Raw genomic sequence first — 72,089 nt, forward strand, 5'->3', positions numbered from 1 at the left:
CGTCTTCCTTAACTTCACCAACCTATAGCTCTTCTTCCTCATCAAGTGATGCCAAAGAGAAGGTCATGCTTACTTGTTTAAATGACGACATAAAAGAAAGAGAGGAGAGAGTAAAAGAAGAGACTGAGAGAAAAGAAAGAGAGGAGGGAGAAAAGAAAGAAAAAGAAGAACTTGTGAGAGAAATAGAGAAGGACAAAATCTTAGTCAAAAAGGAAGTGTTACTGAAGGCACCATCCACTCCCATCATTCAAATAGATCTAAACCATGACAGGGGAGTTTTTCAATCCTTCTACTTTTCTCCTTTTACTAAGTTTTCTTTCTTTGTTCCAAAAATATTTTGCACAACTTTTTCACCTCCCTCTTTCCTTCTTTCCAACTATTCCATAAACATTTGTGAAACATGTCATGAGTTAGTGTTACCCCTTTGGGTCCATTCAACTCAAGACAAAAATAATTTTTTCTCTAAAAATGGTCTCCTAGTTTTCACCACTAAATGCAATAAAAATATCAGGAGACTTTCTTTTACTATTACTTGTTTATATACATTGATTGGTCAACATAAATTCATTCACAAAATGTTTAATGATTTTTGCAGGTTGACATTTGATCCAGGAGGAGTTGCTTTGGTTTATACACGAAATAAGTCACTAAATCTCTCTTTGTTGCAGGCTTTTCAAGATTCGAGGTCGAATCCTCTCCAACCTGGGGGGATGATATGATCATAAATGGGTTAAGTAATGAAGAGTTTCAAAGTGACAAAAACACAAAAAGAGTATAATAGGTTTCCTTTGGGCGTGTATTTGCCTTTTGATTTCTTTCTCTTAGTTCTTGTGAATAATTGCTTATAAACTCTTCTTTCTCTTTAAGAGTAAGCAATGTGGGACTTTCCATAGCTTGGTCTTAAAAAGAATAGAAGAGAAAGTGAGCATTTTTAGGCGTGTAGGAGTTAGGAAGCATAGCTAGTGTTAGTTTTTGAACTCTAGGAGAGCTAGGAAGCTTATAAACCCTTTTGGAATGAGAGAATTAAGCAATGTGGGGCTCCCATGCACCTAGGGACGTTGCAGCTGCTGCTGGACAGAACTTGGAGCCTTCCAAGTCCCACATCTCTTGAAACTTTTCACCAAAGTCATTCCAAAAGCTATATAAGCAACCTAGGGGTTCTTCTTTGTACACACCTTACCTTGATTCAATGAATTTGAGTTGATTTGCACTTTTGCAATCCTCTTTGAGATAGAATTCTGTCTCTAAAGTCCCAAATTTGGGCAGACCTTATCTTGTTCAAGCAAGTGGCGGTCCTCCTCTTGATGCTTATCTTGGAAGCTTGTTCAAGTGGCGCATCTTCATTTCCTAAGTTTCCTTTTCTCTAATCTCTTCCATTTTTAATTTCTCTTCCATTTCTTAAATGTCATTTAGTATATTCTCTCTAGGTATGCACTTCCCCATCACTTTTCATGCACAATCCAGTAGATAAGTTGTAAATTATCAGTATAACGGGCCAACAACTGTGATTGGTACCTAAATTACCAAATGGGTTCATTCCATCACTAGCTAAGCCAAACCTAAGATTTCTACATTCTTGACCAAATTGGGGGAATTCTTGATCAATATTTTTCCATTGCTTTGGACCAGATATCAACATTGACAACATCATGTACTTTCTTTTAATGTAGAATCCATGGGATAAGTTGTAAATTATCAGTATAACGGGACAACAACTGTAATTGGTACTTAAATTACCAAATGTGTTCATTCCATCACTAGATAAGTCAAACCTAAGATTTCTACATTATTGACCAAATTGGGGGAACTCTCATCTGCATGCCATCTTAGGTTTTTAACGTCTTTGGGATTCATGAAGAAATGCTTAAGTTTGGCCACGAATGGAAGGTACCAAACTACTTTCAAAGTAGAACCGTTCTTTTCTGTGTGTTCACTATCTTCATTGTTGTTTTTAGACTTGTATCGTGATAACCCACATTTTGAAAACTTTGTCAAAACTTCATACTCATTCCTATATAATATGCAATCATTTGGACATGCATGTATCCGTTTATACTTCATACCCATCGGATAAAGAATTTTCTTTTGCATCATAATTACGAGTGAGTAATGTATTTCCATCTGACAACATTTTATTCAACAATGACAACAATTCTGTAAAACTCTTATCAGTCCATCCATTGCTCACCTTTAAATTCATGAGCCTTAACACTGTTGACAACCGTGTGAACTTAGTTGAACCCATATACAAAGGAGTCTCCGCATTAGTGGACATCGTTTCATACACATACGCTTGGGCAAAAGCTTTTGTGCCAACATCGCAGATCATGTCCTCTAAGTTGTCTTCTTCCGATCGATCTTCCATATTCATGGTGGAATCATATACATTTTGAGTTAGAGAGACAGTTGGAAAGTCTATTAATTTGTCGTGCCATATCCATTTTGTATAACTTCGTACGAAACCATCACAAATAAGATGTTCCCTAATATCGGTTGCGTTCAACTTCCTCCCATTCAAACAGTTGACATAGGGACATCTAAACTTGACTTCATCATCACCACTTCTACTCGCATTACGTTGCGCAAACTGTATAAATTCTTCTGGCCCTCTCTCGTACACGATATTGATGCGTGGTGAATTAATCCACTCTAGATCCGTACACATATTTACTGAAATTGTTTACACAATTTCAATAATATTGAATGATCACTTTGATCTATTTTGTATTCAAGGTGTGACCCTATCCCATTTAAGAAGATTCATTTTTTTAGTTTATTAAGCATATACATTTTAAACAATATATCTAAAATTTCACGAAATTTTGCAAGCATTTCATATTGGTCTTGAGGTTACACGAAATGAAAGTGATTATAAATCACAATCAAATATGCACCCAAAGATTCATACGAAACACAACTGCAAATTTTCATGAAATTTAAGATATGTATATTAAAATTTATATGTATTAATAAAGGCTTAATACCTCTTTTGGTCCCTCGAAAGAGAGTTTGTGTTCAAAATGGTCCTACCTTTTTTAAAAAGTAACAAATGATCCCAACTTTTGAAAAACTGGGTCAAGTTAATCCTTTTTGCTAACGGTGTGAAAAATTAAATGGTGCAGTTGTCCCCCTAGACAAAACTTAATGACGTGTCCAGATTATCTTATTATGTGGCAGTTGCTTGGTAGTGAGGTTAACGTTGTGACAAAAAAAAATAGATTTGATGTTGTTAAGGCTTCTATTCAAAGGAGTTTTGAGACTGTTTAGATTCAGGAGTAAACAACTCCCCACTCAATCTGCTTCTTTGTCTTATGAAGTCATATTCTCTGTTCTGCATTCCAAATAAAAATCCCTCATGCATTTCTCAGCTGTTCATTTCTGTAATATTAATTTCATTTCTTTAAAAGATTATTAATTAATAATCTATGTGTGGAGTTACTTTTCACAAGATCTTTAATCATCCTCCAAATTTTGAAATACCATAAATCTGTCAAAAAATTTCCTTTATTTGAGAAGTGGAGGAGTTCAATTTTTGTGTCAGAAAAAAGTTGTCAAGAAACAACCCGCCTCTACGAAGAAACAACTCGTCTCTATCGTGACCATTGCGCTGCGAAGAGTTTGTGTCTCTGCTTCCCTCCGAAACAACCCAAAATAGAGAAGAACAAGAAGAGGGTTTTCCTTGCGCCATGAAGGGCCTCGCGGTTTCGCCACAGTACTCGCTAGATCGTGCCACCAAGACCTTCTTCGACATGATCCCCTCACGTGATCCCTCACGAACACACTGCCATCGACCACAAAAGACAAAAACACTGCCTGCGTCGCGCTCCCGCATCTATGTCGTCTTTGCTGCCACAAAGCTTCTGCCTTTGCCCAAGACAAGGATAACTCTTAGAGTAGAGTTATCCGCAAGAAAGAAGAACTCAGGGTTGGGTTGTTAGCGTGAAAGAAACAAAAGTAAATTGGGAAGAAGGCAAGTTCTTGATTAACTTTTTGATAGTGAATCAGCTTTTAGAAATTTAATTAGAGTTAAAGTGATTTTAGTTAAATTACCTATTAAGATTAGAGGTAATTAGAAATTGCTATTTATAGTGGTTAATGAAACCCTAATTCTTCATAAATTTTTTAATTATAAATTAAATGGAATCTTCGCCCAACTCAACCTTTTTTAGTAATTATTTAACTTTTTAATAATTATTTATTTCCCTTTAAAGGATTATTCAATTTTTTATTTTACACCTCATTCACCTGCCAGTGCCACACACTCATTAAAATTGGACACCTCATCATGTTTTGTCCAGGGGGCACCTGCACCGTTAAAAGTTTGACGTCATTAGCAAAAAGGATTAACGTGAGCCGTTTTTTCAAAAGTTAAGATCATTTTGAAAAAGGTAGGACTATTTTGAACACAACCCCTCTTTCGAGAGGCCAAAAGAGGTATTAAGCCTATTAATAAACTATGAAAAAGTTATTACTCTTCTTAAACTGTCCAACCCTACAGTTCAAGATTCAATACTTGTAAATTAATATTACCATTTCCTTTCTATTCACTTTTAAAAGTATTTGTTCAAAAAAAAATGGGGATAGTAAATAATTTTTGTATTGAATCTCAAATGGGAAACTAAGGCTAATTTACAACAACAATATATTCGACCAAACAAATAATTACATATGCAACATACAATATATTCAAGCAAACAATATATTCAAGCAAACAAATAATAACATGTTCATATTAAAAGGAAAAAATTAAGAATAGGAACCTGGGAGTATGAAAGTCGATCAACAATGAAGAATGTGTGTGAATCGCTTTTGTACTTCATAGATTGTCTCTCCCGCTTTCATTCTGAACAACTTATATTCCTGTATGGGAGAATTCTTTTTGGCTCTCTTTACTTCATATGTTCCTTTATGTGTGACTTCAAGGACTTCCCACATCTCTTTGGTCGTCTTGCATTCTGATATCCTAAAAAATTCATCTATTGTTAGTGCTGATGCAATCACATTTCTAGCCTTAACATCATATTGAGCTCTGCGGTTCTCATCTTGAGCCCACTCAGAAAAAGTTTTCAAAACAACTTTTCCATTTAAAACATGACTGGGCTCACATGGACCGTTCAGAGTTGCATCCCATACTTCTTTATCCATCAATTCAAGAAAGATTTGCATCCTTATTTTCCAAAAAGTATAATTTTCTCCAGCAAATAGTGGTGGTGTATTTGTCGAAGCACCTTCACCAAAATTCTGAGAATGGAAAGCCATTTTCCAAGATCAGTCGATTTAACGAATATAGTAATCGACTAGTTTTTCAAATATTTTATGAAAACCATCTCTGGTGCCAATTGTTAAAATATAATGGCTCAATTTCTCACACCAAGAGGGGGGGTGAATTGGTGAAACTTAAAAACAAAATCTTTTAAAATATTTTTCTCAAAAGGTGATGCCTTTAAAGTTTTCATGAAATGCAAGGTAAAAGACTTTCTAATGCAGCAGAAACTTAATCGAATAAGTACAGAGTAAAGTCGATTAAAAGTAAAAGAGTAGGGATCAGAAAATTCAAACACTACTTTTTATACTGGTTCGACCAACCTGCCTATATCCAGTGTCCTTCCAACCATGGGAAGCAAATGCACTATAATGATCAAGGTTTTTATAGAGACCTCACGTCAAATGCATTAGTAGCTAAGTCTATTAAAATGCGTCTGAATTGTGAAAATCTATAAATTGACGCAAACTTGATTTCTGTAAGAACTTTTGTGAATCTAACAGTTTGTGATATTTTTTGCAGAAAGTGTATTCTTACTGAAATAGATAAAGAGCTCCAAGAAACAAGAAGTGACCGTGGTGATCATCTACGTGTGGATTCTTGAAGAGCAAGTTTACTACACTCACAAAGGCTGATCATATATGCACATTAGGTGTAATTGAGAGATCATAGGCTACAATCTTGTGAAGATTCGATTGAGGTTCCCTTTTTTTATTACAGGAAGAAGTGCGTGTTGCGTTCTTGCCTTTCAGGGTGGCTCAAAGGGTTTAGACTACAGGAGAGGGGATTCTTGCTACTAGTCTGTTTATATATGCCTATATTTTGATTAGAGGATTAGAGAGGTGTTTTATATTATTGACGTGAGGTCGCTATAAAAACCTTGTTGTAAAAACCTTGATCATTATAGTGCATTGGCTTCTTGTGGTTGGAAGGACACTAGATGTAGGCTTGGTCGAACCAGTATAAAAACTCAGCATTTGATCTTTCTATCCCTGCACTCTTTTACCTAGCACAAACACATACACTTTGCATGATATCTGGCCTACTAGTAGAAAGATATAACAAAGAGCCTATCATGGCTCTGTATAAAGTTTGGTTTATGGTCGTACCTGATTCATCCTTGTCCAGATAACATGCCGTAGTCTTAGGAGTTTATGCCTCCTTAGCTTTGTTCATTTCAAATTTCTTCAGGATTTCCCTATAGAGAGAAATGTACCTTCTTTCATTTGTTTGATTTGTAAATCAAGGAAGAATGTCAATTCACCCGTCATTGATAACTCAAACTTATCCTGAATAGTCTTAGCAAAATCCTCGCAAATAGATTTGTTAGTTGATCCAAACATAATATCATTAACATATACATGTGTAAGCAGAATATGTTTTCCTACTTCTTTTATAAACAAAGTGGAGTCAAATTTACCTCTATTAAATTTATTTTCTAACATAAAATTGCTAAGCCTTTCATACCAAGATCTAGGTGCTTGTTTTAAACCGTGAAGAGCTTTCTTTAATTTAAAGATCTGATTTGAATGTTTATAATCTTCAAGACTAGGTGGTTGTTCAGCAAATACATCTTCTTTTAGATAACCATTTAGGAAAGCACTTTTGACATCCATTTGATATAGTTTAAATTTCATCATAGATGCATAAGCAAGAAGTAGACGTATTGCCTCTAACCTGGCAACAAGAGCATATCTTTCATCATAATCAATACCTTCTTCTTTACTATACCCTTTTGCAACAAGCCTAGCTTTATTCTTGGTGATATTTCCATCTTCATCTAGTTTGTTTATGAACACCCATTTCGTTCCTATCACTTGATGAGTGCTTTCTTTAGGGATTAATTCCCAAACTTGATTTCTTTCAAACTGGTTGAGTTCTTCATGCATTGCTACACACCATTGATCGTCTTCTAGAGCTTCCTTGACGTTTTTAGATTCTAACTGTGAAACAAAAGCCATAGTCAAGCAATAATTTGTTAAGTTTCTACGAGTACTTACATCTTTTGAGACATCTCCAATAACACTGTGTAAAGATAATCATCGGGATTGTTGCCATGTCTTAGCTAAATCTTCAGGTTGAGGATTATTTGTCTCGAGAACTATTGTCTCCTGCAAGTCTTTTTCTTCACCTGCATCTGATTCATCTAACTCAAGAGGATTTTCCTCAAGGTCCACAATTTCATCAAAGACAACATGTATGGATTCTTCTATTTCACAAGTTCTCCAATTAAAAACTCTATATGCTTTACTCGTTAGAGAATAACCAAGAAATACAACTTAATCAAATTTAGAATCAAACTTACCTAAATTTTGGTTTCCATTATTTGACACAACATTTGCATCCAAATATTCTTAAATGAGAAACGTTAGTCTTTCTTCCTTTAAATAATTCATAAGGAGTACATTTTAAAATAGGACGAATAAGCATTCCATTTAAAACATAACATGCAGCGTCAACCCAAATTTTTTTTGGAATTTTTTATTCATTTAATAAACTTCTTGAAAGTTCTTCTAAAGATCTATTCTTTCTTTTTACAACCCCATTTTGTTGTGGAGTTATAGGTGTAGAAAGGTTAAGAGAAATTCCAAGTTCTTCACCAAATTTTTCAAAAGATTCATTTTCAAATTCCCCTCCATGGTCGCTACGAATAGATTTAATTTTCAAAACCTTTTCATTTTGAACTTATTTCGCAAACTTTTTGAAAACTTTAAAAGGTTCCCATTTTAGAGTAATAAAGAATGTCCACGTATATCTTGAATAGCCGTCATCAACAATAACTAAAGCATTATAATTTCCCCAAAAATATTTATCCTTGAAGGACCAAATAAATTCGTATGCAAGAGTTATAAGGTTTTTTCACTCGAAAAAATATTTTTCGAATTAAAAGATGATTTTATTTGTTTACCCTTTTGACAAGCAGCACATAGTTTGTCTTTAGTAAAATTTAGTTTCGGTAGACCAATTACTAAGTCTTTAGATATAAGTTTGTTCAATGTTGCATATGAATATGAGCAACTCTCTTATGTCACAACCCTAGATTATCTTCTTTCACTACTAAACATGAAATATTTTTATTTGAAACATTTTCCAAATCAATTAAAGAAATATTACCATGTCTAATACCTTTCAAAGAAATTTCAGAAGAATCTTCTTCATGGATAGTGCAATAATTGGGTTTGAATGTTACCTTGAAACCTTTATCACATAATTTACTAATACTTAGAAGATTGTGTTTCAATCCTTCTGCAAACATTACATCCTTTATCATCAAGGTATTTGCACTTTTTATGTCTCCTACTCCAAGGATCTTTCCATTGTTATTGTCACCATATGTAACATAACATTGTTCTTCCTTTCGAAAGTTTAAAAACTTCTTTCTATCTCCTGTCATGTGCCTTGAACAACCACTATCAAGGTACCACATAGACTTTTTGAATTTAGAATTCATCTGCAAAATAGAAAGAGAACAAACTATTTTAGGTACCCAACCACTAAGTCCTTTGGGTTAGTTAGACAAATATTTGAATTATTTTTTAACCCAAGTAAACTCTCCACGAGGAACACCATAATGTTTTAGTTTACATTTATTTAATGTCTGACCCTTTTTCATGCAAGAAAAATATGTTAAACATTTGGTTTCATATAATTGGTTCCTTGCTCTACCCAAATTTGAAGGGTTCTTTTAATTTTAATTTTATAATTATAATCATAATAATTTTGATTATAATTAAGAACATACTTGATTTTATTTTTATAATTATAATCATGATAATTATAATTATAATTGAGAATATTTTTAATTTTATTATTATAATTATAATTGCAGTAATTATAATTATTTTTATGTTCAACAACCTTTTTATTTTTTGAATTATTACTACACCCAGAGTTGGTTGTTTTATTAAGAGGCTTGTTTTTATTTAAGCGTGAAATAAATTTTTCACTTTTAGTATATTTACCTTTTTCATAATATAAAATTTTATTTTTCAAATTCTTATTTTCTTCAAGAAGTTTTTCATGATTTGATTTTAATTCTTTAAATTCTTTCTTTAATTTCTTATGAGCGTTATCCAATTTCTCTTATTCAAATAATAATTTTGTTTGTGTCAAGCAATTCACTCTCACTATAATCTGAATTTTCATAATCACTAGAGATATTTACTTTATTTTCAGAGATGTCATCATCAATCATCAAACATATGTTGACTTGCTTATCAGTGTCGCTTTAGATTGTTGTAGATTCATTATCTTCCTCCCAAGAATTTTATGTCTTCTTTTTCTTGAAGAACTTCTTTAGGCCTCTTTCTTCACCCTTATTTGGGTTTGAACAATCTTCCTTCATGTGTCCTTTCTCACCACAACAATAATAGCAATAGTTCGACGAAGATTCCTTGTTTTCCTTCTTTCCGCCTTTAAATCTTCCTCTTGCTTTCGACTTCATGAACATGTTCAACTTCTTAATGAGGAGATGTTAACCCTCGGCAAGTGTACCGAATCGTATCAAGTAATAATAAAATGGTAAGACCAAGTATCGTTTCCCAAAGGACTCACGGCCTAAATAGTTATGTGATTTGTTGATTAAATTAGACTTGTAAACGAAAACATTGTTGTTGAATTACGAAAAATAAACATGAATGCAAGGTTTTGATCAATGGAATTTAAAGATGCAAAAACGGTTGATGTAGAATATGAATGATTATGTTGTTGGGGGTTTCCGACTCATCCTATCCACTCTCATGTATTCAAGAATTCATCTTTCTTCATTACCGTTACTATCACTTTCTAATTTTCCTTAAACTCGATGTCTCGGTGAAGAAAGCCTACTCCTAATCACTAGTTTACAATGTCTTGTCTCCCTAAAAATTATTCATGCATTACATTCGCACAGAAGCTTAAAGGCGACCAATCCTCCTATCCCTATGTCTAGGCAATATTGCTCTTGGGAGAATTTGTTCAGTTCTAGATTTACTTATATGTGTCCATACAAATAACATCAATGACCATGCAATTGAATGAGTTAAACAAAGCATGCATAGAGTATAGAAGAAAAACCCTAACAATTAATGAAAGAAAGCATATAGATTAAAGAACTAATTCAATACATGAGAGTTTCAAAGGATTACATCGGTTCCCCAACAACAATGAAGGTTTAGCTCACCATAGACATGGTGAAACTAGATGAAAAACAATGAAAGAATGAAAGATAGAACCCTAGAAGTTGAAGAATAAAGCTTGAGCATCCAAAATCCTCCTCCAAGGGGTGAAGAGAGTGTGATTTCGCCTCCTTCTATCCAAAGATACCAACCCTAATTCGACTAAAACCTTATATAGTTTCCTAAAAATTAACAAAAATAGGCCCAAGCCCAATAAAAATGACGCTCAACGATAATTAGCGCTCAGCGGTAAGTGTGGTTCTTCTATTTTAAGGCTAAGCTGCAATTTTCCCCCTCAGCGGTGACTGCGAGACTTCAGAGTGCTGCTCAGCGACAATATTTGCGATGAGCGGAGCCTGTGACTCCTCTTTTGTGCATTTTTACTTCCTTTCCTGAGTCCAGCTCCGTACTACTTCAACTTCTTTCATCTCATTCATTTTAATTCCTGCGAAATAAGGAAATAAGGTATAAAATCCATCCAACTCTCTTATTTCCAAAACATAAGCAAAAGCATGATTCCAACTAATTTCTAAGTCATAAAGGTTGTCTTTAACGTCAAAATTAAGTATAAAAATAATAGTTTTTCAACTGTTATCACAACCTTGAACTTAGAACTTTGCTTGTCCTCAAGCAAACAAGATGTAACTTAGTCTTCCACAAATCCATACAATAGTTCACCACATTCAAAACTCTTTCTTTCAAGACAAGTAATTACTCAAATCAGCTCATCACAAAGAATTCAGTCAAGATGCACACATGCTTTGGTGTTCACATACTCAAATAGTATCCAACAAATGCTCCTCTTATGAATGATCAATTAACTAAGCATAGATGTAATCATGTGCTCATGGAATCTTTCCTCACCAGATAAAGTGTTTCACTCAAACACAGAAGTGTATAAGAGGTCACTCATTCACTCTACTATCAGAATGTCACTTTAATTAACTTTGCCTTTCATTTAACCATAATCAAACTGATGAGTCAATATTTTCTCAATTTCACTTAGCTTATTGTGCTAGATTTAATCAGGAAATGGTGCTTAATTGTCCGGTATTTTTCCGTTTTTGCTAATTATGCTTAATTTGACCAAAAATTCTAATTTTAATTAATTTGGATTATTTGAGTAAATTATTTGCATTATTAATTGCAGAAAAATTCTAGAAATGCAAATTGGGACATTTGGAAGAATATTCATCTGCACACTGTGCCATTCCACTTGGAAGAGGCTACACATGATTCAATTATTTATTCTAGGGCCCGTTGGAAATTTCATTTTGGGAAGGAATAAGTTGAAAATCTGGTATGCACGGCTGAAAATGGAATGGAAGACAAGGCCCACATTGAAGCACACGGCCCACACATTTAGGAGGTGCATCCGGCAATTGGTCCAGCAAGAGGGTGGTGGCATCCATCAATTTGTTGGGCACGGTCCAGCCTTCACGTTCCAACAGCAGCAACACCTGTCCAAGGCAATTGGTCCAGCAAGAGGGTGGTGGCATCCATCAATTTGTTGGGCACGGTCCAGCCTTCACGTTCCAGCAGCAGCAACACCTGTCCAAGGCAATTGGTCCAGCAAGAGGGTGGTGGCATCCATCAATTTCTTGGGCACAGTCCAGCTTCACGCGGAGAATGAGATCCACGTTTTGAAGGGGCAGCACGTGAAGGAACTTTGACGTCCAGCATGGGCAGCGGAGCCCAATGATGGTTGAAGAGAAGGGCTTGGATGCACACGGAGCACGCTCATTGGAGGAGGCCCTGCAGTTTTGAGGAAGCACATTACGGGTGGTATAGAGCATCTTTTCTAGCAGCAGCCACGTAAGAGGGGTTGAGTCCAGCAAAGGTGGGGCTTCACGCGGAGAATGGGAAGCACAGGGGTGTCCAAGAAAAGAAGAGCATCCAACAGCACTTTGGTCTAGCAGCAACATGCTGGCAGCAGCGGGTGTGCACGAAGAAGCCACGGCCTAGCACACTCCACACACACATACATGGCAGCAGAGAGAAGCCTTCACGATCCAACAATGCACGGAGTTGAGGGAGTTCTCGGTCCAACTTGAAGCACAGCACATGGAAAAGAAGTGGCAAAGAGAAGAAACATCCAGCAGCAGCAACACGGACGGCCCATGACAATTTTTACGGAGCATCCAACAAGGGCAGGTTTTTGTTGGCTTTTAGGAGGACGTTACAGGTGTGCTGTTGGGAGGATGGTGACCTAGGACGTGGGGGTTACGAGAGAACAGTGGGAGCCGCCACCTTAGGGGCTGTTACAGAAGGGAGTTACAGCCAGGAGATTGAGAGATGGAGGGGTACGGTTGAGGAAGAGAGCGTGATTGACTTTGGAGAAGAAAGCATGAGTAGAAGTGGTGCCACGGTAGATTAGAATAGAATAAAAAGAAATGGAATATGTAGGTGTACGTGCAAGGTAATGTGGTGCTGGAATGGTTTAATTTCTTTTCTTTATTTTGCTGGAAGAAGTGCTTCATTATTGGAGAGCTGCCACCGAGGAGAGATTGAAATGTTAATTCATTGGGAGAAGAGCACATGCGGGGCTTGATTTTGGGAGAGTATTTTTAAATTGCTTTTAGGTAGGAATAGCTCATTAGTTTTGCTAGAAAGAATAGTAGTACGGTGACAGGGAGTAGTCACGTCACAATTTGCAATGAAGAGCACATTTCATTTCATTTTATTACATCTTGGATAGCATAGTCAGTAGATACTCTTCCACCTAACATTCATCAGTAAATGTAAACCCTGTAACAAACTTATAACCAAAACAAAAATACCAACAGTTCAAAATTACATCACCAAACCAAAAATTAAAAGTTCTTAAATCATTGGGTTGCCTCCCAGCAAGCGCTCTTTTAACGTCATGAGCTTGACCCAATAAAGCTAAAGTTCCATCTTCTTTTTTTTCTTCTTTTTATTGAACTTCTTAAGGAATTTGATAAAACCAGGAACCTGTTTCAATGTCTCAATCATAGGAACTTTAATCTCCAATTTCTTGAAGATTTCCACAAAGTGCTCAAATTCCTTCTTCTTCCTATGATACTTCTTTGGATGAGGAAGAGGTTTTTCATATGATTCTTTCTTTTTTTCTCTCGTCCTCTTTTTCTTTTCTCTCACTCTCTCAACCACTTCTCTTTCTTTTTCTACATCTTTATCTTTTTCCCTCAACTCTTCTTTTTCTTTTCTCTCTATCTTTTTCTCATCTAAAATCTTGTCACTTCCAGTGATAATGGCTTGACATTCCTCCCTAGAGTTAACTTCAGTTTCAACCCTAAAATCATCCAATTTCTGAATCATGTGACCAAGCTGCATCTCCATCCTTTTACATGATGCTTCAATGCTTTTCTGAGTGGAGATGGAGTCTTGCAAAAATTGTTGAAAGACGTAATCCAGCTTTGAAAGACAACATTGTTGCTCCCATTATTGTTGTGGTTGGTTCTCAAATTGCCCGGCAGCTTGCCAAAATTGACTTTGATCCATGCTTGAGTGAGGTTCCCACCAGTGGTTGAGATTACCTGGGTAGAATTGAGTGCCCATATAGTTAAATTCTTGTCCGAATTGCATCCTACAAGCATTCGGCACAAAACCCTAGAAAACATTTGTTTGCACAAAAAGATAGAGAAGATAAACTAATAAGATAAAAAGAAAAATTAAAAAGATAGAAAGATAGGAAGATAGAAATAAAGAAGATAGAAAGATAGAAGATAGAAAGAAAAAAACGAAAAGATAAAAAGAATAAAAAGATAAGAAGATAAAACCTAAAAAGATAGAGATAAAGATAAAAAAAATAAAGAAAAAGATAAAAAGATAAAAACAAAAAGATAGAAGACAAAAACAAAAAAAGATAAAAAGATAAAAATTCAAAAATTAGGTCAAAGTTAATCAATAATCACACAAATAGATTAGTTAAACCACGAGTACCCGGCAACGGCGTCAAAAACTTGTTAACCCTCGGAAATTGTAATCGAATCATATCAAGTAATAATAAAATGGTAAGACCAAGTATTGTTTCCGAAAGGACTCACGGCCTAGACAATTGTGTGGTTTCTTGATTAAATAAGACTTGAAAAACAAATTCTTTGAGATTTAAATGCAAATACTAAAAAGTGTGTGTCTTCTATTTTTTTCCCCTCAGCGGTGATTTCTGCACTTCAAAACTTGCGTTCAGCGCAACTTTTTCTGCACTTTGGTTGACTTTTCTGCATTATAGTTGACTAGTTGACTTTTTTGGTTGACTATTGACTTTTTTAGTTGGTTGGTTGACTTTTCTGGTTGACTTTTCTACATTCCAACCATTCGGTACTTTAACTCTTCTTTCAAATCATTCCAATAACTTACAAAATCAAAGGAATCTAGCACAAAACCATTAAATTCACCTTCAACTCTCTTATTGACAAAACTAAAGCAAAAACATGAGTTAAAGCAAGTTTCTAAGTCAAAAAGGGTTGATTGATTATCAAAATTAAGTATAAAAATAACGATTTTTCAACCGTTATCACTTATAGACAGGTGCTTGCTCATATTTTTGTTAAAAACTGATGCATGATTTCAATTGTGATTAAATTATTGGGCAGGATGTTATTAAATTGTGGAACTTGATATAGCCTGTGAGAGATTGAGCTACAGAGTTTTTGATTGATTGAATGCTATTACTTTGGAAGCATGATTTTGATTTTCCCTAAGTTTCTATGATTGAACCACTTGTTTGCTTGTTACATATGATCAAGGCCATGTTTTCTTCTCCCTTAGAGCCAATGCCAAAAGGTGAACTGATAACGATTGAAAATCATTATTTTTATACTTAATTTTGATATTAAAAACACCCTTTATGACTTAGAAACTAGATTGAAATCATGTTTTGTTTAGGTTTTGGAAATAAGAGAGTTGGATGGGTTTTATGCTTGGTTTTCTTTGTTTTTACAAGAATTAATATGAATTGGATTAAAAGAAGTTGAAGTAGCAAGGAGTTGGAACCCAGAAAAGACAAAAACAGTACCAGACCGAAGGGTAGGATGCGAGAGAATCCAAACTGAACGGTTAAGAACCCAAACTGAATGGTTACTGAGAATGACCAAAAGCACAGAAGCCATTCCTAGCGTAGTTACTTTAAGTTTCTTTTCTTACGTTTCTGGTTCTAAAAATACTTCCCAGTACAACAGAACCTTTAAGAAGATCAATACTTTCGTATAATCAAGATTAAGTCAAGAAAAGAACAAGAACAGAAACATATATTGCACAGGAAATTTACATTAATAATTCGTCATACAACCAATTCCAATGAACAGAAAATTTAGCCTATCCTAGACATCTCAAACGTACTCTTTACAGCAATTCCTTGCATAAAGTGAAGTCTTGATGTCTTGACAGGTCTCCTGATCGTCTCCTCAATTCTCCAGTATTTTTCCTCTCTGTTTATGTGTCTGAAGATGGTTTTTGCCTTTCTGTCACGTCTTTTAAACCCAAAAACTTCCTTAATTCGCACAGCGCACAGGTGTGTGTGCGTTATGCGAATTTCATGTAACTGCTGCCTCTCAACTAATGTTATTCGCACAGCGCACAAGTAATGGTGCGCTATGCGAATTTATGTTTCCCGGCAGTGCGAGTTTTGGCTTGCGCTATGCGAGAATTGGCTGACAGACTCCCAACTATACATCCTTTCCTGTACAATAATTTATAAAAACATTCTACTACCTATTACAACATTTCACTGAGTAATAACATGAATAATTAGAAGATTGAGATCATTTATAAGTGTAAAAACAACTCTTTTTTCACACTTATCAGTTGTGAGAAATCAGAAAGAACTTTGTGAAATTCATTAAAGAGCATTGACCGAAAGAAAAAGTAAAAGAAAAAGAAAAGAGAAGAAAGAAAGAAAAGAAAAGGTTAAGCTAATGCAAGTAAAGTTGAGAATGAATTCAAGATTGGTTTCTTACATAAAAGAAAAAAGAGAGATTAATGATGTATGATGAAGTAAATTGTGCACTCTCTTAACTCAAGGATTTTGTTCTCTAGAAAAACCAATTTTCTTCTTTGCCCGACCTCAATAAAAGCCTCAAAAAGTCTTTGTGATGATAACGTGCTTGTAAGTGTGTTTGATATGTGGTTAAATGAAAGGCAAAGTTGATTCATGTGACAATGTGATGGTAGAATGTTAGAGTGTCACCTCATTATACACCTTTGAGAGTGAGTGAAACACTTTTGAGTGCTTGAGTGAAACATTGTCTTTTGCTGAGGAATAGTTTCATGCATTATAGGATAACATTCTTGCTTGGCTATTGTCATTCATGAGTTTGCATCTGTTATATATTGTGAATATGCGAGCACCATAGTTGAGCTTGTTTGGCTAAAGCATCAGTGCAACTTGACTGATATTTTTATGATAAGCAGTTATGAGTGATTACTTGTGTTAGAAGAAAGTGTTTTGTGATATGTTGAACCATTGAAGTGTTCTTTAGGCTGGGTTACATGTTGTTTTGCTTGAGGACAAGCAAAGTTTCAAGTTTAGGGTTGTGATAACAGTTGATTTCACCGTTATTAGGGGTTAAATTTTGATAATAAATGAACCCCTTTTACTTAGAAACTTGACTGTTCTCTTGTTTTTAGCTTATTTTGATCAATAAGAGAGTTGAGGTTATTACTAAATTCCCTTGATTTTGTAGGAAACTATGATGAATTGGAAGAGGGGTTAAATTGTCAAGAAGTTGGAACTTAGAAAGGATAGAAAGAGCACCAGAAGACAAGTTTGTATCAGGTCGCAACCACGCCTGGGCGCCCTTTTATGGGCCCTCAGCGCTCGAGGTCTCGCTCCCACGCCTGGGCGCCCTTTCAGAGACTCTGAGCGCCAATCTTCAAGTATCGTTTCACGCCTGGGCACCCTTCCTGGGGCGTTGAGTGCCACTCCTCCCGCAAGCTCACTTGGGCGCCTTAAGTAGGGGCACTGAGGGGTGTCAACGTTGGCCCATGATCCAATTCAGCTGTATATAAGGACTAGGACATCCTAGAGGGAGTATCTTTTGACAGAATTGACACAAATTTAGATTTTTCCAACTCTCTGGAGGCAGAATTGCATGAGGAAGCTCTCCTCTTCAGCTTTTAATGTTTATCTTTCATTCTCCACTAGTGGAAAAACAGCGTATAACGTTACGCGTTTAACGTCTAACCACTAAGTAACCAACGTTAAAAATAACTGGTGGCAATTTTGTAAATAAATGCAATTATTAAACATCGTTTAGAATTATAATTCGACGTAAGACGATATAAAACGTTGAATGCCTCAGCGTTAGACGTCAAAAGGCCAGTGAATTCAATAAAAATTTGAGCGGGAGATTGAAAATTCATTTACTTTATCTTAGCGCACGAGACCCTCTTCTCTACTCAAACTTTTCTCGAACAAAGTTTGACGACCATCACATGTAATCTTTCTTTCATTTGATACAAATGCATGTTAGTTAACTACTTTAGGTATGCTTTTCGTTTGTTTTCACCAATTATTTTCGTGTTCTGGTCCTTCATAGGCGCATTTTGCTTTCTCTCTCACTAGTTGCAACACTTTATTCCGATGAACCCACCTTTTAAAGGTTAGTTTTCGTTTTCGTTTTGAAGAACTTATTTGTTAAACTTGTTTGTTGTTTTTTTTTGTTGAATTTGTTTGTTGTTGTTTGGTTGAACTTGTTTGTTGTTGTTGTTTGATTGAACTTGTTTTGTTTGATTTAACTTGTTTGTTGTTTGTTATTGTTATTTTTTGTTGATCCTATATTACCGTTCATAGTTCTGCTTTTCAGGTTTCATAGAGTTGTTAAAAACGATTACAATTAATTAAAAAAATAAAAAAAATTGATTAACGTCGTATATGTTCAAAATTCAACGTTAAATTGACGTCGTATATTGACAAAATTCGACGTTAAATTAACGTCGAATTTTTTAAATTCGACGTCAATTTAACATCTCCTGATATGACGTCGTTCTCAAATTCGACGTGAAAGGCCAAAAATATTTGACATTGTACGTTCTTTTTGTACTAGTGCTCATTCCATTGTTGATCTAGTTTCTCCATTACAAAGGGGAACTAAACTCAAAATGTTGTTGGGGGATGATGTAACCTGGTAAACTCTCGTGTATTTGAATTGATTTTAATTGATATATGATTCTTTCATTAATTGTTGGGTTATTCTTCTTTGCTCTATGCTTGTTATGTTTAACTCATTCATGACATGATTATTGGTTTTCGTGATATGAACACATATGGGAAACCTAGATCTGGGGAATTTCTCCCAAGGAAACTATTTCCTAGACATAGGGATAGAACGCTTTATCTTAAGCTTTTAATCGTAAAGTAGAATTAGTTATAAAGGATACAAGACATTGTGATCTAGTAATTAAGGATAGGCTTTCTTCGCCGAGACATCGGGTTTTAAGTAATTTAGAAAGTGATATTAACATTAATGAAGAAGTTGAATTCTTATATGCATGAGAGTAAACTAGGTGAAATCTAAACCCAAACAACCTATTCATCTCATAATTTCAATATCATTCATTCATTTTTGTGTTTTTCTTCAATTGATCAAAAGTGCATTCATATTTACTTTCTTGTTTTTGCATTCAAAACCCTAAATTATTCTTCAAAGTCTTAATTAGTTAAGTAATTACATAACTGTTTAGTGTCGTGAGTCTCTTGGGAAACGATACTTGGTCTTACCATTTATTATTACTTGATACCACTCGGTACACTTGTCGAGGTCTTAACAGTCTTAGCATTTATTATTACTTGATACGATTCGGTACACTTGTCGAGGTCATAACAACTTTCAATTAAGGAAGCCAAAAAAGAAGATGGGCTTGACCTCTTACAAGACTTTAATTAACTCTTAAAAGTAATACCTTCAACCTGGATTAGATATTGAGTCAGATTGTTTCACTAAAGGCCAAGAAAGACAAGCATAAGTTCAAGATTGAGAAAGGTAATTTCAGACAGAAATTTGAGAAGAGCTCTCTCGAACCGAAAGTCATGAAAGGGTGCAGGTCAAAGGTTGAGACACGTTGGTTAGAGCTGAAGGTCAAGACAAGATTGTTAGATTCGAAGGTTGAGACTGATCAATCAACCCACGTTGAAGGATGAGATGGACCAACACGAGTCGAAGATAGAGTTGGGCGAGGCCAACCTAAAAGGACAATATTAGGCCAAAATTCGACAGGCCAACCCAAAATGAATGTTGAGACGAGCTAGCTCGGGTTGAAGGTCAAAACGTGCCGAAACAGGACGAAGGTCGAGCCGAGCCGACAAGGTAGAGACATCTCTATAACACCCTTTTCAGAATGTCACGAGTAATTCGTAAAACATCCATTTACTTTCAAGAAATGTAACCTTTGATTCCAACATATGAAACTTTAATTCAATTTAACATAAGTACAAATTAAAAATTACATATCTTAAATAATATTGTTGCAAATACAAATTTTTAAGAAAATGCCCCAAAGATATTCCTAGTACTCTTCTCCATTCTACGCATATCCAACTTCATTTGTAACATCATCTACTCCTGTATAACAACACGAGTTATAAGATCATCGCATAAACATAAACAAGCAGGGGCGAGCTAACCACATAGAAACACAAGATGAATATTCACCTACTTTACTTAAACTATACAGTTCCATCTATCAATCTTTTCAATAACCCATAATCAAATATCAATTACTATAATATCATTCAATAAAGAGATCAACATATAGTCTCAGTTTAAGAGGTTCAAACAATAATTGTCAGAGCGGCTGCAGCGGAATGGTTAGCGTGGAACAACAAACCAAGATGGGGGTGATGAATTGGTTCTTAACAAAAACGTGTGCCTTTAAAATTTCTACTCAATTAAACTTACTTAGCAATTAATAATAACAAGTAAATAGAGTAAGGTTGAGAGAAATTTGCACAGATGATTTTATCCTTGTTCGGATCTTACCAATCCTATGTCTAGTCGCTTATCTCAAAACAAGATAAAAAATTTACTAATTACAAAGCAATTACAAACTACAATCACAAAGATACAATTTATAAAAGTTAAGAAAACACTTATCTTAATGCCACAAGAGATGAACCTACATCGCCTTTGAATCTTCACAAAGGATAAACACTTCCTCCGAATACTTCACGAAGGACGACTTCCTCTTCCGATCACTTCCTTAGACACACCAAGGATGAACCAGCTATTCCTCTATCACCGTAGCAGCACTTCACCAGCTCCACATATAGAGTTTCCTTAGCTGAACAATAAGCTCACAATTCTCAAGAGTTTCTCCATTCTAGAGCACAAGGGAAGAGTTTTATATCTAACAAATGAAGCCTTCAATTCTGCTTATAGGCTTCCTTTCACTAAAAGACAAACTTAATGGCTAGTTTGTCCAACAACCATAAACGGATAGTTTTTCCAACGGCTATAAACAACTAGTTTGTCTAACAACCATAAACGGCTAGTTTCTCCAACGACTAGTTTCTCCAACATCTGTGTTGAGTGCGATACTCTTATCATTAAGCGTCACTATTCACGTGAATAATGTTACTATTCATATGAATAGTGCTACAGTGTTTTGCTACAATGATTTTACAAAACACATTTTCTACTCTTGAAGCTAAGTCCTATTAAATCTAAACTTATTACAAAAGCTTTATAATACAATACAAGTCTTCAAAATAATTTTTCATGAATCTTGATTGTTCTTAACTTGATTTGAGAATCATCATAACTTTATCTTCATCATTTTGCTAACAATAATAGTTCTTGGACGTAAATCTTAAGCTCACGTGTCATATCCACTAGTAAAAAATACAGATTTTGACGCTTAATATACGCTTCGGGTATACCAAAACCGAAGCGTATAACGTTATATACATCGGTGCTTATTCAACCCATTTTGGAACACACCTATTGCCTCGGTTCAGAAAAAACCGAGACCTATACAATCTGCTGCTGCTCAGTCTGAAAAGCTGAAAAGGCACTGGAGAGTCAGACAACATGCTACTGCCTCGGTTCGGCAAGTAACCGAGGCCTATTCGCCTGCTGCTGCTCAGTCTGATAAGACTGCAAAGTTACAAAGAAGTTTGTCCACAAGCTACTGCCTCGGTTAGCTGGAAACCGGTGCCTAAACCGTAGCCTATTGCCTCGGTTAGTTAAAAACCGGTGCCTAAACCGTACCCTATTGCCTCGGTTAGTTAAAAACCGGTGCCTAAACCGTATCCTATTGCCTCGGTCTGCAGGCGAACCGAGGCCCAAACTGCAGGCGAACCTGCCACAACTGCTGCTACGCCTGTCTGCCACAACTGCTACGCCTGTCTGCTACGCCTGTCTGCTACGCTTGTCCAACTGCTGCTACGCGCCTCTTGAACTGCTGCAACGCCTACGGCCTCGGTTGAACACCGAACCGAGGTCGATTGTCCACATATTCTACACCGTTGATGCTTTTAACCGAAGCCTATAAGCCTTTGCTGGTCACCTGAAAAGTCTGAACCATAACCTATTGCTTCGGTTAGTTGGAAACCGGTGCCTAAAGAGTAGCCTATTGCCTCGGTTCAGTGGCGAACCGAGGCCAAAACCACCTGCCACAACTGCTGCTACGCCTGTCCAACTGCTGCTACGCGCCTGTTCAACTACTGCTACGCCTAGGGCCTCGGTTGAGCACTGAACCGAGGTCGATTCTCCACATATTCTACACCGTTGATCCTTTTAACCGATGACGTATGGTGATATTACCTCAGTTGTAGGAGTAACCGAGGTAGTATCTCAATTTCATATTTTCAAATCGCGACAGCTTCTTCTTCTTCCTCGTACCTGTTTTTTCTTCACTTTCCTCGCCGCAGAACCTCCGTTGGCTACCAGTTTTCTCGCCGTGCCACCGCTTTGCTACCAGTTTTCTCGCCGGTTCTCGCCGCGCCTCTTCCCTTCGCCGTCACTCCATTGGTGCCTCGCCGCAGAACCTCCGTTGGCTACCAGTTTTCTCGCCGCGCCACCGCTTTGCTACCAGTTTTCTCGCCGGTTCTCGCCGCGCCTCCTCCCTTCGCCGTCACTCCATTGGTGCCTCGCCGGTGTACCTCTGCCAGTGCTCGCGCATTCAGTGCTGCTCGTCCTCATTGTTGGTCGCGCCTCCTCCCTTCACCTACGCGCCACCGTTGGCCTGCCGGTGCTTCCTCCGCCACTGCTGCCTCCGCCGATACTGCCTCCAACGTTGTTTCATTCTTCCTGTCTACATTAAGGTTAGTTGATTGTGTTTTTGCATATAATAATTGTTGTTTCTGGAGGAGAATCAAATTGTATGTATTGGTTGAGTTGATTTTTTTAATTTTGTTGGCAGTGTATGTATTGGTTGTATGTATTGGCTGTTTGTTGTTGACAGTGTATTGGCTGTTTGGGAGTTGGATTGTTAGGATAAGTAGTGTGTTACACACTATTCTAAGTTAATTTAGAAATGTATAGTGTAGTGATTGACACGTTGAATTGTAGATTGTTTAGTTTAGATAAATAAAAGCTGAGTTTCAACAAACTTTGAAGGCTGGAAATTTGGGATGATTAATTGGTTCTAAGCCTAACACTTATTTATTTTTCAAGGAATTGATTCAAAGAGTGTAACTCAAGGTAGCTAACAAAATATAAGACATAAAAAATAACAAGATTGATAGAATTTGAGACCAATTGAACGCATTTGGTGTAGATAAAAATTATGAAAAATAGACAAAAAAGAGAGAGTTAAGGTTTGGTAAGTTTAGTTTAGAATAAATAACAAGAAAGAAATTTAAAAAAAAAAGACTTGTTGGGTTTTAGATGGAAGGAAGGGAGATACGTTAATTTAAACAATATTCAAATAAGGTTTGAGAAACATGTTGTAAACAAGTGAAATAAACTCAAGTATCTAAACCCTAAAGTTAATTAAAATGACATTATTTACTCTTGGTTGAATATATTGTTTGGTTGAATATATTACATGTTGCGTATGTAATTATTTGTTTGCTTGAATATATATTGTTGTTGTGAATTAGCCTTAGTTTCCCGTTTGAGATTCAATACAAAAATTATTTACTATCTCCAGATTTTTTGAACAAACATACTTTTTACAAATGAAAATAGAGGAGATGGTAATAATAATTTACAGTATTGAATCTTGAATTTCCGGTTGGACAGTTTAAGAAGAGTAATAACGTTTTCATAGTTTATTATAACATATCAATTTTAATATACATTTCTTAAATTTCACGAAAATTTGTCAGTGTGTTTTGTATTGATCTTCGGGTGCATATTTGATTGTGATTTATAATCACTTTCATTTCGTGTAACCTAAAGACCAATGCGAAATGCTGGCAAAATTTCGTGAAATATGAGATATGTTGTTTAAAATTGATATGTTTAATAAACTAAAAAAAGTGAATCTTCTTGAATGGGATAGGGTCACACCTTGAATATAAACACGATCAAAGTGATCATTCAAGATTATTGAAATGGTGTAAACAATTCCAGTAAAGATGCGTATGGATAGAGGGTGGATTAATTTACCACGCATCAGCACTGAGTATGAGAGAGGGGTAGAAGAATTTATAGAGTTTGCGCAACATAATGCGAGTACAAGTGGTGATAATGAAGTGAAGTTCAGATGTCCCTGTGTGAACTGTTTGAATGGGAGGAAGTTGAACGCAAGTGATATTAGGGAACATCTTATCTGTGATGGTTTCATACGAAGTTATACAACATGGATATGTCATAGCGGATGTCGTTCTTCATGTGCCTACAGATGAGTTCTTCACTGTGGAAGAAGCATTTAAGTCCTTTGTCGCCTGGCCTAGACATTTGGTTGGTGATGTATCTAATCCCCCGGTAAACACTCGTACTATATACTTCTCAATTTTAATATTTACTTCTAATTGACGTTATAACATAACCATTTTTGCATTTAACAGCAGATAGGTAAAGAGGGAAGTCCTCCACCGAAGAAGATTCATTTATCTGAGGATGACCCTCTTGGTGCGTTAGACGAGCTTGCTAAAATCATTTCAGATGTGCCGATGAATGTACACTGGGATTCTACTACATTTGGAAGAGAAGCTCAGATCCCATTGTACTTGCATCATCAAGATGTTAGGGAGCTTGCGTCGGGTAGAGAAGAAATTAATATTACACTCATTCAGCTGTGGATGATGTAAGTTTATGAAAACTTTAAGGTTTGGTATTTTAGTCCATACTTTGTTACATTTGGTTCCATTCAATTGATGTTACTTAACATTTTATAATTATGATGATATATTGTAGTGTAATATACAAACGGGGTCATATGAATGTGGTTACTACGTCATGTTTTGGATGATGACCATTATTCGTGCACATTACATCAGTGGATGGGAAACGGTATTATTTAGGTTTCAATTTTATTTTCCCTATAGTTTAGATTTCAAATACACTAAGTTAAATCATTGTATTTTATGCAGAGATTTAATAGGACTGCTCCAATTCCAGAGAAGTCACTTCAACTTGTGAGGAAAGCACTGACTAAATATGTAATTCATTTATATAATAGTATATACTAGATATTAGGATATACTAAGTTCTAAGTTTATGTTTCTAAGTTGTTTGATGTTTTTCTACATTATTATTAGTTTAACATTGTACATTCAGTTTGATTTATGCTTCAAACTTGATTTATGATTATAATTTGATTGATTTATGCTTATAAGAAGTTGATTTATGATTCAATTGAATGTATTTATGTTTTATTATAATTTTCATTCAAAATATACGTTTCTGGATTATTCTCGACTATTCTGGCTGTAAATATATATGCAGGTCTGTTTCTGTTGTTGGGAATGTTGCAGAAACAGACCTCATTTTAAAAAAAAAAAGGATATATGCCTCGGTTAGTGCCAAAATCGAGGTAGAAAAGCAACATACGGCCTCGGTTTTGACCACAACAGAGGCTAAAAGTACTGCGTAAAAAAAAAAAACCCTCTACTGCCTCGGTTTAGACTACAACCGAGGCAGTAGGGTGGAACATACGACCTCGGTTCCCCTAACCTGAAGCATATAGTCCTTCGAAAAAAAAAAGAAAAAAATCCAAAAGCTTTACTGCCTCGGTTGTGGATGAACCGATGTCAAATCGCCTCCCTTTATGCCTCGGTTCAAGCCGAGGCCAAAAGTAGTACACTTTTTGCATCGCCTGCATATGCCTCGGTTCGAGAACCGGTGCCTATAACGAAAAACAACCGCTGTCGTTTCTCCTGCCTGTACTAGTGATCCCATCACTATCTCAAGAGCTTCTCTGGGAAAGTACACGCAACCACTAAAGTACACAATACCACTTTCCATCACTCCCTCAAAGAGCTTCCCGACGCAACTACACATTGCAACTCCCCATCATTTTTTCTAGAAAGTTTCATCGGGTAAGTACACGATGTCCCTTCCTATCACTCTTTCAAAAAGCTTCCCCAGGCAAGTACACAATGTCACTCCCCATCACTCTTCCAAAGAGCTTCCCGAGCAAGTGCATAGTATCACTCTCATCATTCTTCCCGCTCACCAAAGCCTTTCGTATGAAATTCGGACAAATTCGACAGAGTCGTGCCCACTCTAAATTCGGTAGAATTTGGCTAAGTGGGCTCCACCAAATTTCGATCAAGTTGGGCTTGACCAAAATTTGGTCAAGTTGACTTTTATCAAAATGTGGTCCAATTTCAACCGCGTCAACCCAAGCTGGATTTTGGCCTAATCGGTGACACTCGAAATTTCGTCGAATTCAATTGAGTCATCATTGGTCGAAATTTTTCCGAATAATGTAGAGTCGACCTAGCTGAAATTCTACGAAGTGAGCCTTATCCAAATTTGACCCACCTTTAATCAAAGGTCGAGATAGACTTATTTAGCTTCTGTTGATTGAGATTTTTTTCATGTTTAAAAATAAAAATAAGCTAAATTTTATTGGTGTTTTTGTTTTTGAGATTTTTTAATAAAGACCTCTTGATCTTGAAGTTTTTTGTCCCAACTTACTACTAAACCCGTAGGCCAAATTGACAACTTTAAATTTAAGGCACTAAGCTCAAATGACACGTGAACACTAGTTTCGTATCAAGGGATGAAAATATCACAGTGAGTGTTCAAAACTAAGTTCAAGACAAATTGAACAATAGAAAGAAGGAAGGCTAGATTGGTTCCAAGAATTTTCAAAAAACAATAGAATTGGACTACGAAGAAACTTTTAGCCCAGTATTGTGAGGATCACACTATCATTTACCACCATTATATGTCTAAGAGTGTTATGTTCCAACACATAGAAACAAGGGTTGTTGCATAAAAATTAACAGATGTCATACCCTCATGTGTAGATAACTAGAGTCACTCCTCAGTTATTTTGCAACGCCAACTTTAATTCACATAAGAAATAGAACCGCATAACAAGGAAAAACTCAGTACATAATGCTCTTAATTTAATCCAAAAATATTAATACTTTTTTTCCTATTACATAATTTAACTCTACTTTAATGCATTTTAAACCTTAAATTATATTAAACTTGACAAATTACCTTCTAGCTACATATATGATGAAATCCTAGCTCTGGTTGTAGCATATGAGTGACTCACACTACATTTCTCATTATACTTAGTTGTGATTGGGGTTTTGGTGGCAAAATAATATAAACAAATTGAATTAGAAGTTACAATCCATGATACTAAATCGAAAATAGTTTAGTTGGAGTATAAAACTACCATTGTTTTACGAAGAAAGCGAATAGGTCATAATGTTTCACAAAATGACAAATCTCACAATAGTAACACACATTCGAAGATTCTCCCCACACTTTCGAAAATCTCACATACTTCTAGAAGTCGCATCCAAACACATGAAAAGCCTCCCGAAATCTCAACCAAGCATGCGTTGCAAGACACAAACTAGCACACCACTTATGAGCACACTAAGGTAGGAGCACACAAACAGAGATGAACACAAAAACGAAAATTTGATTCTCGTGTATTCAAATTTAACCCTAATTGTAAAAAACTAAAAGTATTAAATATAAATAATTATTACGATTATAATAATCTAATAAAAAATATATTTTTTAATAGTTTAATATAACCAAATAATAATAAATATGATTTTTTTATGAACATATTTAAGAGTCTTAAAATGTGTTATATTCTACTTTATGCAAGTTTTATGATGCTATATTACTTTTAAACAACTTATATCTTTTTTATGGCACTTTGTTTTAATGAAAGTTTCGTTTAAGATTTTATACATAAAATTAAGATACTATAATAATATGTGAGTGATCGATGTCATTTCAACAATCAAATAAATGAAAAAAATATTTAAATGTTGCATAATTTATTAATGTCCATAAAAAGATTGTTTGTTGCACGAAACAAAAAAAAAAGATATAAACATGGTTAAGCTAATCAATTATGTCTTCTATTTCGGTTGATTTTTTTTTACCGAGACACTAACATTTTTACGCTTGAATCACGTGCTCCACCTACTTAGACCGTTTGGCTTCTTCAGTCTAACCGCTCGGTTGACTTTCGTCTAGATCGTTCAGTCACGTTATTCTCTATCGGTCGATCTCCTGATGCTAACCGTTTGGTCTTTGGCGCTGACCGAACGATCTCCTTCTTTGACGAGGGGAGGGGGTATCTGCAAACATTCTCTGACGCTCAAGTTAGGTGTGTGACAATGAACCATTATCATTATTTGAATATTTGAGAATGAGTTGAGTGTGAACAGAATGTATTGGAGTGTGAATTGAGCCTAAGTGAAAACATACCTAGCTTTGTATTTATAATTTACCTCATGGATCCTGAGTTGATACAAGTCCAATAAAATATAAACAGAATAAAATATAAACAGATTACCTAAAAATCCGGTTTGTTGTTTATAACCTGCTTATCAATATCTTCAATTAGATATTCTTTGATTATTTTATCATCTACTGGACTATTGGCCCAATAACAACTTAAGCATAGGCCCAATTACGACCCAAACCATTTGACCATATTTCATATGATACATCATGCCCCCTAAGTCTGAGTTAAGCGTTCGGGTTTAGCCGTGGTTAACTATAGGACTTATGAGTTTGAAGGAGACTGTATTTGTTGTACATGTACCAAGGAGGAAAAATAATCCGATTTGAAGTAAAAGTAAGTAGATGGTTATACCATGTAAGCAAGATCGTTTGGCTGCGATTGTGGTGTGAATGATCGTTCGGCTTTGACGTAGAAGTTCTTCCTAGAGAGCGGGCTTTGCCTCTTTGCTTTGACTTTGACCTAGGAGTTCTTCTTAGGGAACGGGCTTTACCGTGAGCGTTCATTTAGAACGTTCGCCACCGCTCGGTTAAGGACAAGAGTAAGCCGTATGGAACCTCACCGCTCGGTATAGGACGAGAGTGAGGCCGTATGGAACCTCACCGCTCGGTTTAGGACGAGAGAGGTCGTACAGAACCTCACCGCTCGGTTTAGGACGAGAGTGAGGTCGTATAGAACGTCACCACTCGGTTTAGGACAAAAGTGAGGCCGTATAAAACCTCACCACTCGGTTTAGGACGAGAGTGAGGCCGTATAGAACCTCACCGCTCGGTTTAGGACCAGGGATTCTCACAGAGCATTCCCTGGGTTTTCTTAACGCTAGTGATGGCTTGCTTCTGAGAGGGATTTACCTCTTCGGTCTTCGTCTTCAACGAGAGGGATTTAGCTCTCGGCCGAGAGGGATTTACCTCTCGGTCTTTGACTTTGACTTTCTGACGAGAGGAATTTACCTCTCGGTCTTTTCTTCAATGAAAGGGGTTTTACCTCTCAGCTCTTGCATGGTCTTGTCACCTGCACTATGAAGCCGGATAGCCAACACTTCTGAAGCCGAACGATTGAACATATGTAATTGAAAGAAACTTTCTGGCTTTATTCATACCAATAGTGCCTTGTCAAAATAGTTTAATTGAAATAAAACATGATATCAAAATTTAACTAATGTAAACTTCAGATGAGTCGCATTCCTAGTGTTAGGAAGGACTTTTATCATATCTTCCAGTCGATGGGCCTCAAGATTGTGCGGTCAAAGCTAGGCTTGCGACTGCGACTCCGCCTATGCTTTCGCTCCTCCTTTCTATGTGGTCGTTCGATATTTCTTTGTGGAGACCTTGATGAGCTTCTTATCCGCGATCGATCCGTTTTTACATACTTACAGAGATGGACGGCACGAATGAGCTCTTCGATTTTATCTTTGAGTCTCACACACTCTTCGGTAGTATGTCCTAGGTTTTGATGGTATTGGCAGTGCTTTCTTTCATCACATTATTAGGTTAATGAAGCTTCCTGACCGAAAGAAGTTCGACACTAAGGGCTTCATCAAGGATTTTTGCCCTGGTTCATTGATAGTTGTGTAATGATCAAACTTTGGCATTCGAGGGAAGTCCTTTGGTCGAGAACCCCCTCCCTTGTCGTAGTTGTCGATCGTTTGTCTGTTGTCCTTTCTCTTTCCGCTTACATCAGCTTCCTGTTGTTGCTTTCGTTGTGAGCTCCTCATGTCCTACATACGAACAAACTCAGTTATCCTTTCCTGAAGTTCATCCATTGTTTTTGGTGGTCGCGCATATAGTTTTTCAGCAATATATCCTAGCCTTAGACATGAAGGCAGGTTACTGATGATAAAGGTGTGATTAACATCTTTAACTCGCCGTGCAGTTTCATTATACCTTTTCACAAAGGCTTTCAAAGTTTCCCCTTTCTCCTGTTTAGTATTTACCCATTCCGCTGGTGTTATCTCTTATTTCTAATTGAAGGCGTGTTGCCTTCAAAAGAGGATTTCTACGGTGGCGAAGCAATCTACTGTGTTTGGGGGAAGAGTGTTATACCACTCCAATGCTTCATCCTTGAGCGATAAGGAGAAGGATCTGCATATGACCAGATCGTTGTTCGTGTAGAACGTCATTGCATTGGTGAAGATCCTAAGGTGATCGTCGGGATTCGTTGCATGATGGTTGTTGTAAAAGGGAGTAAGCTGGTTGGCCGAACGGTTTGGATGGGCGAAGGTCTTCTCCTTCTTCAATCGTTCAGATTGGTGTGCTGGGATGGGTGTCGATTACTACTTCCCTCGTTTTCATTGTCGTGGTTGGAGGCGGATCGCTCGGTATGGACTCGTTCCGCCCTTAGCGCCGCAATCTCCTCTACTTGCTTTCGCTGCATCTCTTATTGTGTGTGCGCCTGCGCCTGTATGGTTCTTGCCTGTGCTTGTATCTACGCTATCAAATCCCTGGTATTCTGTTGTTCATCCATGCTCCTCGTGGTCACCATTTGGGCGTCTTCTGCTTGCTCTTGGCCCCATGGTGGGCGCCAAAATGTTTCGGTTGATTTTTTGTGGGACCGAGACACTAACCTTTCCATGTTTGAATCACGTGCTCCACCTACTTATACCGCTCGGCTTCCCTAGTCTGACCGCTCGGTTGACTTCTGTCTAGGTCATTCAGTCATGTTATTCTCTGTCGCTCGGTCTCCTGATGCTAACCCTTCGGTCTTTGGCTCTGACCGAACGATCTCCTTCTTTGACGAGGGGAGGGGGTACCTACAAAGATAATCCGACGCTCAAGTTAGGTGTGTGACAGTGAAAAGTTATCACTATTTGAATATTTGATAATGAGTTGAGTGTGAGCAGAATGTATTGGAGTATGAATTGAGCCTAAGTGAAAACGTACCTGGCTTTGTATTTATAATTTACCTTATGGATCCTGAGCTGATACAAACCCAATAAAATATAAACAGAATAAAATATAAACAGATTACCTGAAAATCCGGTTGGTTGTTTATAACCTTCTTATCAATATCTTCAATTAGATATTCTTTGAGTATTTTATCATCTGCTCGACTGTTGGCGAGTAACAACTTAAGTGATGACCCAATTACGGCCCAAACCATTTGACATTATTTCATAGGATACATCTTCCAATAAATTCAATCAAGAATTACATCTAAAACAAATCCTATAATAAGCTGCAGAAATGTTAAAAACATAAAATAACAATAAAAAGAAGGTTTGAAAAGCAACAAATGTTATAAAAAAATACAAAAAAAGAATATAAAAGGCAGGTTGATTCTCTAGTTTTGTCATACTTGAATTCTTCATTAATTGTCATTCATTTAATAAATAAATGGAGACTTTGAATTAACTAAATAAGTTTCAATTAACTGACTAAGACTCTCATTCATTACGACTGATAGTTTAGTTATATTTTACTCATTCCAAAAGTCTATAATTAAAGTAATAATGTATTCTTTTATCTTTTGACTAAGCAAACCAATATTCAAGTTTGAAATTAACTAAACAAACATATTAATTCATCTAGCTTTGACTTTTTCCAAGTGTATACAAATAAGAACCTATTAAAATTTCACTTGTTCCAAGCATTTGCAATTTAAGTGTTCTTTTACACTACACATGTTCCAAGCCTTTACATGTGAAGATTTGGTCTTTGCTTAATTGATCCACCATTAGTTGTTGCACTTTTAGTTCTATCAGCATAGAGCAAAGATTCACCTTGACAGATTTTATGCAGAGATTTAAGGTATTACGTAAGTATACGTCGTTTAACCTTTGTCTTTCTTGGGCGGCTAACCTTTTATCCTGTGAAACCATGTATATAAGTAAGTGTAAAATCATAAAAACTCAATGAAAGACGATCTTAAGAAACATACCTTCCATTCCTCAGACTCTCTAGATGCACGAAACTGCATCCAATCCTCCTCTGTGAAGGTATAATGCTGAGATGGATTTTCATGTTGTCTATCTCCAAAGACATATAGTCGTGTCAGCCTTGTCTTGAAATCCCTCCATCTTATCGCTATATGCGATAACACTTTCTTTCTGATTTGCATTGTGTTTGGAATATCAAAATGTTGCTGTTTAAAACCAAAAACTTGTTACCAAAAGAAAACATAACAGATAAGTATATCACAAATTGCATGAAGTCTAAACATACCTGAACATCTTGCCATAAGAGGTTCTTGTCGACCTCTGGGACGTCATCCCAACATGCATGAAGGATAGAGACATGACTTTTTGCTAACTTGCCCAGATAACTCCTAAACCTATCAGCATTTGGCCCTGATGGATGACCTGATCTGGGGTCAATGTCAACATGCCTCCTCTGACCATCCACGCGTCCGGATGTCACATCTGCCACTCGGGTGACGCCTCGTCCACGTCTGCTCTTTCCCGATCCTGAGTCTGAGGCCGACATACCTGAAAAATTATACAACGTTAGTAATAATTCAGTTATGATGAACATACATATAAAGTCAATAAAAGTGAAAATATTAACCTATTAATTAATTGTTTTTTCCCAAATGCCTTCGTTGTGATCACTACGAATTGCCTGCATTACATCGGCAACGTCATCAATTGGGTCTTCAGTGGGTCTACATGCAACAAATGTTGTCTCAAGTATATCAAGAGAATCGTCATCCTCATGTCCATGCATGTTTCTACCTTCTAAAACCACTGACCATTTGTTATTCGATGGATCACTTACGTAGAATATTTGTCTTGCTTGACTAGCCATGATAAATGGTTCATCAGTGTAATTCATCTTGTTCAAGTCTACCAATGTGAAACCAAGGTCATCCATCATGACACCAGAATTTATATCAACCCATTTACACTTGAAAACTGGTACTCTAAAAGTAATGTAATCAACTTCCCATATTTCTTGTATTATTCCAAAATAACTGATGGATGCTGTGATTGGATTTTTGTCTTTAGAACTAGCAAAGTGCACAGCCTCAGCTTGTAGTGTGACGCCACTATTTTGAACTCTGCTTTTGTCATCTTCTACCTTTGTCTGAAACGAAATATGCATCCGGAGAACAAACACAAGTACTGAACCGAAATTTTATCAATCTTATCCTTAAACTCCAAATGACATGGAATTGCAAATTATGGAAATTAATTTTCTCAAACTGTCCAATCGGACAATTCAAAATTTAACACAAACGATTAAAAGATTAATCGTTTGTCTTAAATTTCAAACGGGAACTAAGTGTCACTCAATGATTTGATACTTATATAATACACAACTAATACAGATATATTCAAAAGCCAATTACGCAGTCACATTTTACAGTAAAAAACATGCATTCACAAAACTCAATTACATGCATACAAAAAATTTTCAACCAACAAGCTAACCTGAAAAGTAGATTCGAAATGAAAAGGATGAAAACGGAGGAGTGAACGGCCTAAAACGCAGTCCAAAAACAGTCAAAGAAGCCGTCCAAGAACACGCAAGAGTCTGCAAAAAAACGGACCGAAAACGATTTTTAATCGGTTCAAATCAAAGGTATTTCATCACAGAGCAATGTAATCGGATTGAAAATGAATTTAAACGGTCCAAAAACGAGAAAACTCACCTGGAAATCAATGGCGCAACAGCGTTTTACGGAGGAAGACGATGAACAGTGCGTTTCCAAACGTTAACTGGTCACGGGTTCGCGGGAGCACGATATTATACTCTTAGACGTCCGGCGAGCTTGTGGACGGACGTCTATAATATTATAGACGTCTGGTTCGTCACTAATGTGACGTCTTTGAGGATTTAAAAATGATATTCGCGGGTGGGTTTAAACATCAGTCCTTGGTTGCGCCGACGTCTGTCATATATGATAAACGTCCGTTTTGGGGGGCTGACGTCTATTATATTGAACAACTGAACGTTTCAACTCCCCATGGCAGGCCCTCAACGTCGGTCCTAAGAGGGCCCGGACGTCTATAATATTATAAACGTCTGGCCCCGCATATTGGACGTCTCAGGACCTGAAGAGAATTAAATATCCAACCACCCTATCAGTACATTAAACGTCCGGTATACGGGCTCGGACGTCTATAATATTATAGACGTCCGTGCCCGCCGAAACACATACGTTTAAGGACCTGAAGAGAATTAAATATCCAACCACCCTGTCAGTACATTAAACGTCCGTTATGCGGGCACGGACGTCTATAATATTATAGACGTCCGAGCCCTCCAAAACGAACGTGTAAGGTCCCTACTTGGGAAATTGAAACGTTCAGCCTCGTAGACGTCCGTCCCCCTAACACGGACGTTTAAGGGCTGCCATGGGTACTTGAAAACGTTCAGCTATAAACGTTCAGCCTTTTAACGTCCGTCTCCTAGGACGGACGTTCGCTGAAGTATAAACGTCCGTCTCGGCCAGGGACAGACGTTCAAAGGCTGCACATGGTTTTCACTGTTCAGCCTAATAAACGTCTGTCACTTAGGACGGACGTTCACTCAAGTATAAACGTCCGTCTCGGCCAGGGACGGACGTTCAAAGGCTGCACATGGATTTTCACTGTTCAGCCTAATAAACGTCCGTCACTTAGGACGGACGTTCACTCAAGTATAAACGTCCGTCTCGGCCAAGGACGGACGTTCAAAGGTAACACATGGTTTTCACTGTTCACCTTATAAACGTTCAGTTGTCTGCGTATTAAACGTCCGTCACATGGGACGGACGTTCAATCAAGTATAAACGTCCGTCGCGGGCAAGGACGGACGTTCAAAGAGCTTATAGGTGTTTACTAGTTCAGCCTATTAAACGTCCGTCACCTAGGACGGACGTTCATAACATGATAAACGTTCGTCTCGACAAGGGACGGACGTTCAAATGACTGACACATGTTCACTTGTTCAGCCTATTAAACGTCCGTTACCAAGGACGGACGTTCAGAACATTATAAACGTCCGTCTCGGGCAAGGATGGACGTTCAAAGAGTTGATAGGTGTTCACTTGTTCAGCCTATTAAACGTCCGTTATCAAGGACGGACGTTCAGAACATTATAAACGTCCGTCTCGACCAAGGACGGACGTTCAAAGGGCTGACACGTGTTCACTTGTTCAGCCTATAAACGTCCGTCACCAAGGACGGACGTTCATAACATTATAAACGTCCGTCTCGATCAAGGAAGGACGTTCAGAGGCTGACAGGGGTTCAATTGTTCACCCTATTAAACGTCCGTTTGGCAACGCTGAACGTCTATAATCTTATAGACGTCCGGCTCGATCCAGGACGGACGTCTACAGTTCCACTTATTTACTAATATGCCACCGGTCAATTATATACGTTGGGGCTTTTGTGGACGGACGTCTATTGGGAGACGTTAAAACCCCTTTCTGCACTAGTGTACAAATCAATTTAAGTTTGTAGAATACTACCTTAGATAAACAAAGTTATCTTCAATGTTGCCTCTTGTCAGAATTGTTCCTTGAATCTCATGCATAATAGAACCTTAACTTGAACTTTGTCTTGTAGCAAAACCTAACTAAAAAAATGCCCCCCGACAGATCAAACAATATGTGTAGGGGTGGTCCTCCAAACGATACATGTTAGATGAAACCATTAGATAAGTCTCAATACATGATTCCATCAATTGATGCATCCATTAGATGAGTACATTAGACAAGTCCATTAGATGATTTGAACATGTGAGTACATTAAACAAATCCATCAAATGATTGCATCACATGAGTATAATAGAGAAGTCCATAAGGTAATTTAAGCAAACGAGTAAATTAGATGAGTCCATCAGATGATTTCATCAAATGAATACATTCGACAAGTCTATCAGATGATTTCATCAAATGATCTAGTGATAACATAGTACAATAAAGGATAGCTTATGACCAACGCACATGCCAAGTAAAATGTATAACACTAAACTAAGAAGGATTTTCACTACTTCCTTAGAAGCCTAAATCCCAAGTCATACAATTCAAAATCCATTTCATTATGTCTTTTTCATTTTTATAATTCCATCTCTATTCACTAGTGCAGAAAGGGCTTTAGACGTCCATTCTTTTGGCCTTTTGACGTCCGATCTTCCCCCGACATCTCTGTGGGTGACGTTACTCAAACGTCGGGGGGTCCACATCGGATGTCTATATAGACGTCCGTCCCCCTCCCCAACGGACATTTAGTGGGCTGACAGGGGAGTTGAAGCGTTCATTTGTTCAGCCTCTTAGACGTTCGTGCCCCTTCCACGGACATCTATAATATTATAGACGTCCGTCCCCCACCACAACGGACGTCTAGAGTTTCACTTATTTACGAATATGCCACCGGTCAATTATTTACGTTGGGGCTTTTGTGGATGGACGTCTATTGGTAAACGTTAAAAGCCAATTTTGCACTAGTGATTTCAACATCCAACTTTTCCACTCAATTCTCATATTACAAGATTACCAAAATTATTCTAAAAAATGGTAGTCTCGCTTTGTGAGATCAATTATTTGCTTTATGAGTTCCCCAAGAGGAACTCTCGTTGAATGACAAATAGTCTTGCTCAACAAGTGAAGCATTAGAACCAAAATATTCACCCAACGATGTAGACTCACCCTAGTAACTTATCATCCCCTAGTTCTCTGATAAACTCGAATTTGGTTGTCACTCGGCGAGAATATTCTCACCCAAAGAGTAGGCTTCTGATAACAGTTGAAAAACTGTTATTTTCATGATTAAAATTGATACTAAAAGCAACCTTTAACACTTAGAAACTAGCTTGAAATCATGCTTTTGTTCATATTTTCAGAAATAAGAGAGCTGGCAGTTTACCGCTGAGCGGCACTCAGGAGTTCACGTTGGCACCGCTGAGGGGAAAAATGGCCACTGAGGGGAGAAAACGACTCACGCACTTACCGCTGAGCGGCACTTTACCGCTGAGCGGCACACTTATGGACTTGGGCCTAAATTTTCTGTAATTTTAGAATAGTATATAAGCTTTAGGACGTCCTAGGGTTTGTATCTTTGGCAGAAATGAAGCAAACACTCTCTTTTCCACCCCTTTGAAGGAGGATCTTGGATGCTCAGGCTACCTCTTCACCTTTCTAGGGTTTTATCTTTCATTCTTTCATTATTTTTCATCTAGGTTCACCATGAATATGGTGAACTAAACCTTGTATGTTTGTTGGGGAATCAATGTAATCTTTTGAAGCTCTCATATATGGAATTTGTGTTTACATCTTATATTTAAGACCTATGATTTCTTTCATCATTAGTTAGGGTTTTTTCCTCTTTGCTCAATGCTTGCTTTGTTTAACTCATTCAATGCATGATTATTGATTTTGTCGATACGGGAACGTACGGGAAAGTCTAGATCCGGGGAATTTCTCCCAATAGTATATTGGTTGCCTTAACCTCCTGTGCTAAAAAAACTAATTATTAGGAATGCTAGGAATCGTATGAACTCGTAATTAGGGAGAAGCCTTCTTGAAAGGTAATTTAGAGAGTGGCATTAATAATGATGAATTGAATGTTGAATTCCTAAAGTATATGAGAGTGGATAAGATGAAATTGATAACCCCAACAACATACTCATCCATATATTCCATTAAAGTGTTTGTATTTTGTTTTAGCCATTGATCACATTCATGCATACATGTTTATTTTCTGTTTTGCATATTAAACTTCACTTATTTCGTTCTTAAGTCTTAAATAATCAACAAATCACATAACTAAACTAAGCCGTGAGTCCTTTGGGAGAACGATACTTGGTCTTACCGAGTTTATTACTTGAAACGATTCGGTCACACTTGCCGATTGTTCAACAAGTTTGTGGCGCTGTATTTCGGTGTTCATAAATTTGTCATCAGCTTCCCTAACTTTTTGTCAGACTCAAATTTGACCATCGCTCTGCAAGAAAAGGAATCGCCTAGCATTTTAGAAAATATACATTTCAAACAATGTCAAACATTCACCTAATTCATCTCTTGCTTCATTTAACACACCAACATACTAAATTCAATCCATTCAACTCAATTTCATTCAAATATACCAATTTCACAGATTAATCAACCTATTTTCTTCTTAACACAATTTTATATGTCTTACAGATTTCATATCTCAAATATATTTCATACACCAAGTCAAATACATCAAATGTGATTTAACAATCAAAATCAATTTACCACAACACCAAACAACAAAAATACCATTCAAATACAAGAAATTAAAATTAATTTCCCTTACCTAGGTTAAACAACCTTTTCTCTTAAAGGAGCTCTATAGAACTCTATTCACAAAGAAAGACCTAAATTGACATCAAAAGCCTAATTAGAGAACTAATCATATAATCTAGATCATAGAGCAACAAAGATTATTGCAAGCTTCTTTAATACACATGTATAAGCCTAAAGCCCACATGCAATGCAAAAAATGAAAATACCTCAAAAAGGGTAAAAAAGAACTTACTCTATTTGACTCTCTGAATTTTAGAGCTCCTAACAACAATCGATTCTATGGTCTCTAATCTTATAAGGGACAAAGATATAGATTGATATCCTAAAGGGAAGGAAGAGAAAACTTAGAGGTAGTTTTTCTAAAGAGAAAGTGGATTTATTATAATGAACTTCATTTATTAGAAATAAGTTTTATAGTTTAAACCTTTATATATTAAAATATTATAATGTCATTATTTTAAAACTACTACTACTTTAGGTTTTTTCTTAAGTTCTCACATTCTTCCCAACAAGAAAATCTTTTGACCCTTAAATTAACTTACGAGGGAAAAGGTGAAGGTAAAAATTCCTCGTGTTCTCTTTAAACTTCAAGGTTACATCACTCGTCCTAGCATCCACAACACTTTAACTAAATTGATTGTCTTTTCCTCAGCCACTTGGTAAGATATTCATTTATCCTTACTAGTTATACCTCCATGAATAAATCTTCCTTTACTTGCACCTCATCCAGCTCCAACATATGCATAAGGTTAGACATATACTTCTTTTTTGTGATATGTGAAACACATTATGTAGGTTTGACAAGTAAAGAGGTAAAACAACCTCATAAGCCACTAGACCTATCCTTCACAAGATTTAATAAGGTCCAATGAACTTAGGAGAGAGCTTTTTAGACTGGATAACCCTTCTCACACCATTTCTTGAGGTTATCTTTAGAAAAACATGATCCCTAGCTTCAAAAAGTAGCAATTGTTTCCTTAGATCAATGTAAGACTTTTGCCTACTTTGAAAGACTCATTCTATCTTGTATCTTAAATATTTCAATCGTCTACAACAACAACTTTGGCTAAACCAATATGCCTCCTCGTCTTGATACCAACAAAGAGGTGTCCTACATCTTCTACCATACAACACTTCATAAGGAGTCATTACAATACTAGCGTGATGATTGTTATTGTATATGAATTCCATTAGGGGTAAAACTTCATCCTAGCTACCACAATGATCTAACACGCAAGTTCTTAGTAGATCTTTAAAAGATTGAATATTGCTTTCAGATTGTCCATCAGTTTGAGGATGATAAGTAAAACTCATCCTCAACCGGCTCCCCAAAGCATTTTGTAGCATCTACCAAAACTGAGAAGCGAACCTAGGATCCTTGTCTAATATGATACTTGATGACATTCCATGTAGCTTCACTATCTCTTTAATATAAGTTATGCTAGTTTGAACATATACTACAAATATTCTTAGAATTACTGACTAAAATAATTTCGTCAGTAAATTTGATTTATCGATGAATTTTACAATTTTAACTATTGACAAATTTTATTGATGACTTTTTCTATCGGTAAAATTTATCGATAACTACATACCTTAAAAGTCATTGGTAATATCCACTAGTAATTTAAAATTCTTATAACCAATTTATTGGTTAAAAGAAAAACAAATTTTTTGCCCAAACTTATCTTATCTCTTTTGCCATTCTCTTTACCTCCTACCACGTTCGAAACATATTGTTCAACGCTATGTTCAGCTTTATTTCATAATAGGCATTTTTCTTCTTCAACCGCAAGTTATAACTCTCTCTCTCTCATTGTTGCTTTCACATCAACTTCCATTAAGTGCTTCAACAAGTCTATGTAGTAAGAAGAGAGAAACTCCAATATGATGATTTTGTGCACCTAGCACTAGTAAGAATTGCAAGGGATACCTTAAATCATGGAATAGTTGTAGCCCAACACTTCAAAGCTCATGGATTTTGGATGATAAAGCACTGTTTTCCCATTTCTTAATCACTCAACCAACGCTTTGTGACCAATCAAAGCTATGCACCACTTGCTTTTAGCGGTGCTTTTCTTGTTGCTTTATTATGGCTTTTGAGAATTTTGGACATGGTAGAAAGACTAAATAATAAGGTTGTAGAAAAATAAAAAAATAAAAGGAAGAAGATAAATAAGGGACGAGGAAGAAGATGAACCAGATCATGATATTTATTGACAAATTTTTCTATCAATAATTATCGATGGATTTTAGCAACAAATTTTTTGGTCGGTAATTATTGATGAATTTTAGGAACAAATTTTTTTATTGTTAATTATCAACAAAATTCTTGTTGTGTAAGATATCAATAATTTTGATTTACCAACCGATTTTAAGTGTTATTGATAATATTAATTTATTTTTATAGTCATCCTTATATTTATTGTAGAAAATGAGCATCTTTGTTAATATGTTCACAATAATGCACCGAATAATTGATTTCAATAATACACCAATTTGACAAATACATTGACTAGAGAACAACTTTAGCAACACATTGGATAAACAACTTGTCTTTTTATCATCTTTCTTCTCCATCTTTAAGAATGTTTTATTTCTTATTTAAGCTTATGATCTTAACTTCATTTAATCACTGGAAAATCTCAAATCCAACCATGCTTGCATTCTCTATAAAGTAATAGACGATTTGACACCGTAGACGATTTGTGAGCTTGCGACACTACATAAAGCACACATTATTCATCAAAATTTAGCTAACAAATTATTCATCAAGTCGTCTAGAAGATTTCATCATACTAGTTTCTTTAATTAGATTTTTCTAACTAGAGTGTCTAGTTCGTTCCTAAACCGACTACTACCTAAAAAAACTTAAAAACCTTATTTTAATATATAATTTCATTCAATGCTCATTATATTTTATTTGGACAAATCCCAGTTAAAACATTACATTTAAACTCACTAAAATTAATATATAAAAATTTTGATGGTTTGTTTAAAGAATACTTTTATATATATATATATATATATATATATATATATATATATATATATATATATATATATATATATATATATATATATATATATATATATATATATATATATATATATGGGTTTGTTAACGCGCGTACGCCTGTTTTTCAGTTGGTACATTTTAGCAATGTGTACCGGATTTTAGTAGACAAAAATACCTTTATATATTATGAATTCTAAGTTTTAAGGTTAAGGGTATTTTAATAATTTTCATTCTCAAAACTTAAAAAAAAAAAAGAAACCCCTCATTCATGTTAATCATTTCTCTTTCATCTCTCTCACTCCAACCTTTTCTCTATCATCCCTACTGTAGCCTCAATTGAAAAAAATCAGAAACACATGCCTTTAAAAAAAAATTCTTTGTAAAGAGTTGATTCATTGACATATTCACCTTCAAGGCAAAGGTTCATTCAAGATCTCTTCAATTTCACCATCTTCACTAACCTCTCTAATTTCATAATTTGTATTTGTTGAATCAGCATCTCTAAAAAACCCTCCAGGCCAATTACCAATTCTTTCGGATATCATTATGCTTGTGAAAATTAGATAAAATTATATACGACAAAAATTATAAAATGAAAACTCATTATAAAGTCATTTTTTGTAAGAAATTGTTTAACAACTGAGTGTTTCTGATCTTTTTCCAGGCCAATTACCAATTCCTTTGATGTCATTACGCTTGTGAAAATTAGATAAAATTAGATAAGACAAAAATTATAAAATAAAAACTCATTATAAAATCATTTTTTTGTAAGAAATTGTTTACCAGCGAGTATTTCTGATTTTTTCCAGGTCAATTACCAATTTCTTTATGCTTGTGAAAATTGGATAAAATTAGATAAGACAAAAATTATAAGATGAAAACTCATTATAAAATCATTTTTTTGTAAGATTGTTTAACCGCAAGTGTTTCTGATTTTTTCAATTGGGGCTACAGTAGGGATGACAAAGAAAAAATTGGAGTGACAAGGAGGAAAGAGAAAGCGTTGAGAGGGATGAAAGAGGTGAGTAAGGGTTTAGGAGTTTCTTTTTTTTAGTTTTGAGAATGAAAATTATTAAAATACCCTTAACCTTAAAACTTAGAATCCATGATATATAAGGATATTTTTGTCTACTAAAACCCGGTACACATTGCTAAAATGTACCAACTGAAAAACAGGCGTACGCGCGTTAGCAAACCCTATATATATATATATATATATATATATGTTTATGTTTATTATCATGATATAATTAATACTATAATTATGTTAATTATGATTATTAAAATAATAATGGATTTTAGTTTTCATAAATTTATTATAAAAATTATTTATTAGTTATTTAATTAATATCTGTTAAATCATTTTAATATTTTGTGTAAAATAACTTAAAATATGAATTATATTCAACTCACAATTTTTATTTATATATATTTTTGTTAATTTAATATATAATTAATACGGATTATTCATATATTATATAACTAAATTAATAAATCTATTTAATTTCTCTAAGTATTGAATAGGATTATAAAATAATAAAAATTTAAATTAATAAATTCATTATTTTTAATTCAACTGCATTTAATAATATTATTTTTTTAATTCAATGTATATAATATTAAAATTTGGACATATATATATATATATATATATATTATATATATTAAATTAACTTAATAAAGTTGCTCAGTTTTTAATTAGTTTTTTAGATATTAAATTTTTAATCTAAGTATTATGTACTTTTATTCTTAAAAGTTTTCTTCAATTCATGTTTATAAAAAAAGAAAAATTTGGCCAAAGTTTAGTTTCTTACCTATGTAAAGTAAAGCGTGCTGGGTAAGTAAGAGAAAATTTGAAGTTCTCATGCAATTTAAGAAGAGAAAATAGGGTCCATAAACATCCAAAAACTAGAGAACAAAAGTCTTTATGCACGCTTTAAATATCCTTTATATGCTCTCTCCAACTCTACTTATATCAATCAATCTCATAATTGGAGAGAGAGAGAGAAAAACAGAAGAAAGTTTTGGTCAGGGAAGAATAACCCACACTCACTCACTTCACTTTCTAGCAAGGGAGAAAGTGAACCTCTAGTTTTCTCATAGTGTAAGTGGAGAAAGCTCAAACACACAACAACATACTATTGATGTTGTTCTTCATGATGATCATGAGAGAGAAAGGATCAGCAAAAACAAAAAGAGATCAACAGTAACAAAATAGGTTGTTCTTGCATATTTTCCTACTGCTCACTGCCCCTCTTTCTCTGCCCTTTTTCTGAACCATTCAGATTTCAGAACCCCATTTTCCCTTTCTCTCTCTTCAATCAACCCTTCTCTTTCTTTAAACACCAGAGTTAGTGACATTAGCACAACACAGAAAAACCAGAACCAGACACGCACACAAGTGCTGAAACCTCTCACTGCTTCCATTACACTTCTGAAATGCTTATACTTTCCCCTTCTGTAACACTTGCAGAGACCCCACCTTCAACTAATACCCCCCACATACATAGATTTTCCTTCCAAAACCCTCAGAAGATCTAACAACCTTTTCTTAAGTCAGACAATCATAACCACCTTGTTACTACTCATCGCACAAATAAACTCATACATGCGTTCTTCTTATAGTTGTTCTTAGTTATTTTGTATGACACAACAAAGCATATCTAACTGATGCAGAATTGTTACACTGATCTCATCTGATTCGAACAGGATTGTCGATAAAAGAAGCAACTTTCATCTGTGGCTAGTCCTACAAGGAGGTTACACCGTTCGAACAAAGTTGTCTGAGAAAAGAAAATACACTTTCAATGGTGAATACTGCTAGGATTTTATTCTGATCTACCTGATTCGAACAGAATTCTAAAAAACACAGCTTCAGTTGTGGCTACTACAAGGAGGTTCCCTTCGGATTCCGGTGCCTTTGTCGACTGGTCAGCGACGCCTTCCGCCGTCTCGGGCCGCGGCGACGACCTCTCTCTCGGCTTCAATGCAACCTCCGCCGCCGCGCACGGCGGCGCATCCATGTGGCCCGGGGCGTCGAGGTCATTCAACCACAACCTTTCACCCCACCACGACATCTTCGTGGTGGCGCCCGCGTCGTCGTTCCATCACCACCACCACAGTGACGCTGTTTTGTCCGATCCAAACAACAACAGTTCCAACGCAACTGCACTCGGCGTCAACGTCTTCCCTCTCCTCACCGCCACGCCATGCCTCACTCCCGAGAGCGAGGGCATAATGGGAAACATCAATAACCACCGCAACAGAATTCAACTATGGCAACCACAGGAATCACCACAGCACCAACACGCCGACGGCGTCTTGGCGGGTAACCACCGTAGCAGAATTCAGTTATGGCAAGAACACGACGAGTCTCCCCCGCCGCAGCAGCAGCAACAACAACACCCGAACGCGCACGTGCACGAGCGGGAGGGGAGTGGGAGCGGTGCGAGCACGTGCCAGGACTGTGGAAACCAGGCGAAAAAGGATTGCAGTCACAGGAGGTGCAGGACGTGCTGCAAGAGTAGGGGTTTCGATTGCGCCACGCACGTGAAGAGCACTTGGGTGCCAGCCGCGCGCCGGAGGGAGCGCCAGCTCATGGCGGCGACGGCAGCGGTTGGGTCCAGTGGGTCCACTTCCGCCACCAAGAAACCTAGGCTCGTGCCTTCCCAGACCACAACCACTTCGCACACTTCCACGTCTAATAACACCACCACTCCTCCTAGGAGTTTCGACACTGGTTCGAGCCACCAAGGTTTGTTTCTGTCTCAAACGAGTTCAAACATTCACTCTTTAGTTTCAGTAATTCATTCTACTTCTTAAATTTCAGGGCTTTTGTATCGAGTTTTTCGTTAAATTCATTCAATTATTGACCTAAAACACTACAGTTCTTGCATTTTTCTAGCTACTACCACTGCTACTGTTATTCTCTAAAACAAACATAAGTTGTTATCTTTTTTTTTTTGAAACATTGGAGAAAGAGAAACAGACAATTTCTTTTCAACCCAAAAGCTTGTATAAGAGAATAAAAATTGAAGTTTTAGTTTGGTAATCTAAAGTTAATGCAAACTTCATTGCACATATTCATCCTGTCCATGGTTTGTGTGTTTCCTCTAAATAGATATTAAATATTTTCATTTTCTTTTATCTTTAGATTTTCATAAGATTTTTATGTTTGGAAACTTAGTATGGGAATCTCTACTTTCTATTAATATCTGGCTGGTTTGAAATAATTCTAGAACACAGAAATATTTTTTAACAATATATGATAAGATAAGCAAAATGTGCCTTTATTATAGGAGCAGTGATTGTATTATATATAGTGCTATTATAATATAAGAATGTTGTTGTTATTATTGTTACAAGTTCTTTCAACGATTTTCATGGGTTAATTGGGATTGTTGTGTGGAACTAAATAGGGTTTTTATTGGGTGCAGATGTGAGTTTCAAGGAGTCACTACCTTGCCAAGTGCGTGCACCAGCAGAGTTCAAGTGTGTTCGTGTCACTGCAGTGGATGATGGAGATGATGAGTATGCATATCAAGCTGTGGTGAAAATAGGTGGTCACGTGTTCAAAGGGTTTCTCTATGATCAAGGGGTTGAAGATAAAAGTGAGTATCCTAATCTATCTGAATTGCATCTCGGTGGTGGTGGAAGTGATGGTGGTGGTAGAAATGGGGTTTCTTCTTCATCTCCAATGGTGAATCCTTCTGATTTCTATGCAGCTTCTGCTGGAGTGTTACTGGGAAGTTCATCAAACTATGGTAATGCAATAAATTAAAGAAACAAACTTAGTTTCAGTAGTATAAATGTTTTTAGTGTTATTTTTAATCAGAATAGTTTTATTTCAATTTTATTATGTGTCATGAAACAAACTTAGGTTTAGTAGTATAAATGTTTTTAGTGTTATTTTTAATCAGAATTGAAGTTTTATTTCAATTTTATTGTGTCACATGAAATATTTTCTGAATGTCTTGGTATGTTGTCGAAATAAAACTTTAATTCTGATGATGAAACAATGCTAGTAACAATTATGCTAGGATCTAAGTTTTGTTTTAATTAAATTAAATATTTTTTTCCTAGTGCAACATAGAGGAGCTAGGAACGTCTGACTTTTTTTTCCTATAAGAAGTTAATTCTCTTATTTTACCAATATTGGGGTATAAACTAATTAATATTAGTATTCTCTTATGTTTGTATTTTATAACATATATCACTCTCTGCATTTTCAACTCCTCGGTTTTTGTTCCTTTAAGTGCAATTTTCTCTCATGGTTGACTCATTGCATGAGCAGATCAGTGGATTACAGAGGAGCCACATCATGTCAAGAGAATAGTTTATGTACTAAATTAACTCAGAATTGAAAACCAAATCTGAAAGGAATCTTGTTTTACCAAATTCACTGTTCAAATTCAAAACCTGATTTAATTACAACTATTACTACTATTATGAGGTTGCAATAAATCTTTTAACCAATTTCCATGTTATAGCTTGAATTAAGATGACACTGACAAAAGTAATGAATGTATATGTGTAAATTTAAATAATATTACACTACTGCCGTATTGCATTTTGCTTCTGCCCCGTATTAATCCCTTTAGAATTTTCAAAAGACAAAATCTATTTATTTCTGATTGCATTTTTGTAATATCTGAATAAATTAAAATTTATAATTTTAATAATCTGAAAAATTAATTTATTTGTGTTTCATAAGATAGTTGTTGGTATGGAAATATTGTATTTCATTATTAGCTAATACTGAAAAAACATATAAAATTCAGTTTTTAGTTTAAAAAAAAAAAGACAATACCATACTTACAACCAACTCAATAAGACAACCTAAAACCCAAAAGTGTATGGTGGTGTTGATCATTTTGATGAAAGTGTGCCTAGATTTTGAGCACATGAGATAGTTATGGCATAAGGGTATGCTTCTTTTTCTTTGTATATGAATGATACTTTGATGTTTTACACAGATATGTCTGGGTTGGGGAAACTCATGATGATATTATATTATTATTTCTGAAGATGGAGAGGTGTTGTGTGTGGTGTGATGTTGGTTTGTTTGGGTTTACTATGGAGTAGAATTAAATGTGGGTGTGAGTGATGGTGGTGGTGCTTTAGACTTTGGTATGAGAAGTAGTTGAAAGGTCACTTTCAGTAATGTGGGAGTCCCTGTCATGCTAGTTTATTGGTCACAACATCTCACTGATGCGTAAACAGCCTGCTAAACTTCTGTATTCATCAAGGCATGATGTACTCTTTTTTTCCTTTTGTTCTTGTCTGCAATTCAGATCATCTCGCCAATGCCCAACCATTCATCTCATCTATCATTATTGGGTGGGAATTAACTGTTCCCTGTCGTGTCCCTTTCTCCCTCCTTCATCTACAAAATCATAAACTCTTTCAAATTACTATTTCTAGATGTCTAATTTTTTGTTTACACAATCCAAACCAATGATCCACAACTACCCATGTTCCTTATACCTCTTAAATCAATTCTTTGTTTTTAAATAATGTTGTCATGTTTTATTCTACGTGGGACTTTAGTAAATATTAGCTTGAGAACCAACATTTTTTTCCTAACTATTACAACGCTAAGAAAAAAAAAAAGGTTATTTTCACTATTTTCTCTACACTTTTTCTTAATTCTAGGAATAGTGACAGATTGTGTTTGATTTCAATGTTATTCTGTAATGCCTCTGCTATGCTGCTGCTGCATAATGTGCTTTACTTTAATCAGAAACATCTACAGACCTTATAATTTTCTTGCATTGATGGTGATCACACAGTGTTCTTGCTGGAAAGTATTATTCTTTTGCAAGTAAGAACCATTTAAATTGCCACTCCTTTTGTTAACCAAAGAATATATGTTAGGGCATGAATTGTCTTTGCCAATGTCTACCATTATTGAGAAGCTATATATGTTTGTCAATTTTTTTGTATGTGTGCAGAATCTTGTTAGCCGCTATTTCTGACCATTGATACGTTTATATACTTAAATATATAATAAATGAAGTTGTATCTATTCTTTGCATGTATTGATTATATCTTTGCACATGCTGTACCCTCTTTGTTGTCTATTTTCCATCTTGGTGAATTTTGTCATGTGCAATTGATTATTTGTTTATTCAGAAAATAAAACTAAAAATAAACTTTGTTTGCCCTGGATTCTGGGGTGATGTCTTCTATTCGTAATGTAATTAAGTTTAGCACTGTTTCAGTTTGAAAACTTTGTTATTATATTACTATTATTTAATAAGATTAAAGTAGGGTTTGTGTAGGAAAGAAGTCTAACTCATCAAAAAATTAATGGTTTAATTTATTTTGGTAAAAGATAGTTGCATTTATGGTAATGCATGAAACCACTTACAATCTTGTGGTTACTTTTCCTTCGCTTTGTGATTTTTTTTTTCGTTGTCGGTATAATGTTCGTGAACTGTCCAACACCACCCATCATGTCAACCAAAAAAATTAACAGTCACTGATTTTGTCTCGATGAATCATGATATTACCTATATACCCTTACTATGTCTCTTCCTCAATTTTGTCCCAGGGTTACTTTTGGAATTTCGTGACTTTGTTCCAGACTTTATGCAACATTTGTCATGTTGATATGTTTGCTACGTACCAACTAATCTTTTTCTCTGTTGTATATGATTTGATTAACTAACGTGATCAATATATCTATTAACATTAAAAAATTGAAAGTGTGTGTTATATGAATCAATTATAGAATCATCAAATCTAATGTAAATAAACATTTATTGTCAACACAAAATGTATCCAAACAAAATTTATTTATTAATGTAAATAAACATTTCTTATCAACACCAAAAGCTATTAGTAATTATCTAATTACTTGGATTGGAAGTATTTGATTTTGTAAAATTAAGTTAAAATATCCTATTCTTGATTTTAGAGAGTTGATTAAGCATTTTATACAATCAAGAATGAATATATATATATATATATATATATATATATATATATATATATATATATATATATATATATATGTATGTATATATATGTATATATGTATATATGTATGTGTGTGTTTTTTTTAGTGTGTGGGGGTAGACGTTTATAAGAGGTTCTAAAAAATTGATTTTATGGGATTTAGGAATATTTGTAGAATTGATAATAATTTTCTGTGTAATTAAAATGTGGTTGGAAAACCAATTAAAATGTATCCAACGCTACCTCAATAAACTTGAATTAAGTGAAACTCAACTTATCTTTCTACGTATTGTCTAAATACCAAAATCAACTTCAAAAGGATTTTTAGTGTAATTTTTAAAAGGATTTTGATGAGGGAAAAAATTGATTTTTTTATAAAATAGTTTATAGAAAATAATTTCTCATATTTTATTTTTAACTTGAATAAAAAATTCATTTTACTTTATTAATATTGTTTTATAAGGAAAAATTATGGAGGAGCTGAATCTAACTAGTGTCATTATTCTCTAATCATGCATGAATGATTGTTACCTTTCACTATTTCTTTGTATTTTTGTATATCATCATAAGACAGTGGCATCAAATGGTTGACCTAATTATGGTGTATTTGAACGGTTTATTACCAAAGAGTCAAATAGGCTCTACAAAAAAGGAAGGCATTACCGAAGGTCAAAATCTTTCGGTAACATCCAAAAGTCGTTGATAATGACAATTTATCGAGGGCTTAGCGACGACTCTTAGATCGTCGATAAACATGTTGTCACTAACCATTACTGACGGATTATGGTCTCGGTAATTACCGAAGGACATAAGCCTTTGGTAATTACTGAAGGACAAAAGTCTTCGATATTTATTGAAGGGCGCAAGCCTTCGGTAAGCCTTCAGTAATTACCGAAGGGCATAAACCTTCGATAATTTTCGAAGGGTATAAGCCTTCGATAAAGCTTTCAGTAAGTTCTACGCAAATGTGAAGCAAAATTGGATTGGTTATCAAACCAAACAAACATGTATAAATTTTTTCACAGCACAAACAGACCTGCATAATGTGCATCTCAATCATCCAATCATTGATTAAAAAAACAATATGATGGACGAGCGCCCAAGAAGATGACGAATTGCGTGTCGCAAGCTCCTTCGAAGCTTCCTCCACAGATAAACGTAGCGGAAAATGACAAAAACTCGAAGAATAACAAGAAACAGAGGGTTAAACTCGATAGAAACCCAGAAATGGAAGGAAACCCAATATGAACCGATTAATCGGTTTAAAATGAAGATTGAACGGTGAAAAAGGTTTGGAACGGATCAAGAGTGATTTTAATCGACTAAAATCAGAGAAAATGATGAAGGATGAAGGAAAACCTAGGGGAGGCCATAGAACGAAGCATTGTTCGATGAAGATGATGTACTGTGGATGAAATGGATGAAATGAGGAAGAAGTGGTGGGAGAAAATGTAGATCTGTGAAGAAGATAACATGATTTGGAGTGTGGAGACGCGAGAAAACGAAATGGAGAGAAATGAGAATGAGGCTCTCTGAGGTGAGAAAATGAATTGCTCTTGAATGCGCGAGAGAGAAAAATGATGAGGCAATGTGAATGGTGACGCGTGCGCAAGGATGTGTCAGTGAAGGAATGGCTGACGTGTATGGAAGCAGCGTCGTGGAAGTGAGAGAAATCAGGTGGAGCACGGTGGAATTCAAGGAAAATGAGAATGGAGGCAGCGTGCAAGGAAGGTGGCTAGAGGGAGTCTTTGGACTCTCTAGCATGTGACTTTCAAGAAAGAATTATTTTTGAAGGTCAGAGAATCAAATTCTCATTAAGCTCAAAAGTGCCAATACAAGAGAGTTGTTGGGTATTTATAGTAACCCATGCCCCTTACAAGCTAAAATACGTGCACAATAAAATGTGAAAACTACAAAAAAAGAACACTGAGAAAACACATAAGGCGGGATTCCATCATACCCTCCCTCTTAAAAAAGATTTGTCCTCAAATCTGGCAATCGCCTTATGAAGAAGCTCCACACAATCTTTGGGAGCATGGCCATCTTGGAGTGGCCTTATTCTTTTTTATCCACTTTTTCTTCCTCCTGGATCAAACACAAATTTGCAATAAACATCAAATATATGTTCAATTAATATCAATCCAAGAAAGAATTTTTCTATAAAAACAAGGAAATAAGGACTTCTAATATTTTGTTTTATCACATTTGGAAATTCTAGAAGTCCAAATTCACTTTTGTTTTGAGTTATTTCTTTCCTAAAAGATAAAAATAATTCAAGATTTGAATTGTCATATTTTGAAAAAGTTTGCATAGAATATGAGATGAATATTTGTTTGAAAGAGAAGTTAAAAATTGAAAAATAATCAATTATTGGAAAAGAAGTAAAGATTTGGAAACCTTCCCCTTTAGGTTCCATGATCTTTGAAAGAATAGGATTTGTCATCAGTAACAATTTTTCCTTTTCTTTCTTCTCTCTTTCTTGTCTTTCTCTCTTTTCTTCTTCTTTTCTCTCTTTTTCTTTTCTCTCTTCTTCTTTTCTTTTATCTTCTTCCTTTTCTTCTTCTCTTCTTCTTCTCTCTTCTTCTCTTCTTAATTCCTCTCTTCTTCTCTCTTCTCTTTTCTCGTTTTCTTCTCTCTCTCTTCTCTTCTTCTTTCCTTTCTTCCTTTTCTTTTCTCTCAATCTCTCTTTCTCTTTTCTTATCCTTGATCTCTTTAAGTCTTGCCCCAAATTCTAATTCTCTACGAAGAAACCCATGATCATTTAAATTCTCAAGAAATAATTTTCTATCATCAATGCAATCCCTAATTAGTTCCAAGTTTCTTTTAATACTTGAAGGCACAAACTTTCTTCTCATGCAAGCTTTTAAATCATGCCAATCACGTATGAAAGACTTTCTACCTTTCCTAACATGATATTGTCTTTCATCCTACCACTCACTTGCATGCTCTTCTAACTTAGAGAGATATATGCTAAGGACATAATATTCACTCTCTCCATAAAACCAAGGATTTATTTTATCAATTTCTTTTTCCCAAGCTAGGTATGTTAATGCACCTATGTCTTTACCAAAGGATGGAAGATTCCTAGCTTGTTTAAACATTTCATCTACATTATCTAACCTAGAAGACCTATATGAACTACAAGAAGACATCTTTGTTTTTAAGAGTTTTCTTAATTTAAAGGGTTAAAAACTTCCACTTAGACAAGTCCGAGGTAAGAGAGGTGAGCTAAAGAGCTGCTTAAGTACCAAGTCTTGCTTTGCCAGAAATGTCTTAGGCTACTAACTAATTACCCCTTAAACTAAAATCACCTTCAAAATCAAAGGACACGACTCAAAAAACAAACACATTCAAAGACTAGACTCCTAATTACGGACCCTAATGTGGTAAGGCTTAGAGTTTAATCTCTTTTAGCCTATCCATCCCTAAAACGTGAACATATCAAAAATTCAAACAATCAAAACAATTAATGGACCAGCGGACTCTAATAACCCCTACGTGAAACACAAATCAAATCAATATTTAAAGTCTACTCCTATGGTGAGGCTTGTAGCTTTGGCTAATCAAGAGACACTCACCTATCTAGCTATCTAAAATTAAAGCAAGTAAAGTTGCCAAGAGTTTGAAAGAGCACCAAGGACTCTTCCAAAGCACTTGGACTTTATAAAAGGCCTTTTTACAAAACAAGCTAAAGCTAACAATAGGCTAACACAAGCCTATTACAAACAATTTGAACAAATCAAATACAAAGAAAACAACTATGCTAGGCTGCTACGGTCCTGGTCCACTTCATTCAGCTTTGTTGCTCAACTTTGTTGCTTCTGGAATCAATTGTCTTGAATCTCCTTGCCAGTCCCATCCTACAATCACAAATCACAATTTGGATTAGTGCACCTTTTCCACACAGACATCAAGAGGATTAACTTTACACAATATAAAAGATTCTTCCCTTTTCTCCTAGTCTCCTGCACTTGATGCAGCTATATAAATTTCTTTTGCTCTCAAATGACAAACTGCAATCAAATATTCACACTCAATTTAGCAGAGCAACCATCAATGCTATCAATTTCCATCTAAGACATAAATAGCTAAGCAATCCAAAGGTAAGAAAGTTAAGCAACTCCCCTAATTAAATGGTTGGTCTAGCTTGCTCTAACCTTTATGGAGATTCTATTGCTGCTTAAAATTCTTGACTCCAAATATTTATCAACTCTGCACACAACAACACACCTATTCTACACTTTCTTCCTGCATTTACTCAGTTCAAATATGCACACAGAAATTACACCAATTCCAGCAAAATACACATAAACATGGATATTAAACCAGATGCAAATGGGTGTAATTCAAGGCTGAAACCAAATTGATTAAACAATCATTCCAAATTAATCAAAACCTGATCAAGCCAATGGACAAAAAGTGATATGATGTAATGCAAAAAATTCAGCTAAGATTAAACAATGAATTTAAACATAATGGAAACGTGCACAAATAAATCTCAAATGTTTAATTTCTCAAATCATCACATTGAAATTCTGATATGCACTCATAGGCCAATGTACTCAATCTTCATCAGATTCAACACCCAACTTCCAACCTGTTGCAACTATTTAAATGCAGAAGTAAACAATTAAAACACAGTTATGTAAAAAAAACTGATTCTCTTATACAAAGTGCCAAGGAAATTAGGTTAAATTAGCCTTACAAAACTCACAACACTCAGGCTTCTCTTTTGAAATTTAAAGCACATAAATGAAAAGGTTTCGAAGGGAGATTCTCCCTTGGCAGTTCAAGGCTTGAGAGTCTTTCAGACCACCACCACCTAAGATGCTACCAAACACACCAACCTTCTTTCAAATGCCAAAAACCAGAGTGTACAACTTCTCATTTCAGAAAAGGCTAGGCTAAGAAAAGTGATATGTAGAACAGAACAGATCACCCACTCAAAAGAGTTGAATCACAATGATAATGACAATGATAGAATAGACAACCACAAAGCAATGATAGCACAGCAGAGCAACTGACTCGAGATCAACTCTAGACCAGATTTCAAAAGCAAACAAAAGCTCAATTAAAGAACTGTAGAACAGATTTTACACGCGAAAAACAAAACCAAGACAGCCAAGAATTGACAAACAAGAAACAAGGCTAGTTAATAAATGTACGCACAACAAATAGAACCTAAGGAGTAGAACTAGAAACAGATTAAAAACACAAGAAAATCACATCAAGTTGAATGATACATGACCAAACAGATTTGCAACTGAAATAGAAAATGCATTGCCAATTGTTCTAAAATGTTCACTCCAATCCAATTCTATGATGAACCAGAAAAAGGAGAGAAACATTAAGAGTGAAACTGTGTTGTGAATTGCACTTGCCACTTGACTCTTTATGTGGTTCTGTCAATAATTCTTTTCTAATTACTTTTTCTTTTCAAATCACAAGAACTCATGCTTTTATACTTTCACTTTCTTTTGCTACAATTCACAACATATAATTTGATTTCTATTTCAATTCAAATTCACAAGATATAAGTCATGATAGAAACAAATGATTCAACTAAAAAAACACTACAGAATTTTAAACAACACCAAATGCAAGACACAAACGACTCTAGAATTGAATACACCGAATTCCAACAATGATATACTACTGAAATGAACAAAAACAAAGCAAATGACTCAAGCAAGGAAATATGCAGTTCGACCTACTGCTTGCAAGTAATTTCTGCTATGACTTTCACACTAACAACCAAGTTAATGCTGAGCATATCACGGCTTTTCTGGTTGGCACTTTGTTACTAGTCATCTCAGCATTCCAGCTCAATTTTAAAAGCGCAGAATAGCTTCAATGTTCAGATTCAACAGCTTATTAAAACTAGAAGGTCACAACAGAAAATTCAAATCAAATCTGTTGCTCATTTCATGCATCCGAGCTCTCAGTATTGAATGTCATAGCTCATACAGTATGCACATTGAACATACAATCAGATCACCACAAACACAAATCAAATAAGAAGTACAACTTGAAGTTATGAACAAGAAAAATCAACTAACATGACTATGACAAAACAGAATTGGAATTCAAAACTAAGATGACTCAAAGATTAAATTGAACCGAACAAAATGATGGAAACACTGACTGAAAGCACAACAAGCACAAATCAATCAACCTTGTTAGAATTTGGAAACCTAAACATATGAAAACAAATTTCACTGAATGGAAATACATGAAACACAAACTAATTCAATATCAAACCAAAACAAAAATATTGAATTGATTCAATGACGACAAAAGGTAAACACAAGACAGTACAAGAAAATGATGAACAACTCAGTAATGAAAAGAGACAACAAAGATCGAAAAGAAAGAAAAAAAATCAAGAGAAAACAGACCAATACAACTTGAACATTACATGAACAGAAGCGAATCAAATGAGAAAAAAAAAATCGAAACAGAGAGAACAACTTATCTGTTGACGTGTGCTCGAACCTTAGCTCTGAATACCAAATGATGGACGAGCGCCCGAGAAGATGACGAATGTGCATGTCGCAAGCTCCTTCGAAGCTTCCTCCACAGATGAATGTAGCGGAAAATGACAAAAACTCGAAGAATAACAAGTAATAGAGGGTTAAACTCGATAGAAACCCTAGAAATGGAAGGAAACCCAACATGAACCGATTAATCGGTTTAAAATGAAGATTGAACGGTGAAAAAGGTTTGGAACGGATCAAGAGTGATTTTAAACGACTAAAATCAGAGAAAATGATGAAGGATGAAGGAAAACCTAGGGGAGGCCATAGAACGAAGAATTGTTCGATGAAGATGATGTACTGTGGATGAATTGGATGAAACGAGGAAGAAGTGGTGGGAGAAAATGTAGATCTGTGAAGAAGATAACATGATTTGGAGTGTGGAGACGCGAGAAAACGAAATGGAGAGAGATGAGAATGAGGCTCTCTGAGGTGAGAAAATGAAGTGCTCTTGAATGCGCGAGAGAGAAAAATGATGAGGCAATGTGAATGTTGACGCGTGCGCAAGGATGTGTCAGCGAAGGAATGGCTGACGCGTATGGAAGCAGCGTCGTGGAAGTGAGAGAAATAAGGTGGAGCATGGTGGAATTCAAGGCAAATGAGAATGGAGGCAGTGTGCAAGGAAGGTGGCTAGAGGGAGTCTTTGGACTCTCTAGCATGTGATTTTCAAGAGAGAATTATTTCTGAAGGTCAGAAAATCAAATTCTCATTAAGCTCAAAAGTGCCAATACAAGAGAGTTGATAGGTATTTATAGTAACCCATGCCCCTTACAAGCTAAAATACGTGCACAATAAAATGTGAAAACTACGAAAAAAGAACACTGAGAAAACACATCAGGCAGGATTCCATCACAATATAACATCTGAATCATCCAATTATCCATAGAACATGTATTTATAAATAAAACATAAAACAAAAAACAATCTAACATAATGTTCTAATATCCAAATGATCTAACATCGAAATGATCTAAGATCCAAATGTTTATATAACAACTATGTTCAATAACAAAATAAAACTAATAATGTACATAGTTATCATCAGAATGATCTTCATCATCCTGCTCCTCTGTAGATGGCTGGACTGGTGTGGGTTGGACTGATGAGGGATGGACTGATGTGGGCTGCTGAGGGACGGTGGGTGACGAGGAGGGTCGTGGCTGGGTCGCAGGCATAATGAACGGATCTTGTGAAGTTTCAGGTAACACTCTCATGACCAGGGCCTTAAAGTTTCTAAACTCTGATCTCAAATCAGTGATTTCCTGGTCACGTTGCTCTAGTGCCTGGGTGAGGCGGACAACCGCCTTGTCAGTAGTAGTGGTGGAAGAAGAAGGTTGGTGCTTCAGAGTACTTCCTCTCGATGTGTATAGTTTGTAGCAAGTTGACCTGCACCGTACACTCGTCCCTTTTTCTTGCCACCAACGATGTCGACCCAGCATTGTGTCCTACGGATGTCATCTTCTGCATTACTCGAATCATCCAGTGTATGAGCTGACCCATGTTGAGATCTAACCTGTGAAAGTCTCGTAGTAAATTCTTCCTATTCAAACATTAAAAGCAATGTTAGGGAATGATAGAATAACATAAATGAAAAATTACTAATAGTAACAGTGTTATTTGCTTACACGAGTCTTCCGAGATCTTTCATCAATGAATTCATTAGTGCCCTTCCGAACATGAGTTTGTGCAAAGACCTCATCAACATGGACCTCCCGTCCTAGAGCTTGTGCCTGTAACATAATTTAGAGTTAGAAGTGTACATATGAAATAAAAAGTAAATAAGTTATATATGAAAGAAATAGAAAAGTAATGAAAGTTTACCATACGAATGACATGCTCATGAATCGTGATCGATCCTCCAGTATGCAGGGTGCCACCTTTTTCAGAAGCTCTGTTCCTCTGGGCTTTGGCGCACTTATTGCGAAACTCTACTGAATTCCAATGAGCCAGTAAAGAGTTCCAAATGTGCTCGCCCAACCAGTAAGGGTGCTCTACTGCATTACAAGCATCCCTAAACATCGTTGACAGCCGATGAGATGCCTTCATGTGGAAATTTCTTTTTATTTGTGTTTCATGTTCAGGTTTCCACTGCACCTTCATCTGTAAAATTAAACAAAACAAACATTGATTAATCATCACACTAAAATAACAATGACAATTAGTTTAATGGATTTTTCACCTGAAAACGCTACCAAAATGGCTTTTTGTCGTCATCAGGTATTGCTCTCCAAGTAGGCCATGGACTTAAAAACTGTTGCTTAATTGATCGTGTGATGGCCTAGGAAGCAACCCTGGATGGAACAAACTTGCATAATAAAAGTTAATTGAATTAAAACAATCTTTAAACATCAAAATGGTTAAAAAAGGGATTAAAATCTCACCCTTTACCAAATGGCTCAATCCATGGTGTTTAAATTTTTGATTTCTCTTATACCAAAACAAATCACCAAAACTTATTCCAAGCTCGAAACAAAATCAAGAGAAATCAAAAATAACTTGCTAGCAATACTAGAACAAGTTCTAGTACACAAAATGCCATATAGGAATTCAATAGAAAATGGGGAACGTACTAACCTACCTGGTCTCCCCATTGTGCTCACAATCTCCACCCAAAATCCCAGTATAAGCCAAACAAAACAAGCATTATCACATGATACATATAAGGTGCCAAAGCAGAAATATCCACACAGTGCAAACAACTTGACACATATTGGTAAGAACAGAGAAACAACCAATTAAATGGACACATTGCACACAACTAGGGAAGAACAAGACAATCAATTTATTCAATTTATTCGAGTTTAATTTTACCTAGTTTATATTTTCCAGCTTGGTTCAGTGTTAATACCTGTTTCAAAGTTGTTTGCATTGTTGTTTGGTGCTTTGTTTCACTAAAACTCTGTTTGAGGTGTGAGGTTGCTTATTTTCCTGCATAATGGGCTGTTAGGAGGTCATATTCTGATCTATGTTGTTTATGTACCAATTCCCAGCTTAAACTATTATAATTTCATAATATAAAGTTGCTGGAATTGATTAATTGACCTTAGAGCAACTTGTGTGCATTTTCACATCTCAAAAACCCATTATGAGTTTATTTTTGGTATAAGTGGATGTTGTCAAGTCTGATTTTAATTTCACATTGCAAGAAGACTTGGTTGGGTTGACTAAAAGCCTAGAATCAACAAAAATAATGTACAACAAGCTTGAAAGAATGAAAATGTATGTGTAAAAGGCTGTTAGGTTTTTAGTAATCCAAAGCTCCATCTTCAAATCTGAAAAGTATAAATCTACTTGCAATCTAGAAATTTCAGTCAGGACTTTTATCAAACACTTTTAAAATTTCAATGTTGAAAATTCAATTTCGTGATTCTACTCCACTTTGCTGAATTATCTTGCTTTCTTAATCCATTTTAGAGCATTTCTGTTAGAATATGTAATGTATTTGACAGTTTGTAGACAACTGTTATATAGTTTGGAAAAAATAAAACATAGAAGTTAGTATGAAGTGGTTAGGGGTAGTTAGGAGGAGTTTAAACAACAGTTAGGGGAAGTTTTAATTAGTAGTAAGGCGGTTTTTGTCTTTTAAGGAGGGGGGTGTTCTAGTTATGTGGGTGAAGTGTATTTTGTTTCAAAACAGGGCTTGTCCTCTGTAGAAGGGAATTTCTTCCCTTGGAACCTATCATTTACTCCATTTCCTTCTCTATCTTGAACCAAGACCTATCATTTACTTTCAGCTCTCTTTTATACTTTTGGCTTGATCACTATAAATAGCTATATATTGAGAAACTACGTTCTTTGTATCTCACACTAACTCTTAACCTAGTAGTAAACATGAATACCAAAACCACTTTCTTCTTTTGCTTCCTCTTCGCGTTGCTTCTCATCTCTACTATGTTAACTCAGCCATCTAAACATGCTACAATGGGTAAGTATACTGCATCTGTTCCTTCCTCAAATCACCACGAACCACTCTTCTACCAATTAATCTTCATCTTTCTTTCTTGTTATTCCTATTCCCTCATTTCACTAAACCAATTCAAAATAAGTTGCTTTTCATTTTATTTTGACTTTCCAATAATATTGAGCAAAACTTGTCCCAATATATAAATTTAGCCAGTAAAGAACATACCTCAACGCGTCTCCCAATAGCCTCCCTTGACGAAGACAGGCGCCCTCACGTCACGGGAGCACCCTCCTGAAAGCAACGTCCACACACCGTGATGTTAACGGACCACCTTCTTGACGGCAACGCCAACGCACTGCTGGAACACCACTCGAACCCTACCCACACAATGCCACCGGACAGACGGGAAAGGGAGAGGGAGAGGAAGATAAACGTCAAACAAAAGCGAGAGGGAGAGAATGTGAAGCAGAAATTGGGGACGAGAACGGATAGGGAGGGAATGGGGGAGCACCATGCAAAGTCAACCTTTTACGAAATTGGGGACGAGAACGGAGAGGGAATAGGGTCTTGTCTTACGAAATTGGGGACGACCTATTACAATACCCCCAATTACTTAGTTTAAGGGGTCGAGGCTCTTACCGAAGGCCACAAACCCCTCAGTAATGCTCTTTTGACCTTCGGTAATTATATTTCACCATGTCCGTCTGTAATGCTCATTTTGACCGTTGAAAACACTTATTTACCGACGATCCCTAGGCCTTCGATAATAAACCTTCGGTAATAAGCTAAATTCTTGTAGTGTTTGAAATCACCGATCGATTTTTAAAATAATATAAAAGTTAAAGTAGGTATTGTCTTATTAATATTCAATCACAATTTTATATGATATGGTGAATGGATGTGGTATGTGTATTGGATATTATATATGATTGGTTGATACATTACTAAGATACGATACAGAGATATATGTATATTGAAAATAACTAGTGCGGAATTAGGTTTTAACGTCACCCCATAGACGTCGGATCATAACATAACTAATGTAAATTATTAATCGATGGCATTTTTGTAAATAAGTTAGACATATAGGCGTCCGTAAAGGAGGGTCCCGACGTCTATAATATTGTAGATGTCGGGGCCCCTTTAACAAACGTCTATATGCCTAACACGTAGGTGAAAAGTCATTTTTTTCGCCATATAGACGTCTAATACCGCTACCCCGACGTCTACATATGATTTTAGACGTCGCCCCCCTGTAATAGACGTCTTCATGGTTGACAAGGTTGTTGAAAAGTTCACCTAGACGTCGGACACCCTCCTAATCGACGTTATGCACCGCGAATATTAATTTTTAAATTAGAAAGACGTCATATTAGTGACGGCTCTGACGTCTAGACTATTATAGACATCGGTGCCTCCAAGCGCTTGATGTCTATAGTCTATTATACAGGAAAACGCGAACCCGCAAAGAGTTATGCTCACTGTTCATCGTCTTCCTCGTCGCGTTTTCTCTCTGCGGCATTGCATTTCCAGGTGCGTTTTCTCTTTTTTGGACCATTTAAATTTACTTTTACTTCGATTAAATTACTCTTTGATGAAATATCTTCCATTTGAACCGATTAAAATGTGTTTTCGTTGGGTTTTGGTGCAATTTCTGGCGTGTTCTTGGGCGGCGTTTTTTACCCTTTTTGGCCTGCGTTTTTGGGCGTACACTCCTCCATTTCCTTCCATTGCGTTTTTAATCTGCTAAGAAGGTTAACTTACTTGTTGTAAACTTTTTGTGTATGCATGTTATTGGGTTTTGTGTATGTATGTTATTGGCTTTTGTGTATGCATGTTATTGGATTTTGCGTATACATGTTATTGGCTTTTGTGTATGCATGTTATTGGCTTTTTTGTATGCATGTTATTGGCTTTTAGGTATGCATGTTATTGGTTTTTAGGTATGCATGTGTTATTGGCTTTTCAATATGCATGTGATAAAATTTTGTTGTGTTATTATGATTGTTATATATGTTAGATTATAAGTATCAAATCATTGAGTGAAACTTAGTTCCCGTTTGAAATTTAACACAAATGATTAATCTTTTAATCGTTAGTATTAAATTTTGAATTGTTTAATTGGACAATTTGGGAAAATTATTTTTCATAATTGGCTATAAAATGTACGTTGGAGTTTATGGATAAGATTGATAAAATTTCAGTTCAGATTATTTGTGTTGTTCTCCGGATGCATATTGATTGTGGTCATCCGTGACCACTCTCATTTCGTGTATTTTGGAGACCAATACGAAATGTTGTCGAAATTTTATCAAATTTATCATGTTAGACTTCTTTGCACGTGACTTAGCAAATTATGAAAAATAATTTTTTTGAATGGGTAGGGCCTAATCTTGTGAGAGTTAAAAAGTTGAAACTGATGAAGTATGTTACGAACATAGTATGGATCGAAGCTAGATGAATGAATGCCGCATCAGTGAAGAATATGAGAAGGGTGTTTCAATGTTCTTGCAATATGTTCAACAAAATGCAAAGTCTGTGAACGAGACATATTTTTGTCCTTGCGTTCGTTGTCTTAATCAAATACGGCAAGACTTAGGCAATATGCGTGGCCATCTATTCATGTTCGGTATAATGAGAACTTATACCGTTTGGACTTGGCATGGAGAAGTATTGGACCAGCCTACCATGTTCGGTATGTGGAAGAATGGATGAGTGATCATTTAGACGACATGATACATGATGTTGGTGAAAATAATTTTGGAATAGCTAATTTGTATGATTCTCTTATAAATGATTTAGAGCAACAATTGTTCCCAGGATGCTCGAACTTTACACGTCTGTCTATGTTAACACTCCGGCAAGTGTACCGAATCGTATCAAGTAATAATAAATGGTAAGACCAAGTATCGTTTTCCAAGAGACTCACGACCTAGACATTCATGTGGGTTCTTGCTTAATTAAGACTTGTAAACAAGATCATGATGTTTATAATGCAGAAAATAAATATGAATGCAAGTGTTGATCAATTAATTTGAAAAGTGCACAGGTGATTGATGTATAAAATATGGAATGATTATGTTGTTGAGGTTTCCGACTTATCCTGTCCACTCTCATGTATTTATGAATTCATCTTCTTCATTAATGTTAATGCCACTTTCTAATTTATCTTAAACCCGATGTCTGGGTGAAGAAAACCTACTCTTAATTACTGATCACAATGTCTTGTATCCCCAACAATTAATTATGCATTACATTCGCACAAAAGCTTAAAAGCAACCAACTCTCCTATCCCTATGTCTAGGTAATATTGCTTTTGGGAGAATATCCCCAGTTCTAGATTTCCCCATATGTTTCAATATTGACAACATCAATAATCATGCAATTGAATGAGTTAAACAAAGCATGCATAGAGCGTAGAGGAAAAACCTTAACAATTAATGAAGCAAAGCATTTATAATATAAATACATGAGAGTTTCAAAAGATTACATCGTTTCCCAACAACAATGAAAGATAAAACCCTAAAAGTTGAAGATCGGAGCTTCCGCATCCAAAATCCGCCTTCGAGGGATGAAAGGAGTGTTTCTATGCCTCTTTCTGTCAAAAGATATGAACCCTAGGTTGTCCAAAACCTTAAATAGTTCATAAAAATAACATAAAATAGGTCCAAGCCCACGTCGACGGCGCTCAGCGCCCCAAAAGGGCGCCCAGTGGTGGTTGCGACACTAAACTGACGCTCAGTGATGACGCTCAGGCGTGAAACAGTGGTTACACCTCTAAATTGGCGCTCACTGGTTGCGCTCAGGCGTGAAACAATGGTTGCACCTCAAAGTTGGCGCTCAGAACCCCAAAATGACGCTCAGCGCTATCTGCGATTCTTCTATGTGCTACTTTTCCCACCTTTCCTAACTCCAACTCCTTGCTACTTCAACTTCTTCATCCAATTCATCTTAATTCATGTCAAAACAAGGAAAACGAAGCAGAAAACCAATAATACCACCTTCAACTCTCTTATTCTCACAACTTAAGCAAAAGCATGATTTCAAGCTAGTTTCTAAGTCATAAAGGGTATTTTTTATGTCAAAATTAAGTATAAAAATAACGGTATTTCAATCGTTATCACAACCCCAAACTTAGAACTTTACTTGTCCTCAAGCAAATAAGATATAACTCAGTCAAGATGTACACACACCTTGTATAAAAATCATTCATCATGGTGTTCACATAATCAAATAATATCCAACAGATGTTATTCTCAAGAATGATCAATTAACTAAGCATAGATGTAATCATGTATTCATGGAACTATTCCTCACCAGACAAAGTGTTTCACTCAATCACACAGGTGTATATAGAGGTCACTCCTTCACTCTGCTTATCCCAATGTCACATAGAACAAAATGGCCTTTCATTTACCACAATCAAACATACTCACAGACAAGTATCATCACAAGAACTTTTCCATGGCTTGTAACGTGGTTGGGATAAGAAGAAAAATTGGTTTTTGAAGATCATTAAATCCTTGAGTTAAGAGAGGCATTCATAAATTTATCATTCACGTACAATCTCTCTTTAGACAAACCAATCTCACTCATTCCCAGCTTTTCCCTTTTTGCATTGAGCTTTTCTTTCTTTGCATTCTATTTTCTTTTCTCTTTTTCATACTTGCTCAATACTTAGCTCAATGCTTTTCATTACTTTCTTTTTCAATTCTCCCAATCAACCCCAAACTTGAACCTTTATCAATACCGCACCATGATTCTCAACTTAACTCAAAGTAAAGATTTTCACAAAGGATAGGATCTGTTTAAGGCTTAAGGTTCAAAAAGGGTAGAACACTTTGTGCTCTCTTTCATTTGGGCTAAAATCATACATTGGCTAAGAAAAGGGTAATAGAAAGTGGCCTTGATCATATGACACAAGCATGCAAGCAATTCAATCATAGAAACTTGGGCAAAATCATTCATGCTTTCAAAAGAATAACAATCATTCACAATAAATACTCTGGAGTTCAAAACCTCACATATAAGCTAATTCAATTCTCCACATACACCAAATACACATCCTGCTTAGCATCATAATCACAATCATAACATCTTGCATCTGTTCACACAGTTTGTGAACAACCACCTGTATATCAACATCTTATGCAACATCTCAACATCAATCAATATCAAAGCATCATCAAGCAATATTCATCACATGCAAATCAATATCAAACCATCGCATCAGATATAAGTCTCAAACTGAGTACATCAACACTTATTCTAAAACATAAGCAAAATAAAGTTCACAAAAATAAAAAGACAAGTTTAGAAAACTGGGTTGCCTCCTAGTAAGCGCTTCTTTAATGTCACTAGCTTGACCCAATAAGCTCATGGATCAACCAACTTCATAATTGTGGAGAGACGTTCCACTTCTCCTCCCAAATAGTGCTTGAGACGTTGATCATTCACTACCCAACTTCTCTATGAATCACTAGCAGCTGGATCTACCAATTCAATTGCTCGATGGGGATGCACTTCCTTTACTATGAATGGTCCTGACCATTTTGACTTCAACTTCCCAGGAAACAAGTTCAATCGTGAATTGAACAATAACACCTGTTGCCCTGGATTAAAAACCCTTTTTATCAACTTCTTGTCATGATAGAATTTTACCTTTTCTTTATAATTCCTAGATGAATCATATGCATTCAACCGCATCTCTTCAAGCTCTAGTATCTGCCTTCTGCGTTGAATGCATATGATTCATCCATCACTAATAATGTTTGAGTACTTTTGCAAGCTGAAAGTTGCAAAAATGAGATCCTCCATCACTAATAAGTACTCTTGGAGTTCCAAAACGTGAGAAAATTTGCCTCGTCAAAAATCTAATTAGAGTGCCAGCATCATTATTGGGAGAAGCCAGGGCTTCCACCCATTTACTCACATAATCCACCGCCACCAATATATATTCATTGTTGAAAGATGGTGGAAAGGGTCCCAAAAAATCAATACCCCAGCAATCAAAGACTTCAACCTGTAAAATGCCTTGTAATGGCACCTCATGACGTCTTGAAATAGCCTCAGTTCTTTGACATTTATCACAATTTCTGGCATGATTATGAGCATATTTAAATAGGGTAGGCCAATAAAATCCTGACTGGAGAACTTTTGGTGTTGTTCTTTCTCCATTAAAATGTCCCCCATAAGGTGAATCATGACAGTGTTAGAGAATTCCTTCTGCTTCTTCATTTGTCACACACTGCCTCAGAAGATTATCTGCTCCAATTTTGAACAAGTAAGGATCATCCCAAATAAATTGTTTTGCATCATGTATAAACTTCTTCCTTTGTTGCTAATTCATGTCTTTGAAATTAGCCATATTAGTAAACCACGACCTTTGTTGAATATACAAGAGTGTCTCATCTGAAAAAGACTCCCAGATTTCTTTTTCCTTACTTCGTAACCTCACTATTAACTAACCGAGATAGGTGATCAACAATCAAATTTTCACTCCCCTTCTTGTCACGGATTTCTACATCAAATTCTTGTAATAAGAGTACCCATATAATCAAACGTGGCTCAGAATTTGACTTTGTTAACAAATACTTTATAGCCGCGTGATCCGTGTAAATGATCACCTTAGACCTAATAAGGTAAGGTCTAAATTTCTCCAAGGCGTAAACTATAGCCAGTAATTCCTTCTTAGTAGTGGCATAATTTAACTAGGCATCATTCCAAACTTTGCTAGCATAGTAGATAGTGTGAAATACCTTCTCTTTTCTCTGACCAAGCACAACACCTATTGCATAATCACTGGCATCGCACATTAGTTCAAAATTTCGATTCCAATCTTGAGCTACAACCATTGGGGCCGAAACCAATTTACTTTTCAATATGTCAAAAGCTTTTAAGAATTCTTCATTCATCATAAAGGGTACGTATTTAACATGCAAATTACTCAATTGTTTGGCAATCTTCGAAAAGTCTTTAATAAATCTTCTATAAAAGCCAACATGGCCTAAAAAACTTCTAATTCCCTTTATGTTTGTTGGCGATGGAAGTTTCTCAATGACCTCCACTTTGGCTTTATCCACTTCAATACCCCTAGCAGAAATCTTGTGATCCAACACAATTCCTTGTGTTAGCATAAAATGACATTTCTCCCAATTAAGCACAAGATTTGTTTGAACACATATCTTAAGGACAATATCCAGATTCACCAAACACCTTTGGAAAGAATCTCCAAACACCAAAAAATCATCCATGAAGACTTCAATACACTTTTCTATGAGATTCGCGAAGATTGCCTGCATACACCTTTGAAACGTAGCTTGGGCATTACATAACCCAAATGGCATCTTTCTGGAAGCGAATACACCAAATCGACACGCGAATGCCATCTTCTCCTTGTCTTTTGGATCTACCACAATTTGATTGTATCTAGAATATCCATCTAGAAAGCAATAAAAAGTTTGACCTACCAATCTTTCCCGCATCTGATCCATAAAAGGAAGGGGAAAATGATCCTTCCTAGTGGCCTTATTTAATTTCCTATAATCAATGCACATCCACCACCCAGTAACTGTCCTAGTAGGAATGAGCTCATTTTTATCATTATAAATTATTGTCATCCTACCTTTCTTTGGCACTACCTGTACTGGACTCACCCATTCACTGTTAGAGATTGGATATATAATGCCAGCATCCAGAAGCTTCAATACTTCTTTTCTAACCACCTCCTTATCACAAGATTTAACCTTCTCCGTGGTTGAGCAACTGGTCTATAGTCATCCTCCATAAATATTTTATGCATGCAGTAAGTTGGGCTTATACCTTTAAGATCCGAGATTGACCATCCAATAGCTTCTTTGTTGGCTTTCAATATTTCTACCAACTTTTCTTCTTCTTCAGGAAGCAAATAATTACTAATGATGACTGGTTTCGCTCCATCCTCCTCTAAGAAAACATACTTCAAATGTGATGGTAACATCTTTAATTCCAACTTCTTTTTTTTAACTTCTTCTTTGGTATCACTCTTCTCAAAAGTAGCCTCCTCTATTGGGATTTCCTTTAACACTTCCAAATTCTTCATACCCTCATCAATTAATTTCTGTTCCTCTTCATTCAAATCTTCACATATGTCAATGAGAGTTTTTTCTAACGGAGAAGAATAACGCACCATCTTCTCTTGCACCATACAAACTTCATCAAGCAAATTGGAAACATGCTTTATCATCCTTAGGGTGTGTCATAACTTTGAATACATCAAAATTGACTTCTTCATCTTGCACTCTTACTTTAAGATTGCCATTCTCCACATCAATTAAAACTCTAGCAGTCTTCATAAATGGTCTCCCCAGAATGAGAGGCACATCGCCATTCTCCTCCATCTCCATTATGACACAATCCAATGGAAGTACAAATTTGTCAACCTTCACCGGCACATCTTCAACCACCCCATACGGGTATTTAAGAGACCTGTCCGCCAATTGGAGCGCCATTCTAGTAGGTTTGAGTTCCAACCCTTCAATTCTTTTGAACATAGAGAGCGACATTAAATTAATGCTAGCTCCCAAATCAATCAATGCTCTTCCAACTTCCAACTTCCAACTCTCCTATGGTACACGAAATGCTGAAGCTTCCTGGATCTTTAAACTTAGGAGGTAATAATTTTTGTATGATTGCACTACAATTACCTTGCACTTCAATGGTCTCCTTTTCAATGTATTTTCTTTTCTTCATGAGAAGCTCCTTCAAAAACATTGCATACGAAGGCATTTGTTGCAATGATTTAGAGAAAAATATAGTGATCTCCAGTTTCTTAAAAATCTCCATGAACCGCTTAAGTTGTTTTTCTTTCTCCTTCCTTGAATAAGTCTTTGGATAAGGAAGTGGTTTTTCCACATCTTTTTCTTTAGCTTTTTCTTTTTTTCTCTCATTTACCTCTTCTTTCTTTTTTTCTCTCATCTACCTCTTCTTTCTTTTTTTCTCCCTCAATTCTCTCTTTCCACTCAATTACTTCTTTCTCACTCACATTTTCTTTCTCTTTTCTCTCTATTTTTCTCTCATCTAACACTTTGCAACTTCTAGTACCAATGGTCTTACACTCTTCCCTAAGATTACTCTTTGCATTCCTCTCACAACCCTCTATCTTGTTGACCAATTTCTCAATGTTCATCGTCATACTTTTAAACGCAACCTCCATATTCTTACAATAAGATAAGCTCATTTTCATGAATTGTTGGAAGGTTTCCTCAAGCTTCGTGGTCTTCTCAGATGGAGTAGGTTGTTGCTGCCATCGTTACTATTGCAATTGAACCATTGAAACATTCTGTATCTCTTGTGGCAATAGAGAAAGTTTCTTTGTCACCTCTTTCAACTGTTGAGTGATAATTTTATTTTGTGCAAGCAAGACATCTTGAGATTGTAATTGTAGAACTCCCTTCTGTTGAGGTGGAGCTCCTATTTAACTATGCATCTCGTTATCATTAGTAGCCATGTTGTCAATCAATTCAAAAGCTTCCTCTGGAGTCTTACACTTAATATTACCTCCAGTTGAGGCATCTAACATCAATTTGGTTTGTGAACCTAGACCACCAAGGAAAAAAATGATAATTGTTGCTTCATCAAAGCCATGCATGGGTTTCTTCCTCAGCAAACTCTTGTATTTATCCCATGCTTGACCTAACGTCTCCTCCATACCTTGCCTAAAAGAAGAAATTTCTTGCTTACCCTTGTTGATTTTTTACTATGGGAAGTACTTCTTCAAAAACTTTGAAACCACAGCTTCCTATTAAGTAAAGCTAACCTCCGGGGAAGAATTCAACAATAGCTTAGCATTGTCTCCCAATGAGAAAGGAAACAAACTAAGCTTTATAGCATCATCCGGCACACCATTGATCTTCACAATGTTGCAAATCTCGATGAATGTGGTTAGATGTTCATATGGACTTTCATGAGACAGTCCATTAAATTGGTTGCTCTTCACCAATTGTATCAATGCCGGTTTAACCTCCATATTTGTAGCATTGACCCTCGGCCTTGCAATGTTGTTAAAGTGATGAGGGCCAACAATAGCGGTGTAGTCCGCCAGAGTGTGTCTGCCATTATTTTCTCCAACCATCTCTTCAATACTCTGGTCAGATCCTTGTGGTGAGGGTTGTAAAACTGTCTCCGGAGAAGGAAATAATTCTCTAGATGTTCGGATTCTCCTTCTCCATCTACTCTCGTCTAATCCGTCAAGAAGAGGTTCTGATGTTTTCTTGCTTCTAGTTCGAATTATACCCTGCATACATAAGAAAACAAAACCCTAAAAAGCACTTTTAAAATAAAAAATTCAAGTCAAAGCTAATCAATAATCACACAAATAGAATAGTTAAACCACGAGTCCCCGACAACGGCGCAAAAAACTTGTTAACACTCTAGCAAGTGTACCGAATCGTATCAAGTAATAATAAATGGTAAGACAAGGTATCCTTTCCCAAGAGACTCACGACCTAGACATTCATTTGGGTTCTCTATTAATTAAGACTTCTAAACAAGATCATGGTGTTTATAATGCAGAAAATAAATATGAATGCAAGTGTTGATCAATTGACTTGAAGAATGCAGAGGTGATTGGTGTATAAAATATGGAATGATTATGTTGTTGGGGTTTCCGACTTATCCTATCCACTGTTATGTATTTATGAGTTAATTGACTTAAAGGCAACCAACCCTCCTATCGCTATGTCTAGGTAATACTGCTTTTGGGAGAATTTCCCCAGTTCTAGATTTCCCCATATGTTTCCATATCGACAACATCAATAATCCTGCAATTAAATGAGTTAAACAAAGCATGCTTAGAGCGTAGAGGAAAAACCCTAACAATTAATAAAATAAAACATTTATAATATAAATCAATTCAATACATGAGAGTTTCAAAGGATTACATCGATTCCCCAACAACAATGGAGGTTTAGTTCACCATAGACATGGTGAAACTAGATGAAAATATGGAAAAGAATGAAAGATAAAACCCTAAAAGTTGAAGATCGGAGCTTCCGCATCCAAACTCCTTCTCCAAGGGGTGAAAGAAGTGTGTTTTCGCCTCTTTCTGTCAGAAGATTTGAACCCTAGGTCGTCCAAAACCTTAAATAGTTCATAAAAATAACATAAAACAGGTCCAAGCCCACATTGTCGACGCTCAGCGCCCCAAAATGGCGCCCAGCGGTAAGTGCGACACTCAAATGACGCTGAAGGGTGGCGCTCAAGCGTGAAACAGTGGTTGCAGAACCACATTGGCGCTCAGCGTTGGCGCGCAGGCGTGAAACGGTGGTTGCAACACCAGACTGATGCTCAGCAGTGGCGCTCAAGCGTGAAACAGTGGTTGCACCTCTAAAGTGGCGCTCAGCGCCCCAAAATGACACTCAGCGCTATCTACGATTCTTCTATTTGCCACTTTTCCAGCCTTTCCTGGCTCCAACTCATTGCTACTTCAACTTCTTCATCCAATTCAGTTTAATTCCTGCCAAAACAAGGAAAACTAAGCATGAAACCAATAATAACACCTTTAATTCTCTTATTCTAACAACTTAAGCAAAAACATGATTTCAAGCTAGTTTCTAAGTCATAAAGGTTGTTTTTAATAACAAAGTTAAGTATTAAAATAATGGTTTTTCAACCGTTATCAATGGGTCTATTGTCAATGTCTATTGATGGATGCTGGAAGATTCAATTGATAACGTCTACTAATGGATGCTATTTTGCCTTTAGAACGGGATTTCTTTTCTTTTTATGTCTATTTTTTTTATTGTTTTCATTGTTGAACTATATTTTGCTTCTGTTTTTATTGCTTTGTTTTGATTGTAGTATAGCTTGATGTACTTGGCTTGAATTAACTGTGCTATAATGGTTTGATTATGCTTGATTGTGTGATAAGTATTGCTTTATGATGCTCCATTATTGTTTGATGTTGAGGTGATGCATGATGTGCTTATATACAGGTGATGACTCACAGTTTGTATGAAACAGATGCTTGAGGTAAAATGTTGATTGAGATACTGAGCAGGATGTTTATCTGAATTCTAAACTTGAAAGTAACCTGTGTGAGGAATGGGGTTCATAGTTTTTTGTGAATAATTGTTATTACTTTGAAAGCATGACTGATTTTGCCCAAATTTTCTATGATTGAACTAATTGCTTGCAGGTTTCATATGATCAAGGCCATCTTTTATTATCCCTTTTTAGCCTACTGATGGAC

At 36.0% G+C, this 72,089-nt stretch overlaps 3 protein-coding genes and 1 long non-coding RNA gene across 6 annotated transcripts; 1 reads left to right on the forward strand and 3 right to left on the reverse strand.

Annotated features, from left to right (window-relative positions):
* Positions 1-4,779: 4,779 nt before the first annotated feature.
* On the reverse strand, positions 4,780-5,259 carry LOC148198422 (uncharacterized). Its single transcript, XM_088115800.1, has one exon. The coding sequence runs from the start codon at positions 5,257-5,259 to the stop codon at positions 4,780-4,782; it is 480 nt and encodes a 159-aa protein (XP_087971926.1).
* A 26,861-nt stretch (positions 5,260-32,120) lies between these two features.
* On the reverse strand, positions 32,121-32,659 carry LOC148198423 (uncharacterized). Its single transcript, XR_015786792.1, has 2 exons — positions 32,406-32,659; positions 32,121-32,325 (listed from the first exon to the last, which is right to left on the reverse strand). It is a non-coding gene; the product is annotated as an uncharacterized LOC148198423 (long non-coding RNA).
* Positions 32,660-43,471: 10,812 nt separating this feature from the next.
* LOC148198424 (protein LATERAL ROOT PRIMORDIUM 1-like) lies at positions 43,472-47,082 on the forward strand. Of its 3 annotated transcripts, none has more exons than XM_088115148.1 (3): positions 43,472-45,212; positions 45,895-46,221; positions 46,752-47,082. In XM_088115148.1, exons 1-3 carry the CDS (start codon positions 44,480-44,482, stop codon positions 46,808-46,810), a joined length of 1,119 nt encoding a protein of 372 aa, XP_087971274.1. In that variant the 5' UTR covers positions 43,472-44,479; the 3' UTR covers positions 46,811-47,082. The 3 variants fall into 3 exon arrangements, with proteins under 3 accessions (XP_087971274.1, XP_087971273.1, XP_087971272.1); XM_088115147.1 differs by lacking the exon at positions 46,752-47,082 and having other exon boundaries at positions 43,472-43,676; positions 44,168-45,212; positions 45,895-46,648; XM_088115146.1 differs by lacking the exon at positions 46,752-47,082 and having other exon boundaries at positions 45,895-46,648.
* A 10,216-nt stretch (positions 47,083-57,298) lies between these two features.
* Positions 57,299-57,975, reverse strand: LOC148198425 (uncharacterized). The gene is made up of 3 exons (XM_088115802.1): positions 57,778-57,975; positions 57,651-57,686; positions 57,299-57,496 (listed from the first exon to the last, which is right to left on the reverse strand). Exons 1-3 carry the CDS (start codon positions 57,973-57,975, stop codon positions 57,299-57,301), a joined length of 432 nt encoding a protein of 143 aa, XP_087971928.1.
* Positions 57,976-72,089: the final 14,114 nt, after the last annotated feature.

This window comes from Vigna umbellata, chromosome 5 (genome assembly GCF_029865625.1).
Source record: "Vigna umbellata cultivar VRB3 chromosome 5, Vumbellata_1.0, whole genome shotgun sequence".
Taxonomy (NCBI): Eukaryota; Viridiplantae; Streptophyta; class Magnoliopsida; order Fabales; family Fabaceae; genus Vigna; species Vigna umbellata.

Coding starts and splice junctions, on each gene's coding strand:
- LOC148198424 (XM_088115148.1), top strand. CDS start 44,480: ATGTGGCCCGGGGCGTCGAGGTCATTCAACCACAACCTTTCACCCCAC. Junction 45,213..45,894: donor CACTGGTTCGAGCCACCAAG/GTTTGTTTCTGT, acceptor TATTGGGTGCAG/ATGTGAGTTTCAAGGAGTCA. Junction 46,222..46,751: donor GGGAAGTTCATCAAACTATG/GTAATGCAATAA, acceptor TTGCATGAGCAG/ATCAGTGGATTACAGAGGAG.
- LOC148198422 (XM_088115800.1), bottom strand. CDS start 5,259: ATGGCTTTCCATTCTCAGAATTTTGGTGAAGGTGCTTCGACAAATACA.
- LOC148198425 (XM_088115802.1), bottom strand. CDS start 57,975: ATGTTTAGGGATGCTTGTAATGCAGTAGAGCACCCTTACTGGTTGGGC. Junction 57,687..57,777: donor ATGAGCATGTCATTCGTATG/GTAAACTTTCAT, acceptor ATTATGTTACAG/GCACAAGCTCTAGGACGGGA. Junction 57,497..57,650: donor GGGAGGTCCATGTTGATGAG/GTCTTTGCACAA, acceptor ATGTTTGAATAG/GAAGAATTTACTACGAGACT.